Source organism: Polypterus senegalus, chromosome 13 (assembly GCF_016835505.1).
Source record: "Polypterus senegalus isolate Bchr_013 chromosome 13, ASM1683550v1, whole genome shotgun sequence".
Lineage (NCBI taxonomy): Eukaryota > Metazoa > Chordata > Cladistia > Polypteriformes > Polypteridae > Polypterus > Polypterus senegalus.
In genome coordinates, this window is record NC_053166.1 from 38,233,803 (window position 1) to 38,305,891 (window position 72,089).

The 72,089-nt window shown below is 37.4% G+C and overlaps 1 protein-coding gene across 2 annotated transcripts; it reads left to right on the forward strand.

Annotated features, from left to right (window-relative positions):
- The first annotated feature begins 22,544 nt into the window (after positions 1-22,544).
- pitx1 (paired-like homeodomain 1) lies at positions 22,545-47,929 on the forward strand. Of its 2 annotated transcripts, XM_039775091.1 has the most exons (5): positions 22,545-22,744; positions 24,322-24,376; positions 42,179-42,328; positions 44,716-44,924; positions 46,547-47,929. In XM_039775091.1, exons 2-5 carry the CDS (start codon positions 24,331-24,333, stop codon positions 47,093-47,095), a joined length of 954 nt encoding a protein of 317 aa, XP_039631025.1. In that variant the 5' UTR covers positions 22,545-22,744; positions 24,322-24,330; the 3' UTR covers positions 47,096-47,929. The 2 variants fall into 2 exon arrangements, with proteins under 2 accessions (XP_039631025.1, XP_039631026.1); XM_039775092.1 differs by lacking the exon at positions 42,179-42,328 and having other exon boundaries at positions 22,551-22,744.
- The last annotated feature ends 24,160 nt before the right edge of the window (positions 47,930-72,089 follow it).

Here is a 72,089-nt window from a genome sequence, read left to right on the forward strand (position 1 = left end):
TCATTTTTTCTGTTGATAACCCTTTGTGATGAAATTCTTCAATAATGATTTGGACATGATACGTCTTCTTCAATTGGGAACTTAAAGTGAGGAAAACATTAAAATGTATAAGAACATTCACACGAATGAGAGGTGAGAGTACCGTGTGCGTGGTTGAATATGGTTGAGAGGAGGGTGTGACTTGAAAAAAATCTCATCTCGTCCCAGGATTTTTTTTTATATATAATATAGAGATATTTTGAGTTGAAAATGGCAGGCTTTTTTGTTCTTAACTATAGCTGAGTAGTAGCTCCATTTTTTTGTTCTCAAGAAGAATTTTTTGCTCTCTTCTTATTCCTTCAAAATAGCCAGAAATTTATATTTAAAAGGTTAGAAAAATGCAATTCTATTGTCAAAAAAGGAGATAGTGCTTGGGTAAGTGGATTTTACAGAAATATGCAAGGTTGGGTTGATCCATCCATTACCTTGACCAGGTAAATAGTAAGCGATTAGTAAAAGTAAATGCTGCCTTCTTTTATTGGAAACAAAAAAGCGTGTGCCACAATTTTCTTAGGAATACAAAGGTGGAAAAACTACAAGGAGCTAGTCGAGGAGCTCTTCTCTTCTACCTAGCACTTGAGTGCAACAATCTATTTCCAACGTTCTTATTTAAATTCTTTTCCCTGAGTACATAGGAGTGGTCTCTAATGAACATGGGGAAAGGTTCCACTAGGGCATCACTCAAATAAGCGACAGTAAAGTGAAAAGTGAAGTGAGTCCATGTTAGCAAACATCTGTTAGCCATTCCATTCCACTAAAAGAAGAAAAAACCTACCAAATGACTACTTTTGTAAATAATAATTATATTTAAAACAATTAGTTGTGCCATTTATATTTTTTTCATTTTTATTAATTCATTTTAAAAATAAATTGTTTTTACATCTGAAACAGTGTTTTTTCTTTCATTTTAAACTTTGAAAAAGTGGATGTGACAGAGCAATTCTGTTGCCAGATTTCAATTCAGCACCCTCAGACCTATAAAGAACACCTAACCTTGTTGATGGAAGTGATTTTTTGTTGTTGCAGACCAGTGTAGTAACTGAGTTTTTAGATTCACTTTCTGTGTTTTCAAGATAGTTTCTCATTCCCATAACACCTGCTTCCTGCAGATTATGTCTTTGTTTTGGTGTACATCTGTGTGCTTACAAAAACAATTTCAAATGTATATGTTGTAATCACTTTTGCTTAAAGTATCAGTGACTTTTATTTTACTTCTGTCTTTATCATTCAACAAGACAATATCTAGGCAAACATTAACTTCAAAAATGGATGAAAATACCTTAATTTGCCATTCGCACCATTTCACTTTCCTCCTTTTTTATTTCCAAGAGGGTTGTGTCAATCAGTGTTTGTAAAGTTAAAATCCTCCATGATTATCACATCTTCTTTATTGCAGTGTCTTTTGGGATTTAATAATACACTATTGCTCGAAAGACCAAAATGTTTTGACTTGTATGGCCAAATCTCTGATAGATAGATAGATAGATAGATAGATAGATAGATAGATAGATAGATAGATAGATAGATAGATAGATAGATAGATAGATAGATGTTTCCGCACTTTTTTTAACTCTATTAAGAATTTCAAAAACAAATACCCTGTTTCGTTGATATTTATAGTGCCACTTTTAGCTTTTGTTTATGAAGAGTCAAATCACTAACAACATGATACTTAACAAAATTACACTAAAAAACTTTAAAAATCAGACTGAAAAATGTATTTATATGCTGTAGTAGTTTACAACAGGGAATTTGTGTTAAACGTTTTATTTTAAGGATGACAAATAACAGTTACTATGGTGAGTTAGAGTAAAGTGAAAAATAAAATTAGTTTATAAAGTCAACCTAGAAAAAAGAATTTTGTCATATAACTATAGAGATCCTGTAAAGATGTCTCAGGGCTTTCAATATAGCTTTTAAATCTCATCAATGAACACAGATTGTCAGGCCTGCAACCCAAATAGTGAATCTTTGTCCCTTAAATGTTTCTGCAGCCAATTAGCACATGTGCCCTGGTGTACTTGTATGCTTCATTGTGATATGAAATATGTTTACTGTCTTGGACAGAGATTGGTAAACACACTTTAAACCGATGAAGCCAAACGAGGCCCCTAGAAAGCAGTAATTCCATACACCTATTTACACAAGAATGGAGACAATGACAATGTAACGCCTCTAGGGTAGCACTTAACTGCTAGCAATTGTGTAATTATAGCATTTAAGGAATAATTACAGTCATGGATGTAGGGAGTAATCATTTTGCAACATATTTATCAGATATCTCACTCAAAAACTGTATTAAGTAGAAACTTGGACCCATTGCTTCTGCAGTAATATTACCTTAAGTTTCTTTTAAAAAAAACAGCTGAAACAACATTTTTTTCTCTCATTTACGTGATGATCCTTTATCAAAATGTTCTGTTTTTCATACTACCTTATCACATTAGTGGTATACAGCTAATGTGTACTCTCCATATTGGACACATTCAGCTTATTTTTTTTGATATTTGATGCTGTAGTTGCAAAGTACTTATGGTGTCACTAGTCAATTTACGATTAGAAATTCAGAAGCACTGAAGTATTTGAAAGGCACTACACAAATTTTCAGTGTTTTCTTCCTCCTGTACTATCGCATTTCTATACTGACGAGTATACAAGCTGTGCGACAGGATACCTTACAGCCTCTTACTGTAATACATTTACTCTGGCACTTACCCAGCATGGTCCTGCGTGCCTGAAATACCTGCAAAACATTTGGACTTTAATTAAGTAAAGGTTTATTAAACTTGGATTATTAATTAAAGGTAAACATATGTAGTCGAACTAATACAAATGGCATTGAAACTGGTTTATCTTATCAAAATATTCTCCCATCCAACTGTAAACTAGATTTGTGTCATCATGGTCTTCACATGGCACCCTGCCCAGGGTTTGTTTCCTGCCTTGCGCCCTGTGTTTGCTGTGATTGGCTCCAGCAGACCCCCCGTGACCCTGTAGTTAGGATATAGCGGCTTGGATAATGGATGGATGGATGATCTTCACAGTTAAGTGAAATTACTTATCTCCAAATAAACATTTTGTTTTTCCCAAAACAGCAACACACACATGTATACACACACGGAATTGTCAGATGATAACAAGCTGAGGGACTTTTGTAACCTTAAGAGAATGCTTTACAATTACTGCAAAGCTTTGAATAAAGGATACACTATGTGGCTTTAAAGCAGGAAGCTGTAAACATAAGTGAATGTTGGAGATCGATGTTACATTTCAAAATGGCCACAAAAGCATAGGGTCTTTAAGCATGAAGCTCATTCAGTTCATAAATACACAGTACAACCTAACAACTCGGTCTGTTCTCTTATCCCAGCTATGATCTCTCTAAGTGGCAGCTAATGAGTTTCCCAATTTGCCACTGATCACATCTGCCTTGAGAGAAAAAGACAAAAATATATCATTAAACACTTTCTAATATTCTCGGCAAATTATACTGTAAGTGCAATTATCTTTGCAAGTGTAACTGTGTTGATGTCATTTTAACACAAGCATACCAGGACACTGAGGGTAATAAGTTCTCCTTATCGTTAACTGAAAAGAATAAAAACACAACATGTTCACACAAAAAAACATGAGTTATGTTCATATGTTGTTGTTTATGTGCATTTTTCTTAAGCCTCGGTAAAGTTTTAATTTTCGCATGGAGACAAATAAAGTATCTATCTATCTATCTATCTATCTATCTATCTATCTATCTATCTATCTATCTATCTATCTATCTGTCTATCTCAAAGATTTGATCAGACTTTTTACCAGCTTTGTGACTCCATTCTTTTTGACTATTCTGGGGCCCCATACTTACGTCAGTGTGTGTTTGCCCTCTAGCCACTGCAGCTTGAGCAAAATTCCGGAGTGGAGATAACGAGCGAACCAGCCATATTACCATAATCACTGCACCATCTGTCATTTTTACAGACTTACTTCAAGTTATTAGCACTGACGACATTTTAGGCATTAAAAGCTCCTTGGGTCCCACTGTATCTCTTATCCCGTCCATTTGTTGAGTAAGCATGTGACCATGGTGGTCAGGGTGTCACTGCAGTTATCAAGAGACACTTAATTTGCTCACACAACACATACCACTATGAAACTCTTTACTGTAACTTTGAAAATGAATGGGACATAACAACAAAATAATACAAAACCCTTGGGTACAGAAATGAGCAGTTAGTGTCTTAATGGGTCAAGGTAAGAAAGCAGATATTTATATATTTTTAAAATTCTGACCATTTTGTCATTTCTGACTGAAATGTAAATGTCCCAGCCATCACCTACACTACCTCTCTATCATTATCTTGGCTCTCATGAATCAAGAATTTGTTTTTTTTTTTTGTGTGTGATTCAATTCCATAATTTGTCGCAGCTCCTTTCTGTGTTGGAACCATGAACTCTGCCTGTTTGTATATCCTGGTTTTGTGTGGTTTCATGAGATAGAAGTATAATCCCACATTAATAAACCGGACGTCTTGCTGAATAATTGAATCACTGATATGGCACGTAAGCTGGGCAAAACTGCCAGGTTTTGTGTTGTTCCTCCTATTGAACCGTGCTTGCTTTCATGCTAAAGTTTTTGAAACTCTATGAACTCTATAGGCTAAGTTAGGTTAACTGAACATACAAGAGAAAAGTTATGAACATCCACTCAGCTGTAATATGAGGTTTTTGTTGTTTAGTCCCTTCCAATATGACTCCCCAATGAAATTCTTAAAGCCTATATTTTAAATTGCACGAAACTACATGAATCTCATCAAAGCAGAAATAGTCCTTTTTTTAATGAGGCATAGTTTTGACGTTGGTCTCCCATCACACCATATCAACCACCCCCTGCCATTATTTCTACTCAATCATTGACATGTGATTTAGGCTTCACTGTAAGTATGGCCAGACCTAAATAGTATTACCATCAGCTGAACTATGTTGGTATGATAGCATGGTTTTGGTTTTGCACTCCTCTTCCATCCCCACTTCTTGGAACTTTTAAAAAGGGTTTAAATTCTAGATTTTTAGTTGTTTCAGCCATAATAGGCATGCAAAATCTCATGAGCAATTTTGTAGTGAAACTTTTTTGCCAAACCTCATGATCTCCATTCCCAATTAAATTTTTGAAATGTCAGGTGGCATGGGGCTTAAATTGTCTCAGATTTATTTATGTACATGCAAAACTTCATTAAGATCAACTCAAGTTCAAGTTTTTGAATTGCCCCTCTCCTAGATGAAATATTTAAAACGCCATAGAGTCTATATTTTAAGCTGGCATCTTAAATGAAAAATTTTGTGACAATCACTTTTTGTGTCATTGGCACACAAACACACAAGATGAGATCTGAGAGTTGAATTGAGGTCCTTTTAGTATGCAAAGCAGATAAATAACATCAAACTAAAGCTAAAAACTTCAAAAAAACAAGACAAAAGGTATTACAATTTTATTTGTATAGATCATTTCCATCTGCTGTATTTCCATCCCACTTTCAAGATCACACTAGTGCAATTATTTTGTATTGCTGCCTCACAGCATTCTGGGACTGGAATCAGATCCCAGCCCCGTAACATTCCCATTGAACCTGAATGTGACTTTCTTCCATATACACCCGTCTATGGTATTTTGTTGACTCTGATTTGGCATTGACTCTGTTTTTGTTGACTTTGATTTGGGCCCTTGCCACCAGAATGTGTAACAGTTTTTTCCTCCAAGCAGTCAGATTCCTGAACACTCATGGACCGATCTGATATCTGATATATGTGTTCTGCTCTGCAGTGTTGCACATGGTTGCATATGTTTGCACATTTGACTCACATGTAACTTGTTATATATTATGTGTCTTTATGTTACGTGTTGTGGATTCTTCTTTGTCCTGTGTTCTATGTAGCACCATGGTCCTGGAGGAACGTTGTTTCGTTTCACTGTATGCTGTACTACTGTATATGGATGAAATGACAATTAAATACTCTTTCTCTCTCTTGATATGCAAGCTGTGAATGAGTGACAAAGTAAGTGAGTGAGTATTCTCTGCCATGATCTCGTGCCTCTTCCAAAACTGGGCGCTGCTTTCTTATTGCTATTGAGATTGACTTGTGCTTCCCATGGTGCTATGCACGGATTTAGCATATTTTGAAAACTGATAGATAGATGGATTAATCTTACCTACCAAACTCAAGGACAGATGAGCAATACCCAAATGAGGGGAAATCCTTTCTAAATTTAAGACTAAGCCATTGTAGGGGATGCACAAACATAACAAGATGCATACATTCCTCCAAAGATAGTTCAGAAACACCCATCAATTTAACAACACATTTTGGCACCTTCAGAGGAGGAATGAGAGGAGAATTTAGGAGAAACCAAAGTGAGCACAGGAAGAATATAAAAGCTCTATATGGGCCTCACTTTGATTCCAGGCTGGTAGGTATCCTACGTAAGTGCAATAAGGCAGTGGTGCTATATATACTGCGTCCCTATGCTCCACAAGAGGACTTCAGTAAGGATCAAGAAAAATTACACTTTTATCATTACATTCACTGAGTTTCCAGGTTGTTTGGTACACCCATACCTTAATGTAGACTCTGCCTTCTCGCACATCATATGTCACATGGGAGTGGACCAAAATGTCAAGCATAAGTTAGTGTCTTTGAATGTGGCATGATAGTAGGTGGTAGGAATGTCAGTGCTAGCATCTTGCAAATAGCTGACATCATGAGCTTTTCACACAGCAGTTTCACAGGTTTACCACAAATGGTGCATAAAGCAAACAACTATCAGTGATATGCACTCCTATGGAGGAAAACAGCTTGTGGATCAGAGGGGGCAAAGGAGAGTAGCAAGAATTGTACAAGGAAATGGATGGGCCACAATGAGGTAAATTCCATCTGCATTCACCATTTGTGAGTTGAATGTAATGTCAGAAGATACCACTCATTGGACTTTATTTTGGAAGGACCACAAGAGCCAAAGACTATGGCAGGTTTCATTGTTGGCAATGAAAAAAAAGAAAGTATATCTCCAGTGGGCCCAGAAACATCAGACCTGGACCACTGAGATGTAGAAAATAGTTACTTGGTTAGATGAATCCAGATTCTTTTTTGCATCAGACTGATGGCAACAGCAACATGAGTCCATGGAGAAATTATGTTTACTGTTAACGACACAGGCCAGTGGTGGTAGTATGATGGTGTGAGAAATGTTTTCCTGGCATATATTAAGATTCCAGTACCCACTGGAGAAGTTTATTCCATCATGTCTACAGTTAATCCAGATTTACATGGAGAGTTCCAACATGATAACGCATCATGTCACAAGTCATGTATTATCACCAATTTGTTAAGAAAACATGACTGTGAGTTTTCATAGCTTCATTGATAATCACAGCGCACAGGTCCCCACCCTACTGAGCAACTTTGGAATGAGATGGAAAGGGCTGTGCAATGCAAGATTGTGCAACCAACTGATTTGCATCAAATGCACATCATAATCATTTTTGCAGGGTACAACATTGATGAACAACTCATTGAGCATTCTGTAAAATCCATGCCAAGACAAATTCATGCTGTTATGGAGGTCAAAAGTGGTGCGACCCGCTACTAGACAAGTGCACTTAATCAACTGGCAGCTCATACTACACTCAGTGCTCACTTCATTGGGTATATCTGAACATTAACTAGAAGAGTTTGTTTCTCCAAACAACAAAAACTATTGTGTAGAATAGGACGTTGTCAAGATATTTAGCTGTATTTTACCATACATTAGGAAAGGCATGAAGTGTTATGTTAATGGCTTTAAATGTGGTTTAATTATTGCTGCCAGACATGATGGTTTCTGTATCTCAGAACCCTCTTGGGAATTTCATGCACTACAGTCTTTACAATTCACGGAGATTGGTGCAGTATACCAAAAACATCTAGTGAATGGCACTTCTGTGAGCAAAACACCTTGCTAATGAGAAAGGTCAAAGAAGAATTGTCACACATGTTGAACCTAACAGAAAGGCCACAAATGCTCAAATATCGTCTCTTTGCAGTTGTGGTGTGGAGATGGGTGTATCAGCATTGCAGATCTTGAAGTTGATTTCCAGGAGAACCATTAGACCAATTGGTTCCACTGTTTGCAAAGAACAGGAAGATGAAGATATGGAAAACATATGGAAACCAGAATTAGATGAGTGAAAATTGAAATAAGATTTTTCATTCTGACAAATATCAACTTCAGCTTCAACATGCAGCTGGTAGGGTCAAACTGAGGCTTAAAAAGCATGAGCACACTGATCTCTCCTGCTTATTCTCAATGGTGCAGGCTAGTGCTGGTAGTGTAATGGTCTGGGCAATGATGTTCTAGCAGACATTAGGCTTCTTACTATCAATTCATAATCATTTTATTACCACAACATTGCAGCTGACATGTGCATCCCTTTATAGTTTTATACATCCAAAAACAATGTACTGTAAAAGTATGCAGACATATGATCATAATTGTAACTTGCTGGACAATTACTTAGGAGGTCCAGGCAGAGACATCAGTTTGTTAAGTAATGGAGTGTTTTTTGAGAGATGATGCATCTTTGGAATGAAGTGGAATGGGAGATTTGCAGCAAGAGTGTGTGGATGTAAGATGTGCAAGGACTGCATAATGCTATGAAATCAGCATGGGGCAAAATTACTAAAGGATGTTTCCAGTAGATTGATAAATCCATGTCTCAAAGAACCATTGTTTTATGGAAGAAAAAATAGAATCCCAAATAATGCATGAAAAGATAGATCTAATGTGAGAACCTAAGTCTTTACCACACGTAAACTTGTTTAGTGTCCAGTGATGAAAAAGATTGAAATAGAATAGAAAAACTTCAGAAAATTGTCACTAGTGATGTGTTGGCTCTTCACTGCTGTTTAAAGTAGACTTCCTTGGCTGTCAGAGGTCTGGTCCAGCATGACATCTTGAGATGGTGGCACTGGAGGATGTGGAAGAGGCAGGACTGATGAGTCAAAAGAGGAAGTGACGTCAGTACTACTTCGGAGAGTTCTCCATTCCAGGGTTGTGTCACACCTTGTAAGTATTTCAGTCAGATACAAAACCTTGCACCATTCCCGATGCTTGCGTTCTTCACACTAATTGCTTGTCTACTTACCATGTCTTATTGGTATTAAATATTGAAAATAGCTACTTGGCAATGATGCCAACTATAATTATTTGTTATAGAGAAGTGAAAAAATATTAAATGAATGGCTGCTTAAAAGCAACTTGTTTGAGTTACCTTCAGTTTTACTTGCAGTTGTTTTTCCATCTGTATAAAACACAAGCAATTTCATGTTCCTGAGCTAGATAGGCAAGACAAGAATATGGATGGACGGATGGATAGATGGATGGATGGATGGATGGATGGATGGATGGATGGAAACTGTCAATCAATCACGGATGGCTAGATGAAAAGAGACAACCATTGTTACCAAACAGCATAATGGATGAATGAAAGGATGAAGATAGTCTATCAATGAATCTCTATTTAACTTACAGTGTACAGAATATCTTTCTTCATCTAGTGTCAGGTTCTGTAATATATAGACCTTTCATCATAAACAGGATCACAAGGGGCTTCACTAAGCAATTCATTTTGCATTGTGTTTTATACGCACAATCGACAATGGGATTGGGTCTGTAGAAAGCAAAAGCGACAATGGATTTGATTTAGAGGGTTTGAGAACATTATGTGAAGAAAAAAAGAGAACATTTTGTCTTCATAATTAATAATAGCATAGAAGAATACAGGAAAATTGCAAAAGGAATATATGAAGCTCACAATACCAAAAAAACAAGAGGATCCATTGACAAGAAATGGTTAAGCACTCTTGTTTCTGCCAAATGAAGTGATGAATGGCAGTATAAACTTACAAGTTGTCTGAAAGGGGTGTTAATTTCAGAAACAAATCTGTATGAAAGCTAAAGTTGCGTTCTGCCAATAATAGCTCAGCTGGCTGTTCATGGGGTGGTGTAGTGAAATCTGTCCTCCTGTATTATTTACTGCTATCATTTATAGCTGTGCCTAACATGATTAATATGGTAATTCTGTATTTAGTGAATTTCTATATTTCAATTGATGATTCTTAAAAACTGAAATTTAAAGTTTTGTAAAATAGAGAAAAAGACACTTCCAATCAAAGTACAAAAGACATAATGCATAGAGCACATGCATTAAAAGATGAAGACATTTAACAGAATGATGCAGCAGAGAATCAGGACAGTACGACAAGACGGAAGGAGGATAAAAGTTATAAAAGTGTCACTCAGGGCTTTACTATGGATTATGTACAACTAGGAATAACAGATCTTCAAAGATAAGACAGCGGGAGAGAACATCATAGTGAGGTGGCACAGTGACAGTTGGCAAAGAATATTATTGTATGGCTTAGGGACAGCAGGGTCAGCTTCAGATCTCAGGTGTGTAACAAGTTTATCAGGAGTCAGCAGCATAGTCAGATATTCTGAGAAGCTTGATTTCAGGGTGTGAATATAGGTTGCAAATTCTTGAAAATGATTCAAAAAATAGACTGCAATCCTGTGTTGCTGGGCCAGCAAAGCAGTTATGTGGCCTCAGCATTTTGGTGACCTCAAGAATCAGTATTTTTAACCTATTGGAGTCTACTTTTTGCAAGGACACCACTGAAGACAGAATAAGAGCAATATAATCAAATGCTAATGAAGACAAGCCAATGTACTATAAAAATGGAGCTGATATTTCAGTTGCAGCGTTCGCAGGAATGTGAAGAATGACACCAAGGCCGACTTCAAGATGGACAGTACGATCAACAGCTGAAAGAGTAGAAGTCAGGAGTCATCATTTGTGTTGAGTACCCCAGAAGAAGCTCTTTCATAATGTTGATAGCAAGAATCTAAACTTGGAGGCAGTGTGGATGGGGCATTTGAACACAGACTCACGGGGCCCATGATGACTACATGGTTGCTCTTTCATAAGATTATTAACATGTATGACTGCTTGATATTAGAAAGAAAATGTTAGAGGTGTTGTCATTCCCACAATTCCGTAAAGCCTAGCTATGACTATTAACCTTGTATATAGCTTATATGCTAAATGCATCTCATTGACGGTGGTAGTTTTTTTACTAGATATCAGAACTAGATCTCAAACTACACCACACTTGTAGTTCAGGACCATAACAGTAACCGTTGAGCAGGCACATACACATCAATTTGTAGTAAAAAGTGTTAGAAGCTTTATTCATCTAGAAAAAATGTGACTCTGGGGGAAAACATTATGTGGAAAAATAGCAATCAGTACAAAAAGAAAAATATACAGAGAAAAGTATTATTTAACTAAATATCATACTCCAAATATATATGTCTCTCCATGTTAATAAAAAAATTCAATCTCATACTGTATATCAGCCAATACTTTTATCCAACCTTTCCTACACCTGCACTCCCTGGTTTTAAACTACTCAACTAATTTACAAACAAAACTAATTAAAGTCACACATTCAGGAATAAATCACCGCTTACCTTAGTTAAGAGCACTAAGTTTCCACCCAGTTCAACTGTCATGTTTCAGCTTGGGTGTGATTCCTGGCTTTTGATTATTTTCCTTTTTTGTGTCTTCTTTTTTTATTTTAACATTTTTTTCATATGTTTATTTCAAATGTGTATATTTGATAATACTGTCAATGTTACATATTTATTATTTACTATTAATGTGTAATGAGATGTGCCTTGCATTTTGTGGGACGAACCCCAAGAAGCAACACCACCCTGATGCCACCACTGAAGGGCCCCCCTCAACCTATATAGCGGGGGGCTGGAGAGTGGAACATTCAGGAGCTCATTATTGTTTCATTATTGGTTTGTAAATTTCAGCTTCTCTTTTGTGGGTACTGCCATTTGGATTGTGACTTGGGGCCTGTTTGCTCTGGGCTGGCTTTTAGACAAACTTTTGCTCTTTTATGCATTTTTTTGCCACTTTTTGGGCATTTTGCATTTATAGAAACAAATATTTTTATTTAAAAAGATTCTTCTCTGGAACATGTCCTTTCTAGCCAAAGATTTGACAGGTCATTTTCATAAAAGGGCTTTTTTTGTGTATTTTGTAGATTGTGGGACATTAAAGAGATTGTCTGGAACTTTGAAAGCCAGGTCCTCAATTTGGGCCAGAGTAGGCCAAAGCCTCCCTATAAAGTTGGGAGATCTAGACTACCTGAGTAAGGACTATTTTAGGAAGGCTGGGAAGGCCTGGCCTGATTTCTTGAGCTTTTTAGAGAACTTACATCTGTTTCCCTATTGAAGTACACTCAACATCATAATATTGACACAGGGAAAAAAAAGCATTTAAGGTATACTTGCAATTATCCTAAAACCTGTACACACACCTCTTTACCACGCTTGCATTTGGAACAGAAATAAATTCTCTTTTTAAACCACACAAAGCCTCCATTGGTGTAGCTTGACTCACAGACCTAATTAACCCCACAATAAGATGGTGCCTTCTGTCTCAGCTAAGTCTAACCAGAAGCCTCTAATCTGAAATGTAACTTTCATGGCAAATTTAACCTTTAGTAACCCAAACTAGCTTTTTGATTTTATATCTCAAGTGAAGATAAGTGCAGACTATGGCACGCAATGTAAAAATTATGAATGTTTTAAACTCAAATACCCAGATTAACTCTAGGGAGTGATTTTCCTTGTCACAGGGCCAACTGACTGATTTAAGAAAGGTGGTAAGCTTAGACAAAGGCAGGTAAAGGAACCTTATAGACTAACATCTCTGTGTAGCACCTCACCCTTGACCCTGCTCAATAACAGTCCTACCACATGTTATTGCCAGGCAATGCCTGTTGCTCACCCATCACCTGAGGCTCATTAAGCTCAATTTACTTACTCCTAGTTTAACAACATCTGGAAGATTGTAACCCAGTGTTGGACAGCCACATTCTCTCCTATAATCCATCTTGTTATACTGTATTTCTTAGATAACTTCAGCATGGGCATATCGGGGTCTGTGCCCCCAAGATGTAACGGACTGAAATGCCATTCAGGGAAAGTTCCTGGCACCTTGAGTCCAGTGCTACTAGGATAAGCTTCAGTTGTCTACATTCCAAGTTTTTGTGCTTTCGGTAAGTGGACTGTAAGGAGGATCGATAGGTGGGTTGTTATTAATCACAGCTCTATAAACTAGAATGTTCAAATAGAGGCTTAATTGCTAAAATATTCTAGAATCTTATGCATGTTTTTATTGTTTAATTTCTAGTTCATAGTATCTTGTGTTTTTAGGGATATTTTGAATATTTTGAGTGGACAATTAAAGATGAACAAGCAGACAATTCCAGGGCCATTTGGTAACTGGGTTATCAGCGAAAAACTACTGGCCATTAAGAGAAAGGTAACATCACAATAGATCATTAAAAGTGAATACATCTGAAATAACAAACAACATGTTAAATTACACTCAAATCTGAATTAAAGACAAGAAATGGCATCTCATAAAGAGACATAGCAACAAAGGCTTGTATAAACCTGTTAGACATATGAATGAAACAGAAAATGTACACATTATAGGGTATTTAGTTCAATGAGCAAAAATGTTAATATACTAAAAGCAGAGAGAAAACACTTAAAGTATGTATTTTTGTGAACATGAACATTTGTTGGATATTATAGATTGTTTTCTAAAATTACTTGTGATATGTGACATATGCAAATTCTAATATCCAGGTCCTTATGTTATGTTTTTATATAAAGCAGATTGTATATGTTATAACATATGTTGATATTTCTTCAAAGGATATGTATCATTTTAAACATCATTCTGGGAGATGGAAAAAAAATGATTATTATTTTTTTTCATTTTCTGTGGCTACATATATTTAAATAAAGATCCACAGTGGCCAGAGCCTATCATGGGAGCATTAGCAGCACAAGAAGGGGCCAGTAATGGAAGGGATGCCAATGTAACTTAGGGCATTTTCAAATCAGAGGAAACAGGAGTACCTGGGGGAAAAAAAGTTCACAATGACTTCAGAGTTATGAGGCAGCAATAGTACTCTCTGCACCAGCACCTAATCTTCTTAAAAAAAGCTGTACTTTCTATGATCCATAACACTGGAATTTCTCCATTATCTCTTCCTTTGTCACTCCACTTGGTTATTTACAGTAGCATGAGAAAACAGACGTTTTCAATTCCCTCGGAAAAAAGAATAACATTCACTTACTAAATCAAGGACTGAGAACTTGGGCTTATCATCCAGGTGACATACCAACCACCAACACTCAAAATGGCAAGACCGTCAAAATATAGGTTCAAAGGGCTTTGTCGTAATTCTTGTTTAACTGCACAAAAGTGGTTCAGATAACAAGATGGGAAAAAAAACGTTGGCTTAACTGCCCAGAGCTCTTCTTCTACTTGGAGTAAACATCTAAATGAACGTTTACAGACGTGAGTTGCTCAGCCTCGCTCACAGTTAAAATGTTTACCTGTTTTATCCACAAATGGTGAGATAGATTACTGTTTTCAAAATGACGGACAACCTTTAACCTCGCAGTGAAATCATATCAAGTACTACAGTATATTATGAAATATCCCAGGCTACTCAAGCAATATTTTAGTCTCTTAAAGATCAGTCTTAATAAAAATAGAAAAAAGACAGATTAAGGACTAATACAGTTATCATCAAAGGCCCTGAAGAATGATGCATTTTCTCTGAAATTGCTAAAATTTTCTGCATATTTTCTTCTAAGATAACTTTTCTAACATTAGAAGAATATTCTTTCCCACAATAATAACTTTATCATATTGTTTCCTGACAGGGCAATTAGTGGCACAGTGGTGAGCTCTGACAACTCTCAGGTCCAGGGCCTGTGCTGACTTTGCACATTCTCCTCGTGGCCATGTAATGTTTCTGTCCTTCCACACCCAGACTGTGCATGTTCTCCCCGTGTATGCGTGGACTTCCTCCGGGTGATCCGGTTTCCTCCCACAGTCCAAAGACATGCAGGTAAATGATTCTAAATTGTCCCTAGTGTGTGCTTGGTGTGTGAGGTGCCCTGCCCGGGGTTTGTTTCCTGCCTTGTGCCCTGTGTTGGCTGGGATTGGCTCCAGCAGACCCCCGTAACCCTGTAGTTAGGATATAGTGGGTTGGATAATGGATGGATGGATGGTTTGGGGAGTCCTGACTGTGCGATCTTGTGCAGATCAGTTACCAACCAGACTGTAATCAGTAAGAGCTTGGGTAAGAATGCTCTCAGTAGCACCCCTGTTAAAGCGATGAGGCATTCTGGCTGGCATGCCAAATTTCTTTTGCCTTCTCAGGAAGTAAAATATGTTGTGGTTTCTTTACCAGTGGGACCAACTAAGATCCTGACTAATACAAAAGCACAGAAATTTAAAGGGTTTCCCTCTCTCCACCTCTGCCTTGCTGATGCTCAGTGATGTGTGCTGCTTCCTTCTTTTTCATGGGTTCACAATCATCTCACTTGTTTTACTAACATTTATGGAGAGATTGTTGTCCTGGCACCACCTTACAGGTTAATTCCCTCCCGTAGACTTGTCTCATCTCTCCCAGTAATTGGTCCAATAACTGCCCTATCATCAGCAAATTTGATAATACTGGTGTAATTCTGGGTGAGCAACACAATGGCCCATGAGGAGGGTATGAGGAAGCGTCCACATGTGTTTTCTTTGAGTGCTTCATGTTTCCTCCCACTGTCCAAACGTGAATTTTAGGTGAATTTGGTGTCAAATTGGCCTCTGGTGAGGGTGTTTGTGTGTGTTTACCCTATGATGGACTGGTGCCCAGTCTAGGGATTGTTCCTGCCTTGAACCCAATGCTTGCTGGGATAGGCGGCAGCTTCCGCTTGATCCTAATCAGGATAGGGAGGGATGGATGTTTTTTAAAGTTAGTTGGTGCTGGTTTAACTTCTACAAGCAAACCGGTCTTTTCAAAGGATGCTGTTGTCATTTGTGGAAATTGAGTGTTAATGTGAATTTAGACAAAGACACCTGAGTTACGACAAAGGTGCAGGATCACGGTCTCAAACTCATGTCATAACCACCTCACAAGTGACCTCTTGCTTTTATGAACACTTGAATGTTCACCGAAAAGTTTTAAACAATACTTGAGAATGACTGTTTTGATTTCTTGTGATATTTAATACTTTCCTTATGACTTGCGATACACACATTCCTCTTCAGGAAGCTTCAGTCTTATCACCTGACTATTCATAATCTCTAAGGTGGTGTAAGCTGGATTCTGGTTTCCATTAACAGATGTGCTAAGACACTTAAATTGATTGAGAAATCGCCTCGTTTACATTCCCTTTCTCAAGACCCTCACTGTCGCTTGAAAAGCTTCTTCCCTTTGTTTTATGGTGCATAGTGTAGGTCTTAATCTGTACATCTGTTGTGTAAAAAATGAAAAAAGCCTGACACAATCAGACATAATCAATGATCCTTCAGGGCCTAAAGTGGCAACACCAGACACAAAGCAGGAGTCCAGTCTTGCTCCCTCAAGTGTGAGGAGCACATTGACCAAAATGGTGCGGCTTACTTTGATCAGGTGTATATTATGAACTGTCAGTACACCTGGTATTTTTTTTGCCTTTTGTGTTTTTAATGAATGACTTCTGTTTGTTTTGTGCCATTAACTATTAAATCACTGCATGTCTGATGTTTGTGCACCAGCAAAAAATAAATAAATGCTTTTTTTATCATTCTAAGCCCAAATACACCTTGATTTGAATTTAGTTATGGATGGGTGGCCAATCCATTGTACTGCTCATAGTGGGACTAACAAGACACCCCAAAGAAATCCACACAGATTTGGGAAGCACAAGCAGACTATACCCAGGCAGTAAGTGGCATGAACATTTAACTCGTATCTATGGAGCTGAAAGAACAGCAGTACAGGCTAGTGTTCTCTATTGAAAATGCTGGTAATGTTAATCTTAATTATAACGTGCTATGCTTATGTTGTGAACTGATAAATGCTGTGGATAAATGCATACTTTCATTTCAGCGATACTAAACCCACTGAGTCTTAATGTTCAGGAGCTGACAGAACAAATCTTCATCGTGTCACGATAACGAGACATGAACAGATAAAGGTTTGGGGCAGCCATCCGTGTAATATGGTATCCCGGCAGCAAAAGTCGTTTTTATCACAATAATTAGCACTGAAGTGCATACAACGGAGTCCAAAACAAGACTGAGGGAAAAGGGGAAAGGGCAGGCTTTTATAGGGTGGTCATAAGGATCGGACATGTGTTCATCGCTCATTGGATCAGGCCCGGACGTGACATCAGGGGGGCCGGAGCTGGTAAGGTCTGTTTCCATTGGTTCGGTCCCGGAAGTGATGTCAAGAGAGCCAGGTGGAGTCTCCCAGGAATAGTCTACAGGGAAGTGAGAAAAAGAGTCAGTGCACTCTGCCACATCCCGGCATGCCTCCGAACTGCCTTCATTTAAGCCCTTTAGCTGCCACCCATGCGCACGTGTGTGACAATCGTCATTAGCTTCCCGCGTACAGGAAGACAGTGGTCAAGAAATGCGGATTATCTTGCACCTTCCTTTTCACACTATGTTACATGGCGTTCTCTTTAGTATTGTCCAGTAGAGTCATTCTCTTTATTTCAAGTGACTGTCTCCTCTCTAATATCCTTTCCATGACATGTCTTTGGAGACTGTCATAGCTTAATACATCTATCAGCCATGTGCTTTCCTCTCCTACTCTTCTGAGCGCTTCCTCATTTCTTAGTCCTTCCGTCCATCGTATTCTCTCCATTTGTCACCAAAACCGTATCCCACAAGCTTCCAACCATTTACTGTCTTCTTTCCATACCATCCAGCTCTCTGCTTCATGAAGTAAAATATTCCACACTTGTGCTTTTATCGTTTGCTTTTCACATTTTAATTGTTGAACACCTCTTTGGTTATTACAATTCTTGATTTAACTTCCTTCTTTTAAAAAACGTCTTTGGTGATTTTTCTTGTGCTTCCAAGATATTTAAACTGGTTCATTTGTTCCAATAATGTTTTGTTTATTCTTACATGCAATCCACCATATCATTAAATCTTCTTTATGTCACGTCGTTTTCTAACCCACTTAATCCAGACCAGGGTTGTGAGGGGTGCAGGAGCATATTACAAGTAGAATAGGGCACAAGGTAGGAAAAATCCTGGACAGGGTGCCAGTCCATCACAGGGCAACCACACACACACACACAGGCCAATTCACCTAGCCTGAATGTCTTAGAACAGTTGGAGGAAACCTACTGACATCTCCCAGGCATGGGAAGAACATGCAAACTCCACACACGGAGGACGTGGGACACAAACTCCGGTCTCCGTACTGCAAGGCAGCACTGCTACCATGCGCCACTGTGCCATCCTCATCTTCTTCATACTCATTTTTGTTCAGAATGCCCACTATGGTATTGAAAAGGAAAAGCTTAGTTTGCCACTCACTTCTTGTACTTGTTATTATTTAGACATCTGCAAATCTGTTAGCTTTCATCACTTCTCCACCAAACTTTATTCCTTCTCTAGTGTGTCTCTCAATTGCTTCTCCATGAACATTGGAAAGTGGTGGTGAAGTAAGACTTAACTCCTCTTCCAAAATTACAAGGACCAAGTCTTACCCTTGTTATCTACCCCCAATATTGAGCTGAAATCAACCGTCCATCCTTCCAATCTATTCCTGTACACTTTCATCAGTTTGATCCAGTTTACCTTGTCAAAAGTCTTCTTGGAATCAGCAAAACAAAGACATCTTACCCCTACTCGCTCACTAATTATTTAAAACATTTGCTATTGCATTTCTGAATCCGAATTGGTCTAAGCTAAAAAAACAAATATTAATAAATATATTACGTCTCACCTATACCATGTTCTTATTGAATCCATCCATCCATTTTCCAACCCGCTGAATCTGAACACAGGGTCACGGGGGTCTGCTGGAGCCAATCCCAGCCAACACAGGGCACAAGGCAGGAACCAATCCTGGGCAGGGTGCCAACCCACCACAGGACACACACAAACACACCCACACACCAAGCACACATTAGGGCCAATTTAGAATCGCCAGTCCACCTAATCTGCATGTCTTTGGATGGTGGGAGGAAACCGGAGCGCCCGGAGGAAACCCACGCAGACACGGGGAGAACATGCAACCTCCACGCAGGGAGGACCCAGGAAGCGAACCTGAGTCTCCTAAATGAGAGGCAGCAGCACTACCACTGCGCCATCGTGCCGCCCCTCTTATTAAATCCAATATTGTTATAAAATTTTTACAGAAAATATTATTTATAGGAATTAAATAGTAAAATGTATTGTCAGATTTATCTGAAAGTATAAATTATACAAATTGACATTCTCAGATCTGCAAAATCCAATTCACAGTGGTGGGGTGGAAGGCAGAACTCCACCAGCCTTGTGTGTGAGAGCCCACCTACACACACACACACCCCTCCACTCACAGTCACGTAGTGCAGTGCAAACAGCCATCTATCCTGACACCCACATCATTAAGGATGTGGGAGGAAAACTGAAGAACCACCAATAAACGTGAGGAGAACACACAACCTCCATGACCACAACAACAGCTGGGCATGGCCTTCAAACCTAGAATGCTTGAGTCATGAAACTGCAGCACTCACTTCTGCAAAACTCACAGCCCAACAAATTACTCATTATAGTTATTTCTGGATGTTTTATTTGCAGTGTCCTCTGTATTCAAAGTTATTTGGATTCATTTTTACATAACCTTCTTCTCTCAAGACTTGGGTCACTCACACAGATGAATGTCTACTTACATTGTGTACTGTATTTAAAGAACATATAAATAAACATGTTTATATATTTTGGATTTTTCACATTTTGGACTAAGCCAAGGACTATCATCAGCTGTACAAAGCATAAGCATTATTTCATGTCAGGCCTCTTTATTTTGTGGATGCAGGAAAAGAAAACAGAAACATTAATGAAAATAACCTCAGTATACTCCAGAAACTGAACAAATGAATTCTCAAAGCCATTAAAAGCCATCAATTACTTGTTCACCTTGCTAAAGAGCACACATACTCTGCCCTGACAAAATGAGCGACTCTCTTTCTTTTAGGATGAACTCACTTGAAACCTTTTAACTCTGCCAGGGTATACAAAGGACAACCACTGAGTATCACTTCTGTATAATTTATACATCATAGGTCAGATGTCAATTGAAAACTGTTTCACTAACATACAACATCTTCCTGCAATGATTTTTCCTTTTCTTACAAAATGTCTACATATGCATTGCGATGTTAATTGGGTCTCTCAGGTTTGTATGATTTTCTTTTTTTTTTAGTTTTCCTACCTAATGAACGTTTCCCGTTACACCAGTTGCAAACAATAATCTTAGAATTCATTCTTCTTGTTTCAGATACTGAATATCTCTGTGATCTATTGATTTTGATTTCTTTTTGGTAATTACTATTTAAAAAACTGACACGTATGAAAATGATCTCATGATTTAAAAAGAGATTTTGAAATTGAACCGATTGACTGTTTAGTTAAATTGTATCCAACCGTCCTTTTCCGAAACCAGCTACAGTAATTCCAGTTGTTAGCCGAATTATTTTTGATCATCAGCGTAAGTTGACAGGAGATGCTAAAAATTACTGTTTTATCGTTAAACAAATGCTTGTGCTGCAGCCCTCTTCGTTTTTAAACTGCCGCTGTACGAGTGCGTGTCGCGCCGACGTGAACGCCTCCTGTCATGCGCTGGTCAAGGGCCATACGGCGCGCCCGATGCAGTCAGGATCGGCTCCGGCGGCCTGTTATTTGGATTAGTGAATTAAAAAGATGATGGATGGAGTATGGGGAACATCTTTTCCACCTGTAAAGCGAAACAAATCATTGTATGTATCTGACACAATTTATCTTGATATAAACTCATTTACAGTTTATTTTAGTTTATTCAGGGAGTCATTTCCTTTGAGTTGTAAAATCTCTTTCTCAAGCCAAGCGTCAGTAATGACAGGTACATAAAATATATTAACATTCGAAAAGCTACAATTTCTTCTCCAAATGACGATCGCAATGCACGAATCATCTAATTATGAATAATTTTACAGATGAAATAATGGAATTAACGTCATTAGATTAATGGAGTTAGCACAGCTACAATAATTGTTGACTTCCAAAATTGTGTCCACGGTCGAAATGGTTTAAATCCAGATCGATCTTATCGCAGGGAGCTGGAGCTTATCTCGACAGGCGTTTTAAATACAGAATGATGCTTGTTTAAATTCTGGTTCTTCGCCAATTAAAGTAATATCTAGGATATATCCACTTTATCTTTTGAAAGATTTTTCACGTAATTATTACTTAGTCTTTTGTTACGGGAATGATTTATGTTCTGCGTTAAACAAAGTAATACATTTGCCAAGTAAAACAATAAACGCAAAGAATAAATGATTCTTGGTAAGTATTTTCTTTTTACTGACGATTTAAAGAATGAGTTCCTAGCCAAACTTCACGAATCTATGTTTTTCTTTTGGACAGACTTTACTCTTCCACCTGGCGGTTCTGCTGTCGATTCCACATAATTCTTAAATTTTTTTTTTTTTTTACTGTACGATACATTTATAAATATTTGTTATTCACTCGGGTGATAAATAATCTGCTCACTGGACAGAAGTTGATGATGGGTGCACTGATGCGGCGAGTACCAGCGCTACCAATGGTTTTCACGAAATCCATAAATCCCCAGTGACTGCGCTACAAGGATTTAAATTCAAATATGATCAAGACAGTAGCGTCACGCTGCCTAAAGAGGAGACTTACTTTGAATTTGGTTAGCTTGTTTAATTCAGATTCTCCTATCAGTATTTTTCGATCGCATTTCAACTTTACTCGTTAACATCCAGGGGAAAAGTTCGAGCTGCAACAACCATCAATAGCACGTCTCTGGAATGACATGATGGCACAGTGGTTAGCGCGGCTGCCCGAAAGCTCCATGCGATTGGTCTCGAATCTTGTATGTGCTCACTTTTCTCTCGTTTTCACCCGATATGCATGTTAACAGGTTAATCAGTAAATTCAACTTCGTTCCCTCGTTGTGGGCTTCTGTCTACTAGGATGTGTTTCTTCCTTGCACTGGGACAGGCCTCCGCTCACTTCGATCCTAAAATGGATTCAGAAGGTTCAAATATGGATGGATGCCTCAAAAAGTGATGTATACTAAGCACTTTGTTTAACAGACTGCGTTTCGTCACCATACAAAAGTGATCAAATGAGAGCTGGGATTATAATATAATTAAGTGCGCGCGTATGTCAGTCGCGTCCACACAGAGCTGGCCCCTCAAACAACCCTTGTTTTGTACACCTTTTTTTCTGCTGTGGGAACTGCCATATTAATAATACGTCTGGAAGCTGATGTAATGGTCGACTTGGATAATTAAGCGGACGGGATGAAGCCCCGCACCTCCACGCGCGGCTCTGATTGACAGTCGGGAGTGCTTGACGTCACCACGGTGCTCCCAAAGAAAACCTGGAGCTGCAAAAACAGACCGAATCACAGATCAGAGTGCCCTGCTTCAAACTGCAAGCTTATCGTTGGATCTATTTAAATCCGAATGGGGAAAAGATTAATGATATTTTGATTTAACGTCAAGTGAAAACTAAGGGTAAGTACACAAATTATTCTATACTGTTTTAAGTGTGTTGGTCGGGCACTGCTTTTAGATAGACTTTGGAGATATACACCGGTGTATACTTGCTCCGAACAGGAAATATTCGTATTTTGCATGATTTATTTCCGAGAGAAAGCTAATTAAATAATCGCGAGGATTCATCTGAATGAAGTTTTAAAAATACAGCCTCTGCCACAACCTTCTCTACATAATCACACATCCATCAGCTTGTGCACGTCCCTATGCTGAAAAATATATGAAATGATACTTCAAAAATGTTAGCTATTAGCACCTTTTATTTTGTATCGCATTGTTCAATGTTACCATTATTTTTTTTGGACAATTTCATTGCCCACAACCTTATTTTTTACATACACGTAATTTCATAAAATACATTTATTATTAAAATAATCCGTGTTCATTTTTAATAAAACACAACTAGTCTAACCCAAGTCACAAGTAGACGGCTTCAGTTTATGAAAAGGTAATACCACAAGCGCATTTTAATGCACTAAAAGGCAGGGAGCCGGCGCAGTAGCTGGAGTCTCTATTTCGCTTATTCTCTTATGCGATCTGCACATCAAAAGCCAAAAGGAATTGTGCGTTTCGAAAACTAAATAAAAGATATCGTATTTAGAGCTTACGTGACGTGACGTCTTTGTGAATCCCTTCTGTAGAATACTTTGGAATGCAAACATTGCAGTTATACCTACGAATGTTTTTGAAGATAAGCCATGGGTATTGTTTTATTGATGCACAGCTCTTGCATCTTAATTTGATTTAAAATGATACATAAATGTAATGGCAAAATTTGAGAGCATATTTTCTCGTTATAGCGCCTTGCGGAAAATGCTAACCGTGGTTCACATGTAAATACTAATCGTTTAAATGCTGGACCTTTGTATTTTGTAAAGCTACGGAACTGCACGGTAGTGACGTAAAATGTCTATAGAATATACATTTTGTAAACCTTAAATATTGCACGATTCTGATGATAATGGTCGAATGTTAGTGACTATTGAAAAGAATGGAAAAATGGCAATTCCTGCTTCAATAAAAGATCGCGTCGCTTAGCTCCAGACAAGGAGCCGGAACGCAGGATCGTGACGATTTATTGTCAACATAAAACAAGCACAGGGATTCCAAAAGATAAGAAAGGTTAGACGAATATATTATGTTAGGTAAACACAGGCTGTTGGGCTTTAAACTGAAGCCCAAAAGTTAAAGTAAGTGTAAATAAAACAAATGTTTGCTGAAACACCCATATGATTAAAAGGGGTCTGTTGTAAGACGAAGTAATTTTTACACTAAAGCTACATGAAATTATTTTACATGCTAAATATTTTATGTAACCTGCATATTATTGTATTTTCTACAACTGCCCACAGAATAATGTAATCAACTGTTTTATTAATATTTTTTGAATTAAAATTTAAGTTGCTTTAAATATATGCATGTATTGTAAGATGATGTATGCAATTAGTAAGCAAGGCAATTTAAAATCTAATTAATTGTAGCATTAAAAAAATAAAGAAACGATGGACATTTAAATCAATTTTCTTACATTACAGGTATTTACAATGGACCTTAATTTATCAAAGAATTTATCATCCTGCATCGATCCGGGTAAGAATGGCATTTAATGAAAGTTTTCATACAATTAAAAATGATTTGTTGCCTATACATTTCTTTTTCCAGAAAGTACATACTAAAGAATCAATGCGTGAGTAAACTCTCAGAGCAGAGAGGGCAGACAGCGTGGTGTGCTGACATTCACTTCACTAACACACCACAGTTGGGCATCCATGACAGCTTGGTGGGCGTTTGAAAGGACCAAGCGGTCACAAGTTGTTGTTTCGGTCATAGTTGTATTGTTTAGGATGTCTGCAAAGAAATTTGTTGAAGTTCGCGGCTTTTGTTATTAAAAACATCTTTTCAGACTAAAATAAAAACGGAAAACAGATTACGTTCTGCTTACAGAATTAGAATAACTACTCGCTGAAGCAATTCGTTGAAAAAATATTTACGACAGCTACGGCTACGAAATCTACTAGTGTGTTTTGCGCACACGCTGCATTGTTCAATAGACAGAAGACAGGCCGCATTTGAAAAGCCTTCCTTGTTAATTGTGCCAAACGCTCCTCTGTTTAGAATGCACAAGAGCAGCTGATTTAGATTAATCAACGTGTAACAGCAAGACCCCAACTGCTATGAAAAAGATGGTTCAGCTACACGGTGTCTGAGGGAATAACAATCAAAAAGAGCCACTTGGAGACTGGACAGCACAGCGAAAATGTTGGCGTTATGTAGAAACTGTGTGTGATGGAAGGGTGAAATCAGCTTAGATAGATAGATAGATAGATAGATAGATAGATAGATAGATAGATAGATAGATAGATAGATAGATAGATAGATAGATAGATAGATAGATAGATATTATTTACAATACCTTATTTAAAACATAAGCAAAAAAAAAAATCCTAAACGCGTTTTTTTTGAGGTGGAATTGTGAGGCTGGCCCAGTTTTCCAAATTTTCCAGCACTCACATAATGAACTATTAGGTATACCTGTTAGAAAACAGTTATTATCTCACATGATATTTTACCTGCTGACTCATATAGTACTTTGTAAAAAGTATAGGATTCTGTCATTTTACTAAATCGAAAATCTTTTACCTCTAAATTGTGTTGCTAATATTAAATTATAATCAGAACTAGTTTTGCACTTTGTTTCCACTCTGTTTAACATTTTGAGTAACTTTCTGAAATGGCCATTAGTCAGTTTACACCGCTTTTGATAAAAGCTGCTTTGAATGTTGTACAGGGTGCAGGAAATTTGAAACGATATATTGCTATGCTATGGCAAGTAGATTTGTATATTCAAAACAATAGAAAGTACAGTAGCATTACTTGTAGCATTATATAAATAAACACACTTGTAGTGACTAATGGAATATTTCTCTAACAAAAGTATTTCAAATTGGTGTAGAAGCACGTTTAGCAAAGGGCTTCAGCAAGTCAAATAACAATGTGTCCGTTTTAATAGATGATCGCTTGCATGCCGTTTAGTTTCCTTTATGGTGCAGGCTGTGATGGGGGCTTACTGGAAAAAATCACTCTGGAAGAAGTAACAGGTTTAGACCATGACCTTTTAAAGTTATTAGCTTTTTGTGAGGAGTTTTGGAAAGAACGACATAAGGAACGAATAAGGAACTTGGCCACGAGGTGTCTGGGTGTGTGAAGGTCTTCACTGCTTTAATAATCAGGTGTGTAACGTCTGTCCAGTCAGCTATTGCTTGGACTACGCTAGACTGTCCTTTATACCTGTACAGGACAAAAACAAATAAAGGCTGTAGCTGAAGGTGTTACATTGTGGTTTAGGTATACACAAAAACGATCATTTCGTTTTCATACAAACAATTACCAGTCTATTTTATAAACACAGTAAAAACAGGTAAATGCATACATCAAAACGGTGGATTCTTATTTTATCTGTGTAATATAGAAAACAAAATAGTTAAACTAGGATAGGAAAAGAAGATGATCAAATACATTTTACACAAAAATCAAACACATAACTTGTATGAATTGAAAAATACTTCAAAAGTAATCCTGGCAATACTAAACAAATCAAAACGCCAAAGAGGCACAGATAAGAAATGGGTTAATAAGCAGCAGGTCGCTCGAACGTGATGTCTGACAGCTAAACCTGCCCGACTGAGTCGAACTGCCAGCCTGTCCCTTCTGATTGTCCGCACTCTCCTCCACTGCACATTTACTGCCCTGTGCGCGCGTGTGTTGGCGACTTTCTTAGATGCTTTCATGCTCAGTTCTTGTTTCTTAATAATTCCCTGTTATTTTTGGGAGGCTCCCTGCCTTATACTGAATTCTTGTTTACCTTCTAAAGTGCCTTGTGATGGCGATGACTGTTGTGAAAGGAGCCATACCAAATAAAGCCTGATTTACAGTTTATAACTCTACAAAACAATACCTATTCTTGCAGTTCTGTGGGAAATGTTTCTCAAGTAGTGAGGTGCCTATAAATTTCGCTGAAAACTCAAGAATGTACATTTTACACTACAAAACTGCCTAATTACGGGTTACTGCTTGGCATAAAAATGAACCAGTAATTAAACTGAGGAACTACATTACATTTGTTTATTTGTTTTCCAATACAGTCGTCTTTAAAAGATATTTTTATCCTCTTACATTTTAAAATTATTGAATGCTGTTAAACACAAAAACATAGACGATACAGATAGATAGCAAAACACTATATGATAGATAGATAGATAGATAGATAGATAGATAGATAGATAGATAGATAGATAAATTTCAGTCAGCAAAAGTATGCATCTCTATATGGTTGAACCGCTAAAATTATTCTGAAGTTCTTAAAATGTTAACAGAAAAACTGTTCTACCATCCTGGCAAGTTGAAGCTGTCTTAACTAAATTGGTGTGATTATGTTATTCCTTTATGAGTTTCCAGCATTGTTAAATTTACTAACTTAATGCAAAAATAATACTATATATTTATTTTTAAAATATTTAACTTTTATTTGCTTTTCAAATGCATACATAATTGTTACGTTATATTTACGTTAAAATACATAAGCACATTAGTACTGAATTCCATTGGCATAATAGGCCGAAATGCGTAGAGAGATAATTATTCAATTTACTTAAATAATTTCAATCATATTTACAGTATCATTAAAATGTTCTTAACGTTTGCAATCTTTTTTTTTTTTTTTTTTGGTCATTTGTTAAACTTTTTCTGTGTACAGGCAGTTCGGATGTTCAAATTTTATTTTTCGCGTTAAACGTTTCAGTTGGTATTTTTCCCTTAGCAATAATAAACACCACGATATTTTTAAAAATATATATGGTCAAATTAATGTATTTTTTTCTTTCTAACTATTTACTTAGGTATGACATTTATAAAGTTTGTGATTTTTGTTCGATTTAGCATAATGCTGTGCTGAATCACCGCTAGAATTTGTCGGCTTCATTCTGAAGCTGGCTTGTTTTGTTTTTTTGCTTATTAATTTTTTATTTTTTATTCGTTTATGATCTACTTATTTTCTCTGTATTTATAAAGTTAATTAACCCGGGTATCTGTAAAGTGCAGTGGGTCATTTAGTTTAAGTGAAAAGTATTGAAGCTCGTTGACGTTTTTATCTTGGTTTTCTAAACACTAGATAGGCTTATATACAATGCAATCACATTTTATCACTGAGCACCACTTAAAGACCTCCGGAGATTACGTTCATTTAAACGCTACCACAAGCTCCCATCCTCATCAGTACAAGTTCATCACGCAGCCATCAGAGATTAACGGTATGTCGCAGTACTTATTTGCATAGAGACGTCCATTTAGCTGTCCGTCAAAACGATTCGGTAGTTTTCAGGTAGCTAACATTTTCGTCAAACCAACCTGGAAGACTCCGAACGTTGCTCATTCTTGTGCTGCTATGACTGAATTTCTAGATTTTTCACTCAATAGTGCGCGTTTTTGTGTCTCATATTTTGCCCGCTTATTTTAGAAGTGGATGGCGTTCTAAAATCCGCTTTTCGTTGCAGTAATTTTCAGTTTTGGCTGACGAAATACATGCAGCATTTATTAGCGTATTGTGTTGCTTAATAGTGCCTTACTGAAAATGGGACGTGGAAAAACATAAACATTACCTACCAAAAATGCCTAACCCTTTTATGTTCCTTGATGGAAAATTCTAACGAATCCTCATCTGGAAAACGTCCCTCAGGCAACAGTCGGATTGATGGAGGGACACTTCATGGAGAGAAGGTCGTGTACGCGCACTGAAGAAACACTTGCAACACATGAGTTCTAAGTATTGTTTAAAAGAAAACATTACTATAATAATAATAATAATAATAATAATAATAATAATAATAATAAATTACACCCGTGAATTATACTAAAAGAATTGACATCGTTGTGTTTTTTTATAAAGGTGCTACTGTAAAGATATTTCCACATTGGCAGATTATATGTTGCCATTAATAGCTCTTATTGTTGTTATGAAGAATAACGTCCAACACCAAAACAATATCTCATGTCACAGCCAACCTTTCTTTCTTTCTTTCTTTCTTTCTTATGAATTAAATGTTGTTTTTTTAGGGTGAATTGGGGTTTTCTTTGTTTGCTTTACTTTTGTTATTGTAAATGACTTGTTGAGTATTGATTAATAAAGTTCAAATCAAAATTCAACAAAATTCTTTCTTTCTCTTTCTTTCTTGTTGAAAACGTATCTGGAGCACAGAGCATAAAAAAGTTGTATATTATTATGTAAAGTCCTTAAAAAAACTAAACTTTTAGGATGTGAGTTTCCAAAATAGATCAATTAAATCTTGGAATTCCAAAGAGACTTCATCAAAACATTTTAAAATTTGAGAGACTGTTACAATAAGTGTCTTGGGCCTGTCGATGAAACATGTTTTTAAAACATCTTTCCAGCGAGTTCCTAAATGCTCTGTTATATTAGGTTACAGCTATTAAAATTGTGCATACTGTGGTGATGGTAACAAATACAAAAAACAGATGTTCTTTAGTTTTTTTTTTTTCTTTTAGCAAAAATCAAGCAGTGTTTCATTTTTCTCCCTATTTCTTTTGAGTTTTGCTTTTGTTGGAGTTCAAACACAAATAATGGGTTTTCATTAAGTTAAGGTTGCATTCTGGATTTTTTTTAAGATGTTAAGAAAGCGACATAACATACCATTCTGATGTTCATTTCATCAAACTTAGGGTCTCGGCGGGATCGAGATGTTATGTTATTTTACGTTATGTTAGGTTATAGATAATGCACTTTCTACCAGCAGTACCTTATATACGAACTGTCAAATGCAGCTATCCACTTTCTGAACTTGCATTTGTACTTTTCAGATTTTAGATTGGATGCTGCAAAACAAATTTGAATCGACAAACAAGTGAGCCGTTTACCTTCAGGATGTGTTAAAATGCAACTAAATGAAGCCGTATAAACAATTGTAATGGTGGTCAAAGATACCAATTGTTATTCACTCAGCAGTAGTCTAACTTTTCTCTGCAGCACTTAGCGTTCTCGTCACGACTCTCACTTGGACTAAAGTTCTATGAAGATTTTAAAGTCATACAGGTAATTGCAATTTCACCTGTCTGAGTTTTTGGCACATCGGCACAGCGCTCTTTTCTAACAGACTGTTGAGCTCAATACATTTCTGTTATCACACTTCCATAAAATGATTCATTATTCGTCTTAGCCTGTATTTCAATGAAAGAGGTTAAACCAAAACGTAGCCATTTTTTCTGCAAATTTTAACATGAAATGAGGCGATATAAAAGATTACTGAATGGCTTGTGCGTGTAATCAATGTAATCACATCTAACAATACGTTCTAAAGTCAAAATTATATATTGATCGATACTGTATACATCTTGCATATAGTAAAACCGTATCACAAACAAATACATATTATTGTACATATACATGTATTGCATGCATGTGTACATACATGTTAAAAGTAGGCCCATACAGTACAGTGGTATGAACTTGTTAATAAAAAAAAAATGACTTGAAGAAATAAGAAAATAAAAATATGTCAAATCTGCATTTTTCTTTAAACCCACCAAAATATTATGAAATTATCAAATTACAAGCCAGTAATGAATTGTAATCCAAACGTAATGCTGTTAGCTAAACATAGATAGATAGATAGATAGATAGATAGATAGATAGAATTTTGCTGAAAATGTAAATGTTTAGTAAATACCTTATGTATGTGTGAGTGTGTGTATTTCTGAAATATATGAACATGAAACCCCACAATGTGAACACAAAATAGTTTTTGGCTAGACAGTTTCATTTTGATTGCAAGGGACATTTACATTTAATTGCATGAAAATGGAAAAAGTCTGATGACCCTGTCCTTTGCCAAGCATTTACCTTTATAACCCAGACATTTCTGTTTTCGGGAATTGCCTCTGGGTCTGGGGTGCAATGCATTCATTTAGTCAAAAAGTTGTAAATCAAGCTGTTCAATGCTTAAAAGGTAACCCTGAGAACAGACCCCTTAAGCTACATAGTGCAGTGTGTACTTAATAGAGACATTAATTATAGGGTCCTGTGGAAGCAGGCCAATAGCTTTCCAGCATTCTAAATTAATATTTTGGGGGTTGCCAAAGACATTTATGTCTTATTTGACATCAGAATTCTATGAGAAGATGGCGAGAAATACAATACATATAACAAACTATAATGTGCATATTCCTATGATTTACCTTCATACACATCCAAGAAACTTTAGTTATTACCTTGAGAGTGAAATTAGATGACTGAAACTAATTATTTACATATTTGTAGGCCATCAGTGGTAAAAACCTGTATCATGTTAACATACATTTTTCTTTGATTATATATTACCTCAACATGCAGGCATTTGCTATATAAAAATAAATACAAATATTTCAAATGTAAAATGCCATACTCAAATTATCATTTAGTATCCACTTATAATAAATTGTCTAAACACTACTCAGATTTACTGCCGGTAATAGGAAACCTGCACTTTATGTCATACTAACCAAACATTGATCATGTCTCCTTGCCACTGTGAAGATATATGGAGTAGGACTTTGACAAATAAGAGGCCATATTGGCTTTCACTAATTAAAATGAAATTATTGTGAGATTGTAAAAGCATTTACAATGAACTTCCTCAGTAACACAAGGCAAATTTGCCTTTAGAAAGGAAAATATTGGTATATTGGACCATTTATAATTTTGTAGTAAAAAAATGTCTTTTCAAAGCAACATACATTGTTCCACTGTTTAAAAAATGTTCTGGTCATGATTTGCCACAACTCACCCATATTTACTGGGAAAAAAATAAAAATTCATACAGAACATAGATAAAAAATGTCAGGTAGCATATTCTCTTTTACACAAAAACTGACAAGTTGGTATTGTTGTAGGGCAGCTGTTCACTGTGAAAAAGACGGCGTTGAAAATGGCACCAAATGGTTTCTAAAGACTGAAGCATTATAGTGTCCATTGTGCCACCTACCATTAACATCTAAGATATTCTTGCTGGTATACTACAAAGAGTTACTCTACCCAAGACAATATACTTAATTAATCATCTTTATGTTATTATTATTATTATTATTATTTCTCATTTGGCTGACCCTTTATCCAAGGCAACATTTGAGATACAGTTGGATGTAATTTCTGTTGTTTTTCCAAATGGAGCACCGGCAGGTGACTTGCTCATTGTCATACGGTGTCAATAGTGGAACCGAAACCATAACTTCAGGGTTTGAAGTCCAAGTCCTTAATCACTACAACACATGGCCTACCGGGGCTGCATTAAGAGGCCCTAAGCACTTAAAAGATTTTGGTGCCCCCTCGTATGTGAGCTGCACTCACTCTCAGTGGACAACTGAACAGGACAGCTGACATGACCAACACAAGAACGATCACGTGAACCTTGGTGGGCCATTTGGTTGTATTCCCAAGGCTAATATGTATCATTAGCCTCTTTTATTATTATTTTTATTATTGCATGAATGTATATGTAAGTATTTCATTCAATATGGGAGCCCCTTTTTGCGACACCTGGTTCAGCTGCACCATTTGCAGTTTTGCTCCATATGGTCCATGGTAAATCTTCGGCAATGGAAAATTTCTGTGGCGCCCCCACTTCCCTTGATGCCCTAAGCTCTTGCTTATTTTGCTTCATGGTTAACCCGACCCTGATGCCTACTGTATGTTAAGTTGATTTGTATTTTACAAAACCCTTAAAGGGTCTCCAGGTGATTGTAAAGCAGGGACCAAGGACGAGCTGGGAGAAATCACATGACTGAACAAACTCTTTACATCTTCTTTAAAAAAATCTAACATGTTTTCTTTTCTATTCCAAACGTACATTTTATACTCCCAATAATGTATTTTTGTATAAAATGATAATTTTTCACTTTCTGACAGAATCTTATAAACACCCTGAATATATTCTAATGCAGATATAGTTCCGTTTGTAGGTTTTCACCTGAATTCTAAGTTTGAAAGCCACCAGGCTCTTTTTGTTTCGTCACTCTGCACGACTGTAGCAAACAGACACCCATGCAAATTCTGTTACTTCCCTACCTATTTTTAGCAGGATTAGAAAACTGAAAATTGTTATGAATGCCTTTATAGTTGAACAAAACAATAATGGTGATAAGTTTGTAGTGCCTTTCTCATTGCTCTTGTTAGAGCCCAGAGGGTGCACTTGGCATAACTCTTGTGATATCACTTACATGCAGTACAGAGCATAAAGACAGCATAGCAGACAGGCCTCTTGGCAGCTGGGGCACATAGTCAGAAACTGAGCCAGACGGCTGATAAAAGCGCATTGCTCGCACAAACACACACGCACAGAGAAAGAGAGACAAGCAGAGAAAGAAAAGATACACCAGAACATAAACAAACAAAACAAAACACAGGCGTCCCATTGGGCCTAATTAAACCCTCTCTGTTTTCCGGATTCTTTATATCCTGCTATTTTCTTCCTTCTTGCTTCCACTTTATTTCCAGTGTCTAATAATTTTCCTCTCCTGCCAAAATGCACCCATGACAAGTTACAACTGGCTACTGTTGAGGATATTTTTTAATCCGTGTTACACAAAAATATGGCATATAAGTCAAAGGTCACCTAGAATCACCCAGAAGTGCTCTTCAGTGCTGCCAACCGGTGGCTGTAGCCCTCATTGCGCCTTCAGTACACAATGTGTATGTTATCTGGATGAGCAAGGGACATGCATCTCGGGAGGACTCCATTTTTGCAATGGAAGCTTGTATTTCTTGTTTTGATGTTGACCAGAACTTGATTATGTGAACAATTCATCTTGTGACTTTTGACCTATAACATTTTTAGCAAAACTCTCGTGCAGGTTTACACAGCTCGGAAAACATACAGTACAGTGACAGAAATAGACACAATTCAACATGGCTGTTCAACTGGTTACCACATCCGATGAAGGTAGACATATTTTATGAATCCCTTCATCCATCAATTTACTAAACCCACTTGGCTGAATTTTAGGGTTTGAGAGCCTCTCCCTATACAGCAGCGTTTCTCAACCTTTAAGTATTTGCGACCCGAGTTTTCATAACAGTTTTAATCGCACCTTCCTAACATTTTTTTTGAAATGTAGATGCATATTTTATTATACCTACTTAACTTTTATCGACATTTATCTAACTCTATATTTATTGTTCTAGTATCAGAATGTTGTTTAAGTTAATTTGTTTTGGTTTCAACAGATGTTTTCTTCAGATTTTTGATTCTTGAGAACCACTGCTGTACAGTCTTAAACGTAACGGTTCTGTAATGACACTTTACAGGGCTGTGAGGTTCCTCGTATGCTTGACAAAGAACTATTTCATTATGGCGAGGCTTCTTTGCATTTGAAATGGAATCTTTGGGCTTTAAAGAGGTTACTAATGTGCTGACAAAACAGAAATCTTATTTACTTGGCTGACACCTTTATACAGGGCGACCTCCAACATTTGAGATACATTTGGTTATGTTCCTTTGCTTTTTCCAGTTGGAGCACAGGCAGGTGAAGAGACTTGCTCAGGGTCACACATCGTCAGTGGCAGGATTTCAACCCAAAGCCTTAACCACTGTGCCACACTACCTGTCTGCATCTTTAATGTATACCTAACAGGATACTAACGAATCAAGAATACCGGATCTTAGCTCGAGTTATTTATTATATGCAGCAAGAGTCCTTTCAAAGTCAGGAAGGCAGTGGTATTTTATAAATCAGTTATCCTTGTTATTTTTGGGAGCTGTTACGGATCTAAATCAAAATTTCTTCCTAGGTCCTTCATGTGCAGGATGGTTCTTTTGGGATCCAAAAATGATTTCCTGTGGTATGGTTGTGTTGAACCACTTTGGCACCTTTATTTTTAAGAGTGTATGCCAGCAGCATTGGGTGCAAGACACATATCAACCTTGAATGGAGGAGCAGTTTAACACAGAGCACCGTCACACACATACAGACATTTAGTTATAACCTCGTAAATTAAATTACCAATCTGATATGAACGTCTATAAAGCAATCTGTGAGAATCTGTAACTAATCCAGTAACTAATCCAGAGTTCTGCAGTCTGGAAGTGTGTAGAGTTAACCACTGTGCCACCACGCTGCCATACTCAGTCTTTAATTTTATACATTTAACATATTAATTTATATAATAAACTCACTTAATTTGCCTTCTATTTTAAATATTTCAGCTACCAAATATAATGTCAAACGAATGCATGTTGACAGAATAGATAAGCCTATTTACTCGAGGATTACAAATGATAGTTAATGATCGCTTATTGTGTGATCAATGTTCAAGTACACTGCGTAGGGTGTTATGAAACTCCCTGATAAAATGTACTCCCCGTTTTTAGGTGCAATTTAAAACACGTTACATTTCAGGTACAGTTACAACCGGAGCACTACAATGTACGAGTAAATTATAAAACATTAGGAGTTATTAATAATACACACAAATCACAGTGCGCATACGCTCTCAAAGAATACTACAGTTCATTTTCATCACACCACAGCAGAGCCCTGCAGACAACAACTCTGCAATAAATTAATGAAATGAGCCCGTTTTTCGTGCGAGCTTGTTAAAACATAACAAACAGGTAACCATAATGAGCAAAGGATTAAGTGACAAAGTTCCCACAAAATAATTCCATCTGCATTTTAACCCATAATAACAAGATAAAAAAGAAAAGAAAGAAAAAGAACACCGATAGGAGCGTACTTTTTAAGATTTTAAATCAGTATCTGTTAAAATGTTTTTTTTTCTTTTGATTGATTGTTTTTCATTTTTCTGATTTTATACATTATTTAATTTTTTTTAATTACAGTCCTATGCAATATTGGATTTGTATGAAATTGCAAAGGGGTTGTAGCATTTTATAAACATATACTCCACAAATGTTTTAATCTGTTTTTTTTTTTTTAATGAGAATACTGAAAATTAATTGATAACAAAACTCTCTAAAATATTGTATATGTCAACTTTCGTTAACATTCTGGAGTAGTTTATGTTTACGGCGTATTTTATGCCGCTTCTTGTAATACACAGTGGAATGGTTTCATTCCGTGATGCATTTGCTACTCTTTCATGAACAGATACTTCTTTAAATGTCTATAAAGAATTGCTTGTTAATTTCCTGAAACGCTTTAGATTGAGCCAATGGCTGTGCATGAGATGAACTTTGGTGTACCTGCGACCCCGCAAAACACAAACACTGTGACGCAATTGTCAACAAACAAACAAACAAACAGGAAAACTTCAAACCAAACACCTGCTTGCATTATTAGTAATCGCTTTATAGTTGGTGTTTCAAAATGTCAATTTACTCACTGCGAAGGGTATTATGTGAAAAAAAGATGTGCAACACAGGGCCGAGTGCTGTCGTGTCCGACTCCTTCGATCTTAATCGGGAATAAGCGGGCACAGAACACTGAAAGATGGCTGGAATCGCCAATGAGTCGAACGCCTTTTATATTAAATATCAATTTCAAAATGTGTCTGGAAAGGTTACAAACCTGGACCTTTTCTTCATATACTACAGAATCAACCATCAGTTCCAGTTCGTGCAGCTTTTAAGACTTTGAGTTCCCCACGCAAAACAATAAATAAATCAATAAATCCACATGGGTAGTTAATAAGCAGCTGCAAATGGAATATTTATCCAAATCCAATAAAGCATTAGGTAACATACACATTGTGTTATTCGATAAAACTGATTAAAAAAGAACGACTCAGTGTTTAAGATGGAAACGTTAATAAGTTGACTTTGTGAAGGCCTATGCACAGTTTGGTGAACAATAAGAAGACTCGTTTAGATGATTCGTTAAAACAAAGCGACTCGCCGACCACCTTGTTGAAAGTGTTTCTACATATGTGTACAGTTGAAGCACTGGCGGGTTTACAAGATTGCTCAGGGTCACAAAATGAGAGGTAAGGAGTCGAACTGGTATCCCTCTGGGAAACAGTCTGTCCCCTCAGCTACTTGTCCACCCAACCTGTGATATTGTGAGAATTCATTAATCCTTGATACTAAAAACAGTAATGATCTTCAGTGCATGAGTCATTATTGCTTTAGTGCGAATTAATACCGCTAATGGTTATGCGCCAAAAGTGTAAATGACGAGACCGGCGGCCTGCTCGGCAATGGTTCCCATCTCTCGTGCAAAGCTTCTGAGACAGGCATTGGAACTATAAACTGGATATGCAGGATACAAAATGGAAGATATATATAATTATACTCAGCACCAGTTTATTAAAGACACTCGATCTGCTCTAAGCATTAAACCAGGACTTTAGCATAGCCGTTGTGAGCTGTACTTTATTACCCCTTCTATCCCTGTTAGGAGGAAACGTCAAAGCAGCTAAGAAATTGTACAGCGTGAAGCATCTTCCTTCTTCACTTGGTCAGTTGCAGGACATAGGAGAATAATTGATTGCAGAAATTATATACTGGGGTCAGAAAAGACACTCAAGAGAACATTTTCCTTTTGACAGATTCAAAGAAAAGATATGAGGTTCGGTTCACTGTGCCTCATCTTCACCGACTTCAAAGTCAAAGTGTATCATTGAAGAATAGGCGCCAGGGTTTGACATTTAGACATTCTTGGTTTTTATGAGAGTTTCCGTTGTCTTAGATGAACTTCTTTTCATACGAGGTCACCGTCTTTGTTGCTATACTAAAATAATCCAGCAACATGGAAGAGAATCCTTTACTTAAATGGACGTGGGTTATAAAATGAAGGTACGTTTATGATAGGGCGTGCATCTTAACAGTCAATGTAATTAACAATATACGTTCTTATATAATTACCTTGTGCCTGATTTTCTGCTCAAATCAATTCTACTCTTTATTTTTTTTTTTGTTTGGTTTTTTGTATGCTTACCTTTAAACAGAATAGTGCGTCAATTGAAATTGCGTTGACGGGTTTTTAAACAACCAATTGATCCACTAGGGGGAATCAGAAAGTGTTAAAGTAGCTCTTGCTGTTTATTCTCCCAGATGAACTCATACGAGTCTTATAGTCCAACAGTCTGTGGCATGTGACGTTCTTAAGCTTTGGAGACTTAATAAACATTGCTATAAAACACAGTGTATAAAATTACTTCAATGTGTAAAATATAATAGTCCTAGAAAACATTACATAATTTTCTGGAGCTGCAGGTCAATCAATGGAATAGACAATGTTGTCTTATATACACAATATCGACCTAATTTAAGCAAGAATTCTTACGTAGTGATGGTGTGGTCAGGTTTTAAGACGCCATCCCATGAGCTCCTTGTCCCTGCCGTCTGATAAAACCAGATAATTAATCCAAATGATTATTAAGGGCTTAAAGAAGACCCCCTCTTCTCTCCCTTGTGTACGACTTGACAAAATCACCTCAAGCAGGTAATCTGAGATAAATGATAACTGCTCTATGTACTCAAACAATGGCTTTTTCAGTTTTGCTTTCAGTCTATGCGGTTAATGATAATTAAAAGCATTTCAAATCAAAAACGCGTACCTGCTATAATGGCAACTATTCAAGCCATTGTCAATGCATAAAAAAAATGAATTGTGGATAAATATTCATGTTAATAAACACACACAAACACAAAGGTTGAGGGAAGGCGAGAGAGCGAGAAAGAAATCATTAATCAGAACAAGACTACAAGTTACAGAAAGCCATCATAACCAGACCAATGGGACTAGCTAGGCTTGAGTATCATTCATGTAATTTAGCAGTTTCAGACATACATGTTTTGGTTTTTTTTTTTTTTTTTAAAAAAAGCATTCAATTCAATTGCCTGTTACTTGCATTACGTATTTAAAACATTCGTGGTCATTATTTTGCAACGACAATGTTGAGTTTAAAAGAGTCAAATCATTAAAAGGCAAATATTTTGGCATATAATTTTCGTTAATAGCAATATGTGGTTTGACGATGTCAAAGTATAACCACTCGCATTAATTTAAATAAAACACTGCACTGAATAAAACATTTTACCCTTTAAATTACGAAAAGAAGGGCACAAAATGTGCCGCCTGTCTTTTTGGACCTGCTGTTATAACTTCATGAGAATCATTAAAACAAAATAACACTCGTGCATTTACTCTCACTAATTAAACTTCCTTTTTTAAAAGACCAATTCTCCCTTTTCGGTGACAGAAAGGTCATGTTCATATCGTATTGATTTATTTACTTATTGAAAATCAGCCTGATGGTGCCATATCATGTTACCTTGGCTCACCTTACTTGAGAAAATAGTTTGCACATTCCGTTCTAACCAAACTGCCCTGATCTCCACGGTTCTATCTCCTTGGCAGAAGAGCAACTTCCTGCTAAGCGCGAGACGTCTTGTTCAGTAAAATATTACCGTGATGTTTAAGAAATGGATGTAGCAGAAGAATCGGTATGGAAAATCACGCAAGGCGATGTATTGTGATCAATGCGTACATTTTAAAGATCTCGCATGACATTAAGTCTTAAGATCTAACCAGCATTCAATTTCTCCATTTATTTATTTTGTTCTACGTTTTAATCTTCGTTATCGTCTCTTATCGGTTCAAAACCATTATTTCACTATATCTTCTTGAACATGAGATCGGATTGCTTGATGTTTAATATCGCCCAATTCATCAATGTCCACAAGGCCAAAGCGCAAGGAACCTACAGAAGTATACAAGACACATCAGGGTTTTTTTTAAGCATTGCAATTAGAATGCTAGAATTAAATAAACATATCTCTATTGACTAATCCTTAAAGCAGAGCTACCCAACCCAATTTTAAAAGAACAATGTGTTGTAGAAATGCATGTTTTACGCTCAGTGATTTCTGTACTTGAACTTTTGGAAGGACCGTTGGCCCCCAGAGGTTTATTTCTTCCAAAATTCGCATCAGCTGGAGTTTTTATTATCCTCTCATCCCTTGCCAAATAACCTTAGGAGCCTAAGAAGTTAAAAAAATATATCCACACATTCCGTTAATCTGCTTAATCCAGTTTAGTAAGCGGGGGCCAAACGTGGCAGCAACGGACAGTCCCTGGACAGTTCATCGCACGACACAAAGTTATTTACTAATACACTCCCAGTTTACACTCTCTTTAACATTTATGGGTGTATGTGTATTCTGCACACTTGATAATAAAAAAAAATGGCCGAAACGTTTTGTTTGTAATCTGTTTCAGTGCTTTTTATTTTAATGGATATAACTCTGTTTCTTATGTATATGCATATGTTACGTAAACACCGTATGCCATCATTCTGTTATATTGGTAATGTTTGTTTTCACATAGTGTTTATTTTATTAGCTTGCCATTCTTGGAAAGTTTGCATTCCGCCCCAAGTCTGATAGTGAAAGCTTTTCAGCAGGTCTGTGGAAAATATGAATAATATGTGTAATAAAATAAATTCCTCTCCAGTAATAAAACACTCATGATATTAAAAAAAAGTTACATGTATACACATAAATACATATATTGTATAAATAAAGGCAACAAACCGAAGTTGGACCGAATCGACAGTCAAGCACATATTCATACTTATCAATTTTAAAGTCACCTAACAACTTTCATATATATATTCATATTCATATATTTTCATTGTATTCGTAGTCTGAGACCCGACCTTAATTGTATGGGTGGTTACCTACCAGGCAACGCATTCGGCAATTGCTAGTATATATATATATATATATATATATATATATATATATATATATATATATATATATATATATATTTGTGTGTGTGTGTGAGAGAGAGAGAGAAAGAGACATTTATTTTGCCCAGTGATGTGTGTTGTCCCTCAGTTCCTTCAAAGGCGAGAGCGGCTACCGTACATGAACGTCTCCGTTGCTGATTCTTTTTCTTTTGCAACTTTTCACTGAGTGCCAGGGACGCGCTTGCCACATGTCGATTCAAATTTACTTTTTAAAAAATTACTTTGAACTATATTTTGGAGTGCATCCAAAATATAGTTAAAATCAAAGTGGTTGAAAATAATTTTAAAAAGTAAATTTCACACATAAATTTTAAAATTGGAAAAACGAAACACAAATGTTCAACTGGGAAGCGCACATTAACAGACGTATATTTCAGTCTTTATTGTGATTGTTTCCTTCAACGTAAAATGCATAATTTAGTATTATATATTTTAAAATGTGTATAAGGTCACAGAGAGCCAGAGTTGATCACTACTTTATTAAAAACTGAGATAGTATGAATATGTATGGTGTATCGCATACATTGTTCAGTTCATTAAAAGAAGTAGCTGTAATAAGCGTTCAAATGATGTTTTATATGTCCTTAACAAACACGAATACGCACATCTCAGTGCATCTGCTCTTGCCTGTTGGATTTCAAGGTATTTCCATTTAAACGCACAGTGATATTCCCGGGACAGCATGAAAGCAGAGAGTCTCGTAGTATTCTCTTTTGCCGGTCAATTCAAGTTGACTGGATATGTGGGCATAATTTTATATAACTGTACTAAATAACAAGGAAAGGTATACTCCTTCTATACATGAGTTAAAACTGATGTCATGAAGAGACAAGAACTACAACGCTGTTTGAAGATAAATAAATGAAGACTGATAACATATTAACACCTCTCGGTGTGCCACTTATTAAAAGCCTGAATCATTTTCAGATATCTTTATAAAATAAACTTCTTTTACACATTTGTTAATGCACCTCTGGGTAGTCAAGATGTATTTGTGTCTTTACCCCATTTATTAATGAAAGGATAAGCTGACTCGCCATGCCAAACGATGATCATCGTCTGTTTTGCTTTCTTTTTGAAACTTAAATCTGTTTTTGGGTATAACCCCCCACCCCCACCCCAACCCCCCAGCTGACAACTGTCTCTCAACCATCAGGAAATTTCATGAAATCGCACATATCTAATCCAGTCATTCCAGAGAAACGTAAAGCGATCTCGTCCCATTATGTACCCGAAGAGGCGCGAGCGCCTGGCTGCTAAGGCTGGTTTAGGCCGAGCCGTTCGTGTGGGTGGGGACTCCTCGCACTCGGGAGGCTTTATAGACACAACTTTAAATGGGTGGGACCTGCTCGACTGCAGACACTTCATGTACTTCAGGTTTACTCCAATCGTTTCAGGGGAGGGGGTGGAGGGAGCTCATCGCTACGCGGTCACCACTGGATAGAGCAAAACTTGAAGCCACTTGTTTTAGGTAACCCTTGCGGAAACCTGAAGGGGAAAACAAACACATCCGTGCCACAGCCAGAGCGCACATTTCGCCGTGGCGATGTTACCGAGGCTACAGGGATTTCCCTCGTTGTTATAAAGATGTACGTCCGACTCGCCAGCTTTTAATAGCACTGATTCTTTTGAAGGCGGAATGAATTTGGACAAAGTACCTGAAGTGGTTAGACCCCCGCCGGCCCGGGACATGGCCTCATCGTTCCACCTGCAGAGACCTTCAGACTCAACCCGAGAAGCACTCGAACAATCGAGCAGTGAATCCTCGGATGCTGAAATCGCAGGTAAGTAAACTACAGGAGATCCTTCCGACCTAAAGAAGAGGGAGATCTGCGGCACACTATCAGACGAGTACGTAGCCTCCACCGACAGCGCAGTTATCAAGAGCGAAAAAACGCCAGATGTGCCAGCCATCACACGTAACCGCCGGCTGCTTCGTTATCTCATGATAAATGCCGCTTTCGCGTAATTGCCAAGTTTGTAGTGTAACCACGGTGGTGGCCAAATCACTGGGTAGGTCAAGACGACATAGGAAAAGCAAAAATCGAGAAGCCGCTAGCGCCTCTCGTCCTGCTCATTAACGTATTCAACCATCTAGGAAGCCCGATGTTAAAAGACGTTTAGTGTTCGGGTTGTAGCACTTAACAAATTATACTTTGTCTTTTATGATGTAGAATTTAACACATATATGTTGCAACTGAATGCAGCAATCATGGACATTCAGTAGATGAATATAGTAGTAGAAAATGAGCAGTAAACCTAAAAAACATTACATTTATTTCAAATTCAGAATTATCTAAACATAACAAAACTACATACCCTCGAGAAAGTATGACGTCGTAAAACCGCATTGTCATCCTATTTATTTTAACATCCATGAAGTTGGAGCAATATCCAAAATCCCCACAATATTTGTGCAGGCCTACTACTGGGACACAAACATATGTCACGAACTATATGGGGGAATATAGCAGTCATTAACTCTGTAGAGATTTCAGCTTCACCTCTATATGTCGTTCTCGTGAAAAGCTTTGAGTGCATTAAACAACAATGCATGGCAACAAATTCTAACAATCTTTCAAAAATCGCTAGCTTTAGAACTGAGGATAACCACGTTTGTCTGTTAGTTACTCCCATGCAACAGGACTTCGACAAACGTTGTGATTGGTGTTAGCACGACGTACGAAGCCCCAAATGACAAAATTTTCGAATCAATAGTGCACGTATGAGTCACTCACTGCCATGTAACAAGATCTCAGCCCAGGCTTCGTTTATGACTCAGAACTATAAGCGACTAATTGACGCGTTATAGCCAAATCTTAAAGCCTGTTTTAAAGTGGTGTCCTTTATGAATTATAATTATTATATATATTATACTATTATAATAATTTCCAGATAAGCAACAAAAGTCAGATTTAGCAGCACATTTTACTGCTGTTTCTATAGTCACAATAATTATTGTGCACCATAACAGCATCTCTACTTTTAGAAGTGAACATGGCTTGTTTAATTAAATTATTTATTCAGTTATTCTCAATCAGTTAGACCTACCCATGTATTACCTTTCCTATAGAAGCATTAAGCGATTTTGCAGTTACGCCTTACTTCAACGTGACTCATTTTGTCTCCTTGGTAATTAGATTTGCTGAAATTTTATTTGAAAATATAAAAACATTGCAGATTGGAATTACAAATGTTGTATATCTATACAAAACGCTGTAAGATGCTACTTTAAAAAACATGCATTATGCTGAAAAAGAATCCATTAGTGATATTAAATTTGACTTTGTTTTTCTGATTTTTAAAAAAATATTTACAAAGAGAAAATTGCATGAAGTATTGATTGAATTGTGAAAAGCGTTGCATAAATAGTAATCGAAATATATGTCTAGTCAAAAGAAAATTAGATAATATGTTCTGCGTAAATTCGTTTGTTTTATAAATTATGTAAGAATTACAAAAATGCAAGCAGAAGTATGTTAAAGTACCCAAGTAATGTGTTCTGTTTTGGGTGTACTGTACAGTCATTTACGTATATTTGTTTGTGTCCATGTGTATGTGTAGCTTTTTTATGCGTTTTTCTTTTGAGCTAATTTAAGAGAAACCACACTTGAAAGTAAATGTTTACCCAAATATTGTTGTTTTTTTTTTTTTTTCTTCTTAGCTTATAAAAAAGTCTTAGCGTTTTGTGTGCCAGACTTGCTGTTTAGTGCAGGCCTACAGACTAACGCTTAACGCATTACTTAAGGTGTGATCACTACAAATGTAAAATGTGAATAAATAATATATACATATATAGTATATTGAAACTATATAATATTTTAAATCTTATGAGAGAGTTTTGATGAGTTGTAAAAATGTATTACACCGAGTACATGTAGAAGAGCCGGCAACTATATACTTAGAAAACTGTGGACAGTTTTAGGCCTGTACAGTTTATTTAACGTATAGGATAGCATATGATACAACATGCAATCCTATAATTAATAACAAAAATACGGTATGAACTTATACGCTGCCTGCCAAACATAACTTTACAATTAATAATTTAATAAGTATTAATTTTAACGCTCTCTGGTATAATTCTGATTATAATTTTCTATATTGCCACGTGAGTAAGTATTGCACATTTCATTGCTACAATGAAAACGGTTTTTAATGCTTCATTCAGGAGAGAAGGACAGGACCGTGGAACACAGAAGTGATGACGGGAACGTGGAAGACCCGAGTAAGAAAAAGAAACAGAGGAGACAACGCACTCACTTCACCAGTCAGCAGCTGCAGGAGCTCGAGGCAACCTTCCAGAGAAATCGTTATCCGGACATGAGTACGAGAGAGGAGATCGCGGTGTGGACCAACCTTACGGAGGCACGGGTTCGGGTATGAACGCATCGGCCTTACTTCAGTACATTTGCACTTAAATTATTCCACGTTCAAAAGTCATCTTAAATGAAATTGATACCAGGATGTACACAGTTGGTCTGGTCGACATCAGAATGCAGACAACTGCACTTTAACAAATAAGCCTGACACGGTCATTTCCGTTGTTTGTACTTCCAAAGGTGCGGCTTCAAAATTGCCACCAGATTACAAGATGACAGCGAACTGATTAAGGGTGTTAGGTTTGTTTTCGATAGTAGGCCTCACAAAACCATTGCGCTATTACTATAAAAAATAGACGCTTTTGATAGACAGCTATTTAGATAGTATTGCCCTAAATAAAGTAATTGCAATTATTTCACCAAAAGAACACTGAATAAGTAATTCCATTTTTGCGTGTGCTCGTATATACGAGCAGAAAGTGGGGGTCTTAGTATAAAGGCTAACTTCGAAACAGACCATCTGCGGTTACTCCTGCTGCTGAAAAAAGTTTTCTTAAAGTGCAACCTAGTTAAAACGAATTGACTGAAGAAATTCATAATTATTAAGTGAGGAAGCGACATAAATGTGTCTGTATTTCTAATGTACGTATCCCAAATGCGGCTGTATTTTATTAATTGTCTTCTCAGCATAAATTGATTGATACGTCCTATTCAAACATTTAAACTGTATTTGTTCGTTTATTATAATTTATTTTTTGTGAGTGTAATGCACGGGTTTACTGTGAATATTTAAGAATGAATTTGTTTATCTTCGTTTATGAATAGTAAAAGTGGTAACGATGACTAAAGAAAACAGTAATTTTTAAGATTTGCTGTGGAGCATATATATGTTTTCAGGAAAAATACACCAATAACTATAACTGACCCAAGTGTCACCTGTTATGCAAATATGTGCTGAAACTGGAGTCACAAAGAGACCAACGTTCATAATGTCGAAGCCTTTTGAAGCGAGTGTCTCTGTGCAGCAGGATCAAGCATAATAAGGCAGGAGCCCTAAGCATTGTGTTGGTAAAGAAACGATATGGGATGGTGTAAGGCAAGAAGGGTTTGAATACGCATGACATATCCATAAGCACTACAAATACCGGAAGAGCAGGAAAAATAGATTATTTTCCCATGATAAGTTTGCGGTTACATTAATAATGCTCACTGTGTATTAGTATTTTTATTAAATATGTGCATTACTTTACATATATGTATCACATTTGAAAACTCTGCATACATGGAATATAAGAGCATGTGTGTGCATATATATATAACACACACACATAAATAATACATTATATATCTGTACATATAATTTTAAGAATTAAATGAGGATATAGTGTGTTTGTTCGTCTTTGTGCTTACGCATAAAGCTGTTCAGAACACAAGATAGATAGATAGATAGATAGATAGATAGATAGATAGATAGATAGATAGATAGATAGATAGATAGATAGATAGATTCGAAATACGAAAGTAAAATACGAAACGTTTACGCGTTTTGGGAATGTATTTCTTTTAAGCTGTAGGCCATGTTTTTCTCCTTTAAATAGTATAATTTTCACTATGCAATCCAAAATACAGTCGTATTATTTTATGAAGAAACCGCTTTCAGTGTGTTTTCTGTTATTGCAGGTTTGGTTCAAGAACCGCAGAGCCAAATGGAGAAAGCGAGAACGCAACCAGCAAATGGACCTGTGTAAAAACAGCTATCTACCCCAGTTCAGCGGCCTCATGCAGCCCTACGAAGACATGTACCCCGCTTACACGTACAACAACTGGGCCAACAAGGGTCTGACGCCCTCGCCACTCTCCACTAAAAACTTTCCATTCTTTAACTCCATGAGCCCGTTAACCTCGCAGTCAATGTTTTCGGCCCCGAGCTCCATACCCTCGATGACTATGCCATCCAGCATGGCTCACACTGCAGTACCTGGTATGCCGGCCTCCGGTTTGAACAACATCAGTAACTTAAACAACATCGGCGGAGGCACGATTAATTCGGCCATGTCGTCTTCAGCTTGCCCCTACGGGCCACCGGGCTCCCCATACAGTGTTTACAGGGACACTTGCAACTCCGGCTTAGCCACCCTTAGACTGAAATCGAAGCAGCACCCCACGTTTGGATATAGCGGCTTGCAAAGCCCTGGTTCTACTCTCAACGCCTGCCAGTACAACAGTTGACAGACTGGGCCCTTTGTAGCATTCGATAAATACGGACCTAAACGTTGGGGAAAAGACAGCTAAACTGGATTGGTTGCAATCTTTATTTTTCTTTGGATTATGCGGGTGGTATGCGTTCACTGATGAATTTACACAGCGGTTTTGAAAAAGTCTGTTATTTGGACATCCCAGTGGGCAGAAGACCTTGAAATTTACGTTCTTACACCCCAGGAGCTGAAAAAAAATGCCTCGGTATTTTTTAATCCCGGAATTTTAAGGAATAATTAATTCTACAATATAGCGCTCAAAAAAATTTAGAAGGTGAGGGACAACTAAACAATAAAAAATAAGAAGATCACGTGGCAAAGACACTTTAAACTGTTGAAAGAAAGTCATTACTTGTGATTTGTATATAAACGTTTATCATGATGCCTTTAGCAATCGTATGTTTTAAACCGCTGGAAATGCATGATCCATTCACAGGAAAGAAAATGTCCATAGATTTTTACCAAATCATCTTGAATTTTATATTTTGTCTGCAATATTTTCTCTAGTTCAAAGAGAAAGGAACTACAAATAAAATAAGCATGCTTTATTTGAGTGCGATGTTTTTTTTTATATAAATATATATAAACTAACAATGTTTAAGGAACAGGAAAGAAAGTTGATGTTTTTTTTTTTTTGTACGATTTTGTATAGAAACGTTTACGTTATTTGACAAAATGTGCATGTATTTAAATCTGATATCCTTAAAATGAATAAAGCAAAACAGAAGAAGCTATAATCTAGAAATTCTATTCTGTCTGAAAGCGGTGGGAGATATGTTGCACAAAATAAAAGATTATTGTAAACACAGCTTTTAGACTGCACTTCCCTCAGTTCTGTTTGTTTGTTATGTAAAATGTAGCGTTTTCTTTAAAAGCATATTGCTGAAATTCTTATTCAGAACTTTCTCATTTAATGCGACTATACTGCAAAAACGATATGCTGTATTGTGCATTTTGTCATAGCTGTAACCGTTTCCAAATACACCTCCGATACGTGTTTGTAATCTTAATCCGTCTAAAACATAAAATAATGCCTATTCTGAAATCTACCTTTGTGTTTCATATTTGGTTGTCCTGGTTAAAATATAATTTGTCATCCACTTTGTTAAAAACATAACCATTTAATACGTATATGTCTATAATGGATATTTTGTTAGATTTCCGTTTAGATTTTACTTGTAAACATCCATCGGTCCATCCGTTTTCTTAAAAAGAGCGATTATCTCCGGATTATCTAATCATCTAATACGGTCCATGTGTTCAGGGCGGATGTTCGCCCAACGCTGTCGGGATAGGCTCCGACTCCGAGGACCTAAATTGGGATTTAAAAGATGAGATGAGATGATGGCTATATCTAATATGATAACTGAATATTGGAATATTGTTAGACTGTAAAACCGTCGAAACTGAGGTGTTAAATTTGCAATTAGTTTTTTTTTTTTTTTTCAAACCTGTTTTTCTAATTTAATGTTACAGGAAGCCAGTTACAGTCGATACCGGCATCTTAGGTCGAGTTGAAGGAACCGACAGTATTGGACAGTCGTACTCGTTAACACAAAGTAAGACAGTCCAGTAGTAATTATTAAGGAAGCACGCAATACTCTTTAAAAAAAAAAAGAAAAACGCGCCCTCGGGGAGAATGTGTGAGCTCCACGCAGACAACAAATGGTCCGCAAAGGAGCTTCGAGGCAGAAGCGTTAACCTCAGAGCCGCTGTCGCTTTATTTTATATTTAAATGTTAGAAATCTTGTATCTCAACGGTAAGTGGCTTTGCTAATTATAGTTTATGACGCGATGGCTATTTTCAATGGATAATTACTGCTATATATAGAAAGCTTATCTTGCACTGTCAAAAACGTGATGGTGTATGACGTGTTAAGTGTGCATTCTAGCAGGTGAATTTTAAATTAAGAAACAATGTTTTAAACGCATGAACTTTTGCAATTTATATATGGCATATTTTCAGATTGCAAAGCGTGAGTCTATTTAATGTGGAAAGTTTAAAATGAGAAATGAGTCTGTTTATTTTATTTTTTTTTTGCGCCTGTATGTCAAGAGGACTAATTATGTTAATTTATACAAAAGTAACATTAGAGAAATGAAGGTCAGTCTGGGCATGTAGGAGCGAGTGTCATGCAATATCCTCTCAATTAATTTTCTTTACAAGAACTTCCAAAAGTGCCCCCGCAGGCTGGGGATTTTTTTTTTTTTTGAGGAAACCACTTGACAAATCACACTTAAATACATTGGAAGTTGTGAAGAAGATCACCATCGTCCATGTAATACCTTAAAGACTCTTTACTTATACACCTATAGATTGCAGGCTACAACGCTGGAATCTTAACTGATAACAGAAAACAAAAAACCTGAACGCCATCATAGTTTCCTTCATGTATTGTATGTATAATACAAAAAAATGTGCTTAGTGAGAGAAAGAACTCCGTGTATCACAAGTTGTGTCACTTCTGTCGACCTCGGCCCTTTATTTGTTCCCGCTTGTGTATTGGGTGTTTGTTTTGGGACTTAAGGCTAGCTGTGTATAAACGTATCTTTAGTAACTATCTTAACTAAAGTCTACAAGACCCCAATCAACATATTAGTACGTAGACGGCATTCTGCTTAAATCCTAATGCTATCTTATGTTATCAAACATCAGTACAAGAAGAAAAGTATACTCGCTCAAATAAATCATCGGTGTCCAATCAGAGCCTACTGTTTGATTTGGATGAAGGCGGCGGTCCTAAGAGGGGAGTGAGGAGCAGCGTACCGTTAGCACGGAGAGCGTGGAACCTTCCGAGTTTACTCCGAAAACTCGTTTGAAAACTTCGTTTGATCTCGCAAACAATTCGTTTTGCGGAAACGTTTGCGGCCAAATTCGTAATTCTGCATTTGTATGTAGTTAAGAAAAGCCAAGCAAAATGACACCTTTTATTGGCTAACTAAAAAATGACAATATGCAAGCTTTCGAGGCAACTCAGGCCCATTCTTCAAGCAAGATGTAATCCTGAAGAAGAGGCCTGAGTTCCCTCGAAAGCTTGCATATTGTAATCTTTTTAGTTAGCCAGTAAAAGGTGTCATTTTACAAATGACAAATCCCTAGTCCTGTAGTTAAGAAAACACTTAAGATATTCTGAATTTGAATTTTGATTTGGGTTCAGGAAAGTGTGTGTATATGGGGGCTGGGAGAGAACCCATTGCACAAGAAAAACTGGAGTGAATATTTTAAACCGCTGGATAATATTATTATTATTATTATTGCTGTTGTTGTTAATAAGTTGATACTTTTAAACTGCCCCCGTATATACAGTATGAGTGTGTGAATGTGACTGAACTGGTGCGCCATCCAGAGGTGATTTCTTCCTTGCGCTCGACGCTGCTGCAACTCTCACTTGGATTAAACAGGTTTGAAAACAAATTTAAAGTACGCTTCACACATTTTCAATAGCTGTGCCAGGAATTAAGGCTTTTGTATAATTTCCACTTACAAATAGTAAGAGTCATTAAGCATTAAGCACCTTTAGCATATTGTTGAATGCATTTGCTAAAAGCAGTCGAATAAAAAGTGTGGCGATCAAGTGGATCAAGGTTTACGAATGGGAGCTCGTCATTATTTCTTATTGTTTGTAAGCTTTGCCGGGGACGCTTTGCAGGAAAAAAGAAAACATCCGTCTTGGAGAAAATCTATTATTATTTTTTTAATTTCTTAATAAAGTTTGCGATTGAATTTGTGATTAAATGAAATCTGGTGCTTGAAAAAAAAATCAATAAAATAGTAAAGCATTTCATTCATAATGACATAAATTACAAATCATTCGACATGGGGGTACTGCGTATTTTAGAATAATGCAATTTAGATATTAAATAAACATGCAACTATTTAAATGTGGTCGCGATTTAGCGAATTCTTTATTATTATTATTATTATCATTTGTCTGACGCCTTTATCCAAGACGACATACAATATTTGGGATACATTTGGTAACGTATATCTTTTGGTTTTTTCCCAGTTAGCATTTATGGTGACTTTCACAGGTCACACAGTATCAGAAGTGGGATATAAATCCACAACCTCATGGACTGAGGTCCAGAGTCCAAAGCCTCACATGTTTACGCTTTACATACAATGATATTTTGATAGACTATACAGTTCAGATGTATTTTCTTTTTGGTTACTATTGTCCTGTTTCATACGTCACTGAATAAACTGATCATCTATTTACTTTGTGGTAAGCAAGCAATGTGGCCTTATCATTTGGGGAATTACCTAATCGCCAGAAACAAGCGACCAATACTCAGAGAAACAAAGTAGTGGTATTTAATTAAGAGTTCACCTTTTTATCTCTCAAAAACAGCAGATGTCTGGGAAATGTATTTGAAAACGCTTAAAGAAAGCAAATGTGCTTCTTTATAAATGCATCTGAATACATTTTTCGAGAAACGCATGTGAGGCATTTTCAAATCACTTTAAATTTATTTTAAAACTAAGTTAAAAAAAATAAATAACAAAATACGAAAACGACAGAGTTAAATATAACGGCACAAACGCGTATACAGACCTCGAGTGTATTGTCTAAACTCTTTCCCGTTAACAGCGGATTCTCTTTTTCCATATCTTCGTATCCTCTGCATCTTTCTCTGTTACACCCATCACTTGCAGGTAACGCCGAAATCAGAAAGAATGGTTACAAAATATGTGTGAAATGCTTAACAGACAATTTTTATAAGATCACCCCTGGGTAATTTACTCAGAAAAGTGGCACAAACCAGAAGAGTAAAAATATAAAGAATATTGTCATTTGAAATGTAATGTAAACGACTGATACTAAAGATATTTTAATAGCAAATTAAGATAACAAGCGTGTTATACAGCAACAGCACTGACAAAACGGAAACTTGAACAACAAAAACATAAAGAAGAAGAAAGATGTAAATGTGAAATCAAACAGCGTCTAGATAAATGAAAAAAGAAAACGTAATCCTCACACAGCGACAACTGAAGAAGAAAGGAGATTACGCTGAATGACAGGAATGGCACAATGGCGACCAGCTCTGTTCGATCTGGTTCAAATGACTTTTGGTTACCAACACTGTATGTACCTGTGTGGCTTTCAAAGCTTTCCTGTGTCTGTTTTTCGGTGTATCTAACCTTTCCTCACACATCCCGAAGGAGGACAGGCCCGTGTCCGAATGTGACTCTGCACTCGTCCCAACAAGAGAGAGAGCGGCGACCTGTCTTGAATGAGCGCCTGCATTGTGTGCGATGTTACCTGGATTGGCTTCTGTTCATTGCAAAATCATTTTTTCGTGTGCAATAAATATTGTAACTTGAATTGTATATCACATAATTGTTAACTAACAGATACAAGTTAAATATGGGAGATATTGGTTTAGTGAATAAATGAATGGATTAAATTAAGACCTAGAAGTCTCCTTCTTAAGAGACTACCTAGAGAAGAAAACCTTGACAATGGCTGATTAAATGTTGTGCTTCTCTTTCTATCAATTAGCAATAAGAGAAGACATTTTTCAAGTGAATTTTGTATATTTCCAACAAATGCCTCTTTGTTGGACTCAAATGAAACTTAAATCATAACTTAGAGAAAGTTAGGCAATGTCTTGCTTGGCTTCATTGTACTGATTAAACATCTGTCGAGTGTGTTTTGACTGTTTTCAATATTATCATTTATTGATATTATCCTTTCTAATATGAACCTTTAGGCTTACGTAATGAAATCAGCCAATTATTTTTATTTTCAGCATGCCTTCAGCTGGCATATAATGATGTAGAATATTCCAATAATAATAATAAAATGTAAAAATTTCATTTACTGTACTCTAAATGTTACTTTCATTATACTTGATGTCAAATAGTCAAGTGTGCTTCTTATTACAAGCTCAATAAACGGAGATATAACATCGACTCAAGACCCATCTAATATAAATGCAATATTTGCAGCATAAATCTTATTCCCCAGATGTTTTTCTGTAAAACAAGGCTTGATTTTAATTTTAATATACTTCTATTCACTAAACATGAAACCGTTAAGCTGAAATTGCCAAATAAGTTGAAACATCAGGGACACAACCACATTTTAAACAAAGCAAGGGGTTCAAAATCCTTTTGAAAAACACATTTGACACTTCTTTCATCATCGGCCTGTTTTAGCATTTACCCTGAAACCTGCCAATTTATTTGTTATTGCTTCTTCTTGTTTAATTTTATGACAAACAGTGCTAATTGTGTTTTCTTACAAAGGTTCACTTGCTAGATTGGTCTGGCATAATCTTTGATTTCTGACATGATTTAATTCTCTTATCACTTTGCCCCTCTCTGTTGCCAAAACACACTGCAATCCTTAATTAAAATCCTTCATCAACTGTCTATCCGTGTAAATAAAGAAATATTTCTTTATAACATCATGAAGATGAAACAAGTACAGAGGAAAAAAGTAATCACAGAAACAAACAGTAAGACGAGTATTCACATTTGTTTGCTTCTTGATCAAGAGGAGAATTAAATTATTGCAGACACTGCAAATTATTCCTTTGATGAAGCCCTGAATAAAGTTAAAATATGAAATATTTGGGTGCCTAGAACTATGCACAAACAAACCTTTCTTCAATAAATAAAATCATCATCATCATACATGAGCCAGCCGTTTCTAACTTGGAGGAACCTCAAGGCAGAGGTAGAACATAATATTTTATTTAGTACTAAATTGTGGGGTCTGAAGAATTTTTTTGACAAATGAGAATTAAATCGGCCCTAAATGATAATGCACACAGTGCGGTCATTCACAATTGCACAACTGGTTTTCAGATAATTCCACTTAAATGTTAAACAGGTGCACCTACTGATCTCTTAAGCCCAAACCAAACTTCTGGAGCAGACGCACCCAGGCACAAAATCAATGTGATTTTCTTCAAAAAAAATGCTGCCCTGATGTGGCTTCAATATCCCCAGAGATACACACGCTAGCAATTTGGTTGAATTTGTAAAGCTGAAATGCAATCAGTTTTACTTTCTCTGGCATTTAGAGTGTGAAGATTTGGAACAACCCAAAATCTATTTTGCATTATATTCATTGTTCACTTTTATCTTTACTAGAAGGAGATCATCGATTGCATTTGAAACAAAGCAACTTCCATTGAAAGATCTTAAAATTGAATCAAAAGTATCATCCAGAATATTTGTATGAAAAGAAAAATTCAGTGCCATTAAAAATAACCTGTCGCCTTCCTGATTTTCTCTGTTATTGCAAATGTTTCATTACTGCAACTGACAATGAATATTTTCAATTTCTATTCATCCATCCATTATCCAACCTGCTATATCCTAACTCCAGGGTCACAGGGGTCTGCAGGAGTCAATCTCAGCCAACGCAGGGCGTAAGACAGAAAACAAACCCCGGGCAGGGCACCAGCCCACCGCAGGGCACACACACACACACACCAAGCACACATGAGGGACAGTTTAGGATCGCCAATGCACCTAACCTGCATGTCTTTGGACTGTGGGAGGAAACCCACGCAGACACGGGGAGAACATGCAAACTCCACGCAGGGAGGACCTGGAAGGCGAACTAACATCAACTGGTACTTTGTGAAAAGCCCACTCAAGGTCACACACACACACACACTGATCTGATATGGCATTACCAATTCACCTAAAACACATACCCTTGAGTAGCTGAAGTGAAAACCCATTCAGACACAGCGTCAATGAGGGAACTCCACACACATGGCTGACTATCAGATACGTCCACACTACTATGTCTGGTTGTTTACTGACACTCATATATACTTGGGAAGCTTACAACCTGTACCTCATCTCCAACAAAGTCACCACCACTGCCTACAGAGACACAAATAACTAAGCACTGCAGTGTATTATTGCAGCAGGCAGGACAGAGACCTGCCAGTTCTATGGCTATGTCCTTTATCGTACAGACAATGTGGAACCTAAATTTGTACACATTGATCAGAAACTGAACACAATTAAAAACTCATACATATGATATGTTGTAGTCAGGGCCAATGCCACCATTAAGGAGAATTAGGCATTTGCCTAGGGCACAGATCGTAATGGGGGAAAAAACCCAGCCACACGGGTCAGCTACTGAACAGTTGGTTGGCGCAGTAATAGACGAGGCCTACGGTGCACTGGTTGTAGTTAGTGTTGCTGCATCAGGGATCTATCAACCTGGGATGAGATCCCACATCTGTGTGTTGTCTTCCTGGAGTTTGCATATCTTCCCAATGTGAGTGTAGACTTTCATCCAGGTACTCCGGTTTTCCTCCCACATCCATGTGTATGCTGTACGTGTAAATAGGCCATGTGAAGAACTGCTCTGATTCACAGTCTCTCCAATACCGATAAGACAGTCTCATCTCTAAGCACAGTTGATCCCCATTAACACGTGATTTTTAATCTACTTCAGTTCAGGTTATATCCAGACTAGTCATTAGTCTCCACTTTCAGCTTTTGTCCACACCACCCCAATGTTTTTAACCCCTAAAAACTGAGACTTTTATAAATGTTCTCCAGAGCTGTATACTTCTGAAAATGTCAGCTCAGCACTGCAACGTGGAAAAGGTCAAAATGTAGACTTTTAAAAACGCAATCTCGAATCACACTGTGATTTGTTTGTGCTTATTAAATGGCCCTTCCCTGACTGGATCCTGCTCATTTCAACTTCTCATTCTCTGATTGGTCTACCTTCACAGAAGAAAATCCATCCATCCATTATCCAACCCGCTATATCCTAAATACATGGTCACGGGGGTCTACCGGAGCCAATCTCAGCCAACACAGGGCGCAAGGCAGGAAACAAACCCCGGGCAGGGCGCCAGCCCACCGCAGAAGAAGAAAATCATATTGCAAAATAGCGAACACAGAGGAGATGCTTTCCATGCTGCTTGTTGTGTTGGTTACTTTTAAGAATCAAAATGTGTTTTCTACCATTTGAATGCTGCATTTATACTCAAAACAAAAATCATTTACTAGCCATTACAGTTTTGCAATAAATCCACTAGCCCATGGCATCACCATCCAATCAAGGATTTTTTTGCCAACAGACGCATACACAGAGTAGGTGAACATCTGTGTCATCCTATGTGTGTTAGTGAGGCTAGATATACTTTTATAAAATGACGTATGGATGGAGATTACTTTAGTTCATCCCAGGACTTAACAACATGAACTCTGACAGATCCAGAAAATTAAACCTGTTTAGTCCTGAGCAGAGGAGACTGAGTGAGGACTTAATCCAGGTATTTAAAATCCTCACAGGAAGGGTGAATCAGGAACTTGAGGACATCGGTGGAAATTAAGGGAAAGTGCATTTAAGACTGAAGCCAGGAAGATCTTCTTTATACAAAGAGTTGTGGTACTCTGCAACAAAACTACCAAGTCATGGAGTTGAAGCAGAAACCTTGACAACCTTTAAGAAGCATCTGGATGAGATACACTATATGGACAAAAGTATTGGGAAACTCCTTTAAATTATTGAATTCAGAGCCATTGCCACAGGTGTATGAAATCAAGCACCTAGCCATACAGTCTCCATTTCCAAACATTTGTGAAACAAAATGCGTCGTTCTGAAGAGCTCAGTGACAAGCTTGGTACTGTGATAGGATGCCACCTTTGCAATAAGACGGTTTGTGAATTTTTTTTACTGCTGGATATTCCATGGTCAACTGTAAGTGGTATTATTAGAAAGGGGAAGCGTTGAGGAATAACAACAACTTAGCCACAAAGTGGAAGACCACATAAAGCCAAAAGGCGGGGTGAAGGACTGCTAAGGTGCATGGTGCCTAAAAGTCACCGATGCTCTGTTGATGGCATAGCTGAAGAGTTCCAAACTTCTACTGGCATTAATGTAAGCACAAAAACTGTGCTGGAGCTTCGTGGAAAGGGTTTCCATGGTTAAGCAGCTGCATGCAAGACTCATATCACCAGGTCCAGTGCCAAGTGTCGGATGGAGTGGTGGAAACGTGTTCTATGGAGTGACAAATCACGCTTCTCTATTTGGAAGTCAAATGGTTGAGTCTGGGCTTGGCAGATGCCAGGATAATGTTACCTGCCCGACTGCATTATGCCAAGTGTGAAGTTTGGTGGAGGAGGAGTAGTGATGTTGGGCTGTTTGTCAGAGTTTGGGCTAGGCTCCAGTGAAGGGCAAACTTAATGCTTCAGTATTCCAAGATATATTGGACAATGCTATGCTTCCAACTTTGTGTAAACACTTTGGGGATGACCCTTTTCTATTCCAGCGTGACTGTGCCCCAGTGCACAAAGCCTGGTCCATAAAGACATGATTGGATGAGATTGCAAGCCAGGGCTTCTCGTCCCACATCAGTGCCTGACCTCATAAATGGTCTACAGAATGAATGGGCACAAATTCCCACAAAAAACACTCCAAAATTTTGCGGCGAGCCTTCCAAGAAGAGTGGAAGCTGTTATAGCTGCAAAGGAGGTGGGAGCAACTCCATATTAAAGTCTATGTATTTGAATGCAATGTCATTAGAGTCCCTGTTGGTGTAATGGTCAGGCATCCCAATACTTTTGCTCATATAGTGTATTGGGACAGCATAGCTATTAGCTAAACAAACTGGCTTGATGGACTGAATGGTCTCCTCTCATTTGTCAAATATCTTATGTTCTTATGTCCATAGGCAAACAAGGTAGGCTTATACATATTTGGGATCAGCAGTGTACTGGTTATCTGGAGCTACCAGAAAGCACTGTGGCCTGTTAGCCTCAAGATTTTATTAAAAAAAATTCTCAAACTAACATAATCCAATTTAGCCTACGGTGGCAGCATTGGGCACAGGGCAGGAAATAACCCTGGAGAGGGTGCCATTCTATCTTAGTGTCTACTTACAAAAGCACCAACACAGGGCAAGATTAAAATCATTAATGAACATAACACACACACTATTGGTGATTGGAGTGTGTAGAGAAAAACACAAGCAAAACAAGGGAGGACATGCAAACTCCATACAGACAACAACCAATGCAGGATTGAAGTCCAGGACTATGGCCCCTAGAAGGACACAGTAACCACTACACCACTGTACTGCCCTAGAAAATCATACAAAAAATGATAATAATTGGTACTCACTATGTAAAGCCTAAATGCTTCTTTGTGGGTGTCTGATAAAAATTTGGTGGCTTTATTGCACCTTCTGCATTAAGACAACTGTATGGAAGTAAAAACATAGGAGAATCAAAAAAGCAGACAATGCAGAAAATCACAACCGTCACTTATTTTATATTCCGTTGCACTGCTCCACACACACACAAAAAGACGATGTTAGCATCCAATATTTTCAGGTTTAACATTCCAAAGTGACCAGAACATACAAGTCACATTCACCGGGAGTCACGCTATTGCCCCGCTTTCTGAAATGAGTATTTAAACTTGAATTGGCCGTATGTTGATGAAACGAGACACAGGCACAGCGTTCAATGGCAGCTACAAGGGAACAAGCTGGGGCTGACCCTTCCTTACTCATAACTCACATCATTGAATTCTTTGAAGACAGAAATTCCACTTTCTAAAGGGAGTGTAGATTATTCAGGTAGGTCAGGTATATTCATCAGACTAATAATTAAATGATATACAAGTGTTTGAATATCAAACATGCAAGTCCAATAGCAAACACAGTAAAACGCCCTTTAGGTACACTTGACTAAACTGCCACTTTAACACTGAAAAATATGTGATTGTTGCAAAGGTCTAAAATGTTAACCTTTATGAGAATAAACTGTGACATTTCAAATGTGTGTGTTTGCAAAGGAAATGGCTGTAAAATCCAAATGAATATGATTCACAGTAAAGAAGCTTTAGGAAATACAGTTGTGTTTTCTGAGAGCTTTGCCGTATATACAGTATCGCTATTAAAATACTGACCCCTTGTGGCAGTTATTTACAAATTGATTGCCATTGAAGTTAAAGCACATTTTGAACTGTGCTGTGTTCACCTTAGAAGACAGCTTGTGCAGTGAGTGAATCATGCGATGAGTAATATGAGGCTGGTTGGATTTTTAAATTGCTAAAATGCAACTAGGGTGGCAAAGTGGTTTGGGCTGCTGCCTCACACGCCCAGAAGAATGGATACAAATCTGTCTCAGTCACGGCCTGTGTGGAGTTTGAATATCCAAGAGATGTGATTTTCATAAATATCCTGAAGACATGCAAAACATGGGCATTAGTGATTGTAAACTGTTAGATTATGAAAGATTTTGAAGTCTGATGGACCAGCAATCCATACAGGGTTGGTTCTTAATAGGTTCTGGCCTCCCTATGACACCATGTTTATACAGGCAGAAAAGGACAAATGAGATTAAACTGTAAATGTATTGTTATTAATATGTCATATCAAATTCAAGCTGAAAAGGCAATCTATTGCCATGGCTATTTATTTTAACAAAATAAAGTGTTTAAAAAAGGCATTCACCCCCTTGGAATTTTTCACATTTAACTGTTACACAACATTCTGTCCACCCTGGCTATTGGACCTTAATTTTATTCTATGTTAATGAGTATTGCCTAATTTTATTTTTGATATATTTTGTCTTTTTTCTCTTTCTTTATCTTGTAAAGCAGTTTGAGCTACATTATTTGTATGAAAATGTGCTATAGAAATAAATATTGTTCTTTTAGGTCAAAGCGAAGTTAATTGGGCATTTTTGATCAACAGTAAAAGAATGTTTAATGTCAAAGTGATAAAAGATGTCTACAAAATAGTCTAAATTAATTACAAATATAAAACACAAAATAACTGATCAAAATAAGTGATCCATCCATCCATCCATTATTCAACCCGCTATATCCTAACTACAGGGTCACGGGGGTCTGCTGGAGCCAATCCCAGCCAACACAAGGCAGAAAACAAACCCCGGGCAGGGCGCCAGCCCACCGCAGAGCGCACACACACACACACACACACACCCACCAAGCACACACCGGGACAATTTAGGATCGCCAATCCACCTAACCTGCATGTCTTTGGACTGTGGGAGGAAACCCACGCAGACACGGGGAGAACATGCAAACTCCAGACAGGGAGGACCCGGGAAACGAACCCTAACTGTGAGGCAGCAGCGCTACCCACTGCGCCACCGTGCCGCCCAAAATAAGTAATCACCCCTTTTAATACGACACGCCTAATTCTTGACTGGTGTAGCCATTTTGTTTTAGAAATCATAGAATCAGTACACTGGAAATCACTTGTCTTGGGGTCAAATTTATTATACCAGGAGTTCTCAGTTAAGGTCCACCATGACTTTCATTTTAACTAGTTTTTTTAATTAGAACCCATTTATTTACTACTACAGAAATATTTTTGGTGGGTTAATTCTTAATTGTCTGTTTTAGTTTTAAACTGCTGCATTTGTTTTAATTGGTGCCTGTTTTCTTAACCAGCCATCAGTTAGTAATGAGGTGTGAATGACAAATAGACCACCAGCTCTCCAGCTAACGTGCTTCCATTTAAACCTGTATACATACATCATGAAGTATCTCAGTTAATAAAATGTCTTGAAATAAATGAGAGAGAAGGGAAGGACCACAAAACATAAGCATAAAGTTCTCAGAAAACAAATAATGTATATTTTAGTCTTGTAAGACTGAAAGCACTAACAAGCCATATAATTAAATGCCAGTTTTCATTATCTGTCAGGGCTGGTTTCAGATTACAAAATTGGTTGGAATGAAAACCTGCAGCCACTGGAGCGTTATTAAGTACCCCTGGATTATAGTATAAATTCACCTTATCTGAGTTCCAACTTGGGATGAATCAGTATGGTGGCCTAACCCATACAATTAGAGACAAAAGAAGACACCAAGCAAGTCCATTAAAAGCTGATTGAAAAGGACAAGTCAGCTGATGGAGAGAAGAAAATATCCAAGTCAGTGAATATCCCATGGAGTCAATTTAAATCAGTTATTAAGAAATGGAAAAGGTATGGCACAGCTAGAAATCTGCCTAGAGCGGGCCGTCCACAAAAAAACTGAGTGATTGTGCAAGAAGACAACAACTAATGAGGGAAGTCATCAAGAGGCCTATGAGAACTCAGAAGGAGTTACAAGTTACAGTGTCTCGGATTAGTTAAACTGTCCAGACAACTGTTATGGGAGAGTAGCAAAAGAAAGTCATCATTAAAAAAATATACATGACATCTCAGGTAGGGTTTGCCAGAAGGCACATAAGAGACTCTGAATTCAGCTGGAAGAAGGTTCTGTGGTTTAATAAGATCAAAATTGAGCTTTTCAGACTAAATGCCGCGTTACGCTGCATATTATGCCCACTGTGAAGCCTGGTGTTGGCAGCATTACACTTGTGAGGGTAAAATGAATGCAGCAAAATACAGAGAAATCCTGGAAGAAATCCCGATGATGTCTGCAAGAAACCTGCACTTTGTGAGGAGATTTGTTTTCCAGCAGGACAACAACACCAAGCATAAAGCCAAAGCTACACAAATAATGGCCTCAAAACAACAATGTTAATGTCCTGGGATGGCCAAGTTCAGATTGAGTGTTCCAATTGAGTGTTTGTGTCTGCACTTCACAATGGCTGTTCGCTCACAATGTCCGAGCAAAATGACAGAGCTTGAGCAGTTTGGAAAAGACGGATGAGGGAAATGGCAGTGTGCAGATGTGCGACGCTCATAGAGAGACATGTGCACACAGACTCAAGGCTGTCATGGCTGCCAAAGGTGCATCTGCTAAATACTGAATGGATACTTATGCAATATACTATATTACGTTTCATATTTATTTAGGTCAGTTTTCCGAAGCTGCAGAGATGTTTTTTTAATTTCAAATTAAAGAGTATACTTCTGTTGATTAATGTCAAAAAAATCAAATTAAACCAAAGTTATATAAAAATTAAATGTGAAAATACCCTTGGGGTTGAATACATTACATAGGCTCTGCACTTTACAATTCTGATTACTCATAAACAATAAGCTCAAAAAACTAAACCTGGGCCTTCATACAGTTTGTGGCGTGAGAAATGTTAGCCATCTGTCTGCTCATCAGTCTGTGATGGACAACCTCATTCAGGGCTGTGAGTTAAACAGGGTAATTCATGGGGAAAAAAAGGTTTTGTTTTAATAAATGAGATTTTGGCTATATTTATTTTTATATATGCTGTTAATGACACTATCTAAAGTAATCACTGCTTGACTGAGTAACAACTCCATCAAATGAACTGAATGTTCTGGATTTAAATTCCACTCCCGCCTGTTGTCCTTTTGTACTTTACATGTTCTCCACCATGTCTGCCTGAGTTTTCCGACCGATTGTCAATGCTAAATTGCCTGCTGTGCGGTTGTAAGTGTGTGTGTGTGTGTGTGTGTGTACGAGTGAGTCCTGCAATATACTGCCACGCTCCTGTCTTGTGCCTAATGTTGCCAGTGCAGGCTTGGCACTTCACAACCTTGGATTGAATTAAGCAGGCTTGACAATGAATGAGTGAGTGATTTGGTCTGTTAAGTTTAAGAAAGTTTTTTTTTCTTTATTTCCTTGCATTTTGGCCAGGACTGGGTGTCTTTATCTGCGCTGCTTATACTCCTCACAAGGCCTCAGTTCTCTAAGCCTCCAAACTGTCCTGTAGTGACTAGTTATGATGGTCACATAGTCTGCATTTTCTGGGTCTCTAAAGGTTTATTTGACGTAATTATTCTTCTGTGTTGTTGAACAATAAAATTCAGATTTATTCCAGGGTGCTAGTCCATTAGAGGTAAAGTAAAATACCTGAAGAAGGGTCCAATAAGGTACACACTATAGACAGGTAAAAAGCTGGTCTTTCAGCCCAGGTCCTCAGCATGGTGAGACAGCACTACTGTGTCCCATCGTGCCTGTTTAGATTTCAACTATTCTGTGATTTTTGGCATTTCTTTCTGAATCTGTTTTGATTTCTGGCACTTTTTTGATATTATAGATATGCAGATTTAGTTCAATGGCTTGAGTTTCATAGTCAAGACACCAAAACTGCATGGTGTGGTGGCAGTGTGGCCCTGTAGTTCAGAGCTCACCTCTCTATGTAGTTCACAAAGACAGGTTGTGCTCACTGCAAAAGGGCGGTCCATCCACCCACCCATCCTTTATATTAATTTGTTTTTTCCATTACAGAGTTGCTGGGAGTCTGAACCCATTGGCCCAATACTGAATAAAATAAAATAAATAAATTAGGACTGAACTGAATATTGAGTCTGTTGTTGGACTGGTCTGGAACTGGTATAGGTTTACAGAGGTGACAGAGGTTTAGAGGTCCTACTCTAGGAGACACTGGGTTTGAATCACTTTCTCTGTGGAGTGTTCATTCGTTTTCCTCCCATGTCCCATAAATGTGTGTTATAGATTAATTGGCATCTCTAGAGCTGATCTGGTATGAGCGAGTGTGGATGGATATATCACTGAGCCCTGGTGTCTCCATTCAGGCTTGACTCGTGCCTTGCAATTAATGCTCACAGGAGGAGCTCAATCCAACTGCATGCCTGAAAATGGAAGAAGAAACTGGAGTCATGGAAGAGTAGAAAACTATTGAAGCAACTGAACAGTGTGCAAGCCCATACCAAAGGCACTCCAGACATAAACTGAATGGGGTCTAAATGCTTTACGTAGAAAAGCAAAAGTATGTTAACACACTATAGCAGAAATTGTGTGAAATGTTTGAGGCCAAAGGAAAAGATAACCAATTTATAAACGAAACAGTGACAGGTTCAAATCCTTCATACAGATGTTCTCCAAATGACTGCTTAAAGCCATCTTACATTAAACAATTTTTCCAGCTATTTTCAGTGGTAGACTTCATTGACATAATCTGCGTGTCGGAGGCTGTCAGCAGTGTGTTTCCATGAAGCTGGATGTATAATGTGACATGCCCAGCAACTCCCTCTAACTAGTCTGCGACTCACATCAATAAAGTCAAAGCTCTGTGTGCAATGCTCATCCAGAATTATAATATTATATAAAATGCAGTGACAAGGACTGCTAAACACTGGGTTTCGGTCCTCTCAAACAAAAGAGAAGCTTGTCTGTTGGATGTTGAGTGTTTTACATACCACAGTAGAATGGGGAAAACAAAAAAGAGAGTTGAGATTGTACTCTTCATAGTTGTTAACCCTTCAGTACAGCATTGGATCTGTCAGGCAGCATGCTAGAGGCAGTCAGAAGAAGAAGCAAGCACCGCTGTGCTAGAATGTTGGTGTGCGATTGCTTGATGCACAGTGGTTAAGACTTTGGACTTCAAACCCTGAGGATGTGGGTTCAAATTCTGCTACTGAGACCGTGTGACCATAAGTAGGTCACTTGACCTCTGTGCTCCAAAAGGAAAACCAAAACAAATGTAACCATTCTATCATAAATGTTGGAAATCGCCTTGGATAAATGCATTAGCCAAATATGTAAAGGTAAATATAGTTTTAGTAAATAGGAAACATCCATTTATCCATCCATTTTCCAACCCGCTGAATCCGAACACAGGGTCACGGGGGTCCGAGGGAGCCAATCCCAGCCAACACAGGGCTCAAGTCAGGAAACAAACCCTGGCCAGGGCGCCAGCCCACCGCAGGGCACACACACACACACACACACACACACCCACACACACACACTAGGGACAATTTAGGATCGCCAATGCACCTAACCTGCATGTCTTTGGACTGTGAGAGGAAACCAAAGCACCCGGAAGAAACCCAAACACACATGGGGAGAACATGCAGAATCCACACAGGGAGGACGCGGGAAGCGAACCAAATAAATGTGACATGGCCTGCAGTTTTCAATCATTTAAATTGACATGGCCCAGTGACGAGATTAGCAACTGTGGTCGGCAAATCTGACATACCCCACACCTAGAGGTCATGTAATGTGACATCAGCTTTAGGCTATTTGGCAATTCTAAATTAACATAATGTAACTGTTTTGCAGGAGAGGACCCTGAAATGTGCCGGTGCCCTGTCCAGGGCTGATTCCTCCCTAATGCCCAGTGCTGCTAAGATAGGATTTGCCCACCCAGCACTATGAGAAAGTGAGAAAGTTATATTACGTTATATCACAACCACAAGGGCTTATGTTCAGCCAAGTCCTCGAGCAGAAGAGAATCTTGAGCTGGAATCATTCTGACCACACCAGATGCTCACAGCAATGGAATACATCTCCAGAACTAAAGGATCACAAATTCTTTAGAGTTTTCTTTCCAAGTCAGATATTTGCTTTAATTTAAAGAAAGTGTGGAAAACAGTGAAGTGCAAGGAAGCATGGAGGACTGTTAATTCTCTTTATATAAGTCAATAAAAATGTATGTCTGTAAAAGATGTCAGACTTTCTCCTACAGTCCCTTCAAAATGCATTAATTTCTTAGTGTAACAGAAATCTCATGTTGTGGCTGAACTTCCTTTTCAAAACTTCAAATATCTGGATTTTTAGAACACCAAGCATGCTGATACAATTAGCTAATTAGTATCTTATGTCATAGCCATAATATAAGGAGGGCTTATATGTAACCAAATACACAGCATACTGAAGAAACACCAGTTATGAAAAAAGCGCTTGATCTGAAAGTGGCATACAAGCCATGAAACACATTGTAATATAGCACCTTTCAAATGAATAACATCAGAGAGGGAGTCCAGGAGGTTTTACACTCCTAGCAATGGACTGACAAACTTGGAGCAGGTTCTACACTATAATTGGAAAAAAACTCCCAAGTCCACAATGGAACAGTTTGGCGCATTTAAAGGACGCATTGTGATGGAAGTGATTGCTCTGTGGTTTGGTGGTAGGGTAGTGCAGAGTATGTTATACACTAAAATAATACATGCTTGTGGAGTGACTGCATTAAGCCCAAAGGGATCACTATACATTGGATGATATTAAAAAAGCAAGGGAACGACGGATTAATTGGAAAGAAAAACATGTAGGAAATATAGACAGTATAAGCAATGTCGCACGTGTGTGCATAGACAGCATCTCTGCCACAAGCACCTGAGATGTTGCAGCCACCTACACCTCTGTCTTTTCCACCTGCAGACTGAAGAATGAAGTCATTTCCCAGGTTTTGTCTGGTTGTCCTGCCTCTTCCGCTCCAGCACCTATATAAAGAGACACAACACTGGAACTTGTTGTTCAATGACCACCAGTTCTGTGAAGGACGCATCCCCGTCAGGAGAAATTCGTAAGTCAGGAAATTTAAACTTGAATGAGCTGGATAGTAAAGACTAGAAATGGGTAATAGACACTGAGTAATTTATTTGGACTTTGCCTCAACTTTTTTTCCTCCTTTATTAAACAGGCTACCTGGATGGATCCCAACCCTTTACAATCTCATTATCTTTTTTTACAGCAAATATACTTTAACTGGACTGGAAACAAATTAATACAGTATAACGACAAATCAAGGCTGAGCATAAACCAAACAAAGCAGCATTTGTGACTCTAGGCTGAGAGTAATCATCGAACCCAGTGATTCTCTAATATCATGTAGAATTATACCAGTTGGTTAGTATTACTGTCAAGCACTCCAAAGTGTTTATTTTCATAGCTTTAAAAATTTTGAAACACTGCCATGAAAATTAAATGAAGAGACAGCTAAAGTGTTCTTCCAGATGTTTTATGATAAGAGGTTTGTACTTCACAGAGCTCCCCACTCAGAATGGTCTCTAGTTTTGGGGCAGAGCCGCACACAAAGCACTGGGCCAGTGCAAATGCAGAAATCTTGCTACACTTTTGCCAATCCTTTCCTCTGGGTCAATTTGCTCTTTAGCACCCAAAGCCCAGTATACAGTTGCTTATCTAAAATTTTGATGGGTCATAGTGCAAAAAAATAAAAGAGACTGACTCCACACCCTTGTCAAATTAAATCAAATCCAACTAAAAAATGACCACCAATGAGATACATGAAGCAAATAAGCTACATAAAAACTCAAGAGCCATAATTAAGCTCTATGGAGATATCAAAATGATAGCACCATTAATCTTTCAGCCGGATGTCAAGTAGACAGACTTGTTAATAATAAAGCTTAGTGCATGGACCCCCAAGCCCCATGGGACCCTGCTCTGTGTATACTTACCTACTCCACTACCAGTATAAGCTCCAGGAATTTAGAACATTCCTTATTCAGGGAGAACTTCCATTTTTTCAGGTGTTTTAATTGTACACTTCTAAAATGGGTGGCATAGCGGCACAGTGGTTAGGGCGAACTCATTCACTGTCTGGGTGGAGTTTGTGTTTTCTTCTCAAGTCTACGTAGGCTTTTCTAATCAAGGTACTCGGCTTCTTCCTTCCACTTTTCAAAGACTTGCGGGTTGCTTTAATTTGCAGTTGTACATTTTGTGCGCAAGAGCCATGTGATTAGTTAGTCCTTGCTCGGGGTCTATTACCCCCTGAATTGGATTAAGTGAGTTTCAGAACTTTATGTTATGATTAAAAAGTTATATAAGTAATTAATACTTGTGTTAAAAGTGTTGCTGAACCTAAGCAATGTTAATTAATGTAGACTTATTATATTTTCTTATTTCTATGTTAATTAATGTTGACTTATTTTATTTTCTTATTGTGTCCTTTATTTTTTTATTCTTTATTATGTAAAGCACTTTGAGCTACTGTTTGTATGAAAATGTGCTATATAAATAAATGTTGTTGTTGTTGTTGTTGTAAGCTATCTTGTTTACAGACACTTCCAACTAAATTCCATGGTCATAACCTCTAACTAGGAACATGGCCTATGATCCTCAAAGACTCCTTCCAACTTAGGATATGGAGGGTTATGTGTTCTGATTATATTAAACTTTGAAAAAGGAAGTAGCAGGTATTAAAAAGCAGTGACATCCAGGTACCACACATGTGGCAGCTTTTCACAGAAGCTCTCTCTTCTTTTTTTATTATTAACATTATTAATGTTAAGATTTGGCCTCTGGCTTGTTATTATTTCTCTCTATTATAAAAAAAAAAAAAATCCTGTGATAAAAAGACGGGAGACAAAACGTGATCTTCACGTTAAGATCACGGAAGACACTTAAAAGACCCGTGAGACGAAAGAAATTAGCCACAGAGCGTCTCGCGGGGACCTTAAACATGGGGCTTTGTGCCAAGAGATTGACCCAGGACCGTCTCGCGATGATGTAGAACATAAGATTCTTGCAAGACACGCTCTACTTACAACCAATATCAAATAAGACCATGGGCAGCAAAACACTCTGTCGTGTGAGTGTAAGGCTTTGAGCACACACAGATCCAGGGCTCTCAGCGCATATAAAGTGTATAAGGACAATACGTTATAAATGAAATGTCAATGACTAAGCGAAGAAGAAAGCAGCACGGAGAAAAGAGACCTAAAAGCGTTGGAGAGAAAAAAGAGCAAAAAAGAAAAAGAATAATCTAGGTGCAAATTCAGAAAATAAGGACAGTAATTATCAGCCCAGAACAAGTGAAGCTGAAAAAAAGCAGGTCCAAACAGGCTCAGAATTAAAAGACAAAGTAGAACTTCATAAAGACATTCACAAACGTTGGCGCTATACACACGCAGAGCAGGTTAGAGATTATGAAAGCAGTGGAATTCAAAAGGCTCAAAAATAAAAAAACACTGGTGTGATACACATGTGGAGAAAATTAAAGAATATGCAAGTAGGAAAATAAAGTATAAAAAAAGAAAGTAAAGATCGCAGTAATGCAAACAAACGGAAATTATTACTCGAAAAAGGGAAAATAATCACCACAGACCAGGTGTCATTGAAAAAAAAAGCAGAACAAAGTGAGGTCAGAAATAAAAGACAGTAGAAAACAAAGTAAAACATCATAAAGAGGTTAAAAAACAAGGGGCCAAACACATGCAGAGCAGGTTAGAGATAATGAAAACTGGAATTCAAAAGACTCGTAGAAACACATGCAGAGCAAGATACAGAATATGAAAGCAGAAAAAAACGACAGTGTCAAAACAAAAAGTAAAGATCGCATTAGCGCAAATAAAGAGAAATTATTACTCGGAGAAATAACGAAAAGGCGAATAGAGATCGACATATGGACATAGCTGATATGTCAGAAGTACAGTATGTAAATATTGTAAGGCTTTGAGAATTTCAAAAACTGGGTTTACCTCACATGCATTTATTGGTTACTTTGCATAAAAAAATATTAACTGCTGATGATGTAGATTATTTTGTCTGTGCTGAAATTCTAAACAGAGAAAGCTATCTTGAATTATGGTACACAGTCATTAAACACAAGTTTCACTGACCTCATTTTAAAGATTCAGCACATTGGGACTCGAAAGATTCCAAATATTGTTTTTACAGAAGTTCTAAAATAAAAGTGAAACTAATGAAATAGCAACAATTCAAAGAAAAAAAAATCTTAAAAGTGTGTATCCAGAAAACCAAATAATGGGTTTGGAGAGCGAAGCGAGCAGGGGGTGAAGCCCCCTAGTTAAACAAATTTTTAAATTGGAGAGGTGCTAAAATCATTGCAGACCCAAGTGTCGGCCCATTTCAATTGGCTTTTGGACAAGCTGTGAACTGGAGAGATGTTAAAGGGTGAGCGTAGAGGATCTGAAAGCTACCTACTTCTACAACATCTGAGAATGTAAGAGACTCTGAGGAATGTAAGATGGTATATATTAAATATTCCCCTTCTCGGCTGGTAGCACGGCGATCACTATCATCTAAGGAGCTCTGTTAAACCTTACTGGTGGAGCAGGTCATCCGAGGATGTTAATGGTGGAGATCTGGAGTGTGGATAAAAGTATGGAGGAAAGGTTACAGAACTGGCCCGTCTCCATATAATGAGGAATGTTTGATTGCTTTTAAATAAGTTGGAAGAACTGTCACCTCTCAGTAAGAGTCATGGTGAATTTAGGTATTGTGGCATTTTGGGTACTGCAGATGACTTCTTTCAAATGCTATTTAATGCTGGATGGGTTTCATCTAAAAAATCAGATAGAGTAGAAAAGGTAAGAGGGGGACTGGAGATTTAAAGGAATGAGCAATGGTTAAAAGAAAAAAAAAAAAAAACAAGAACACAACAATTAAAACTAAAATTTGTGGGGTTAATAAACATTAATAAGAATGACGTAATTTAAGTCAGCAACAGAGATTATTCACTACATTACCAACACTCTAATAATAAATCATTCTGACCCTAGGATTCTGCTGACTTCAGAGAACTTTGGAAGGCGCAAACACCTACCAGTATGTCCATTTGTGTACACAACACGCTGGGCCTGTTCCTTTCAAAGGTTAATGCCTTTAAATGAAAGCCTGTGGCACAACTGGGCAGATCTGACTACATTTTACTCCCACCTTGAAGCCTATTATCAGACAACAGCGGTTCTCCTATTATCTAAGCCAGTGCTTATGTGCATTTGGGGGGGTTATGGTTTATTATAAATCTTATATTTTTCTTAAGCTTCTATAACTAAGTACTTCACTACAGTTTGCACTGTGTAAATAATTGTGACAAAAGTTGATATGATTTCATTTTTGATTTGAATTTGACTTTCTGTAAGTGACCTTCTTTAGCATTCAGTGCTGTGAGCATTTAGATACAATTTAGGGAACACACTCTATAAAACAGGGTTAATTAAAAAGAAAATGGAATCATTTTAAGTTTTTAGGAAGAAAATACAAATACTCATCTCATTAACTAATGAAATCGATTAAAGTTAAGAACAATGCACCAATTGCGAAACTGCTTGGAATAATAAAACCCACGGCCATATGGTTCTCAGTGCTGAATTTAGGAACCACTGACATGTAGTTATAAATGCTTATCCTTTTAAATTTACCTTGCTCTTGTTGTTTAAACAAAATTACTTATTTGATCATTGTAATAAACTAGGGTTTCCAAGCTCTGTCCCACTGTCACCTCCTGAACTTAGTGTTTTGTATCAACTTATATTATGGACATTTTACGGAGCTGTTTTGTTTCTAATAGTATTCAATTAAAATCTTCAGTATGCTTAATATCCATTAGAAAGTAAAAAAGATGAGTTTTGGCCCCACTCCTCGGATTGGAAAACAAATGGTTTATCTTGTGATCTTCCAGCGGCCGCATTAATATGTCTGTAATAAGAAATAAAGGAGTAGAGCAAATAATCACAATTGAACAACAGAGAAACAGAATCTGCTCCTATGACTAAATTCAAAAAAGGCAAACCCATGTGACTTGCATTTTCGGTTAATGATGTGCACTGAGTTTTCCAGAAGTATCTGTTGAAAAACATTTTCGCAAAACAAAACATGCATTTTGTATGTTTTGATTGATGAACTGTCATGTGGATTATACGATAAAAGTAACATTACATTTTTTTTTACCATGGAGTGTCTTAATATTGTTTACCGGTGTACAGATTTGGTTACCATTTGCTTGTATTATATCATAAACTTTTTAATTTCAGTTTTGAGGGAAAACATGAGATTACATTTTATTTCTCGGCCATCACTTCTAACTACATGGGGTAATAAACATAAAAATATATTTTTGTGCGGAGTGTTCCTTTAATTAAACAATCCAGACACAGGCGGGAGTAGACTACTTAGAGTAAAACAAATGGGACAACACGTTACCAAGAATGGCTGTCACATGACAAGATGTATGAAGATTTAATACACCATACTAACTCCTGCTTTAAACATTTAAAACACATTTCCAAAAGAGAGGTTTGTAATTATTCTCTCAACTCTGAATTAAGCCGTTTCACAAAACCCAGGCACATCCACAGGTAAATCTACTGCCTGCTAGTTTGCCGGAAATAGACTGTGTTTATTCTACTGCTCTATTTTCACTTCGGATAATCAAATTTTTGCCATGTAAGTACTGCTAAAAAGCACCATACAACAAAAGCATCAAACATGGATAAAGCCTATAAACTTTTCAAGGAGGAATTCCTTCAGAAATTACCATTATTAGTTTGCTAAACTTCTTATGCCAGAGTTTTAACAGTTTTGCTTAACCTACTCTT

Bases quoted from the DNA above. Each gene is read 5' to 3' on its own strand.
- pitx1 (XM_039775091.1), top strand. From the start codon at position 24,331: ATGGACCTTAATTTATCAAAGAATTTATCATCCTGCATCGATCCGG. The intron at 24,377-42,178 runs GTAAGAATGGCA...ATTCTTTTGAAG, and splicing joins ATCATCCTGCATCGATCCGG to GCGGAATGAATTTGGACAAA. The intron at 42,329-44,715 runs GTAAGTAAACTA...TGCTTCATTCAG, and splicing joins CTCGGATGCTGAAATCGCAG to GAGAGAAGGACAGGACCGTG.